The sequence below is a fragment of the Piliocolobus tephrosceles genome, chromosome 19, assembly GCF_002776525.5.
Source record: "Piliocolobus tephrosceles isolate RC106 chromosome 19, ASM277652v3, whole genome shotgun sequence".
Taxonomy (NCBI): Eukaryota; Metazoa; Chordata; class Mammalia; order Primates; family Cercopithecidae; genus Piliocolobus; species Piliocolobus tephrosceles.
In genome coordinates this window covers 34,550,769-34,621,587 of record NC_045452.1, presented here as the reverse complement: position 1 = coordinate 34,621,587, position 70,819 = coordinate 34,550,769, and the positions used below count along the sequence as shown (strand labels likewise).

The window sequence follows — 70,819 nt, the reverse complement described above, 5'->3', positions numbered from 1 at the left end:
CCCCACACGGCTGGCCTCCCTGCACCGGTGCCAGCACCCTGCAATGCCAGTCACCCACCCCACACGGCTGGCCTCCCTACACCAGTGCCAGTACCCCGCAATGCCAGTCACCCACCCCACATGGCTGGCCTCCCTGCACCGGTGCCAGCACCCCGCAGCGCCAGTCACCCACCCCACATGCTGGCCTCCCTGCACCGGTGCCAGTACCCCGCAGCGCCAGTCACCCACCCCACATGGCTGGCCTCCCGGTACCGGTGCCAGCACCCCGCAATGCCAGTCACCCACCCCACATGGCTGGCCTCCCGGTACCGGTGCCAGCACCCCGCAATGCCAGTCACCCACCCTACATGGCTGGCCTCCCCGTACCGGTGCCAGCACCCTGCAACGCCAGTCACCCAGAGTCCACCTGCCCCGGGAATGAAACCATCCTCAGGATGGGTGCTGTGTCCTCGGCGGTGATGTCTAGGGATGGAGCACACAGCCCAGTCTCTGCCCAGGGGTCGGAAGCCCTTGGACAAGTCCCGGCTACTCCCTGCCCCAGCAGGCTGAGCGGATGCCTGTGTGCTGAGGCAACCAACCAACAAACGTCCCTGCTGTGTGTGCCATGTGTGTGCCGTGTGAGTGCTGGGGCGGACGGCCTGCTTGCTATGGATGTGGGGCTCCCTGCAACCCCATGAGGCCTCGCAGCAGCCTGGCTGTGTCCCTGCACCTCTGTGTGTTGGCAGAGGTCAACAGCACCTGACCCCTCCATACTAGCCCCCTGCCTCTCCATTCCCGCTTCCTCCCGTGAATGTGCTTCCTCCACAGGCTGCACTCCATCTGCCCAGGTGATGGGAGTCACCCAGACACTGTGGCTTACACAGCCGCACACACATCACTAGCTGGTTTCTTGTTCCAATAACACTGGTATTTTTTAAAAGCAAATTTAATTCCTTGATCCACTGTGGTGGGTGGAGTTTTGTAAAAGGTAGACTTAAATGCCAGGTGTGTGTTAGATAACCGAACCAAGCTCACAAGGCACAGGTCAGTGAGTGACAATTGTCAGAGGCAGGCAGAGACCGTAATGGTCTCGGCTCTTACACAGAACATTCCCCAAGGGAGCAAAGCCTGGCAGGAGGCCTCCCCTGGAATCCACCGGAAACTTCAGATGCCAGTTACAGGGGAGCATCAAAACCAAGAATGCCGCATTTATGCCCAGGCCCTCGCCCGCAGCGACCTAACCCCTTCCAGAGGCTCTGCTGGCTGGGGCTTGCACCTCTTCCCTGCAGCCGCTGGAGCTCCCGTGCCTGCTCCTGCACCCCGCAGGGTGAACCTTCAAAGGCCCAGTGCCGGGCTCCCTGTGCTGCCGAGAGCAAAACTGGCCCTTGGTGGATGAATCCTCTCCACCGGCTCCGGGGTCACAGCGTGGCTAAAACATCAGGCCGGGCTCTGCAGAATGGTGTCTCAGGGGCACAGCCTCTTCCTACCCACGGGGCCTCCCAGGAGGAGCACAGGCTTCTAGGTGTGCTCTGTCCCTGGGACCCTCAGCTCACAAAGGCCAGGAGGTGGGACCCCAGGGACTGAAGCAACGGCCGCACGCTCCCCACGTCCCGGGCAACTGCTGTGGAAAGAGGTGATTCCCAAAAGGAAATGGGGGAGGGGGCGCCACCCAAATCAGGGAGAATGGGCGCTGTGGCTGAATACACAAGCGTGTCCCCGCAGCATCTCACAGGCCCCACATCCAAAACAGGGCCCCACATCCATTGCTCCAAACCTGTTCCCGGCCCCTCGGTCCTCCCCGTGGCTCCAGCCACCCCCTGCCCACTGTCCCACTGGCAAGCCATAGTCCTCCTTTTCTCCCGCTGTCCCCTCCCAGCCATTGGCCCATCCTGGATTCCACTCCGACTCCATCTCAGATGAATCAGCACATCCTGTGGACTCCACGCTGAATCCATCTTGAGTGCACCTGCTATCTCCCTCTCCATAGCGCCCCCTGGCGCCCCTGTCCCACTTCAGCCTCCAGCCTCCCAGCCACCTCCTCCCTCAACCTGACTCACCAGCAAGAGGGACCCTTTGAGGACCCAGGTCCCAGCGTGTGGCTCCTCAACCTCCTCCAGCCTCTCCTTGCAGGAGGGATAAGCTCCAAACCCCCAGGCTGCCCGACGGAGGCCAGGGCACCAGACCTCTCCCCAGCAGCTCCGCCCGGGAGGCCTCTGCAGGAGGCCCCGACCCGCTGGCTCCTGGACCCCTCGCCGTCTGCTCAGCCCAGCCTTTGCCTGTGAAGCTCCCAGAGCGACCCTTTACAGCCACTGCCGATGGGAAGCCCCCTCCCACCCACCCAGGGCTTTTTGGGTTCACGGTGTGCGCCCAGAGCTGCTCCTCACCGCCTCGAGCACTGGACGTTCCCTTCGTCCATTTCCACTTGTGTCATCCGTCTCTTCAAATCCACGAGGCCCACAGCTGCCGAGTGTTTTCTCCACTGTTATCCCAGCACCAAGCACAATGCCGGACACCTGATGGGTAGTAAATAAGTGTAGCGAGACAGAGAAGGAGGGGGAGACACAGGAAGGAGGAAGACAGGGAGAAAGAGAGAAAGGAAGGGAGGGAGGGACGAAGGGAAGGAGTGGGGAAGGAAACAGGAATTTTTAAACCAATTTGTTGACAACTTATTGTATAAAGATGTGATTTTGGCAACAGGAGCCAGGAAATGCTCAGCGCTTCTTCACCTGCTGAGCCTCTGCCATTGCACATGGCCTCGCTGCCCAGGGCCGACAAGCTGTGTGTGCACACAACAGTGCATGTGTATGTCCATGAATGCGTGTGAGCGTGTGCGTGTGTGCTGTGTGCACGTGTACGTGCATGTGAGTGTATGTGCATGTGTGTGAGTGTAGCTGTCTAACCAGCAAGAGCAATAGCCTCATTCGATTCCAAGGCTGTGTGAGTCACCTCCCGCCACAGGTAATTAAAACTGGGGAAAGGCCCATGGCTTTGAATAAGGCAGATAGAATCTAGCCAGATAAAGGAAATGATTGCATCTCCAGGTGGCTGAAGGGGAGGAAGCTGGACTCAGTCCGAGTGTGACTCCAGGTTTTCAAGTGTAAAACATGAGGAGATGTCAGTCGGGTGCCACTGCTAATGAGGCAGCCCGCAGCTGGTCTCGACGTGCGTCTGTGCCTGTAAAAGATGAAAGTGCGGCACCCTGAGAGAAATCACACATCTTCGCCGTCCATGCTGCTCAAAGCCCCAGCTACCTGTTCTGCGCGTCTGTGCTGGGCCGTGTGTCCGTAGTAGAATCCACTGTCAAAGCACCTACCCTCGGGGGCTCCCAGGGGAGGCCCTGTTCGGTCCAGCAGCATGGGACAGATGGTGCTGATGAAGAGGACAACACGGGGCTGTTTGCAGGGCACCTGCACCTGCCAGGCTGTGTCCACAAGCACGGCGGCTGCTCCCTCATGGCAGAGCTCATGCCGCAGCTCCAGGACGGTCTGATGCCAGAGCCCCAGCTCTCCGCCAGCCCCAGGCCACTGTGCAAGGCCCTCAGTGAAAAGGGGGCCGTGGCTCTGGCTGCAGGATGCACGGGCTCAGAATCAGTTTTAGTCAATCCTTGATTTCTCATCACTGCAGCTTCTCAGAGGAGTCAGTTCACAATGAGCAGAACAGCTTCCTGGAGAATCCTCCACACAGGAGGGAACCATGGAAAAAGTGTCTACATATGGCTCTGATACAAAAACTAAGCTCTGGACTTAGTGCGGTAGCCCACAAACCAGAGAGGTGAAGTGAAGAGACCCACCTGAGTGTGCAGCAGCACCCAGGCTGTCTGTGCCCTCCTCATGCTGAAGAGCTTTCCAGAGCTCAAAAAACATTTCTAAAATCTCGTGAATACCATCAAAGAGTTAACAAGCCAGTGAGCACTCCAAGACCCGAGAGAGGACAGAAAGCCAAGAAATGGGCCCAGGGTTTGGAACCACTTTGCTCTGGAGGCATTTGACACCTGCAGGAGGCAGCTAAGCAGCTGAGCTGAGTTGCCCATGACCTGGAGAACAGGAACTGGGGTCTGCCCCACAAAAGTGGGTGCCCCAGGCCGGGCATCGTGGCTCACGCCTGTAATCCCAGCACGGGAGGCCGAGGTGGGCAGATCACGAGGTCAGGAGATCGAAACCATCCTGGCTAACATGGTGAAACCCCGTCTCTACTAAATATACAAAAAATTAGCCAGGCGTGGTGGCGGGTTCCTGTAGTCCCAGCTACTCAGGAGGCTGAGGCCCGAGAATGGTGTGAACCCAGGAGGCGGAGCTTGCAGTGAGCCGAGATTACACCATGGACTCCAGCCTGGGCGACAGAGCAAGACTCTGTCTCAAAAAGAAAAAAAAAAGATGGGTGCCCTGGGAAGCACCTCTGCCTCATGCCAGGACCCAGAAGGGTTGCACTCTAGGACCAGGGTGAGCAGAATACAAGTTAGCCCTTGCACAGCCTGCAGCCTGGCTTCTATGCATTCAGGCCAGGAAAACATCAAGCCCAGAAATTATGTTAAGGCAATCTCCAAATAGTGATGCCAGCAGGCACCTAGCAGAAGCAATTTTTAAAATCCTATCTGGAAGAAAATAACACTATTCCAGTCCTCAAACTATTTTTTATGAGTAAGTTTTTAGATAAAATGCCCAGAATATAAAGATGACCAAACGTACAAGGATACACAACCACGTGAACAAAAGACAAAACAGCAGAAAATAGACCCTCAAAGACTCCAGATTGGATACAGATGGAAACAGCTGGGCAAGCTTGGAAATTCTGGCAGGAAACTAGAAATTACAAAAAGTGGAATCTGCATGTTTGAAACACTACAAACTGCCACAAACGTACAGGCTTAAAATAACATAATTTATTCTCACACAGTTCTGGAGGTCAGAAGATCAAAATGAGTCTCCCTGGACTACTCCAACATATTTTTAACTCCAATCCCAGAAGGAAAGGGGAGAGAAAATGGGGAGAAAGGAACATTTGAACAGATACTAGCTGGCAGTTTTCCAAAACTGATAAAATGCATCAGTCTGCAGATGTGAGAGACCAAGAGAAATCCAAGCTGGATAGATCAAAAGAAACACACAGCTAGACTCATCATCGTGAAACTACAGAAAACTAAAGTCAAAGCATTAAAGCAGTCAAAGAAAACTGCAGATTTCCTTCAGAGGAGCCACAGGAAGCTGCACAGTGGCCGTGGAAGCCAGGAGACAGTGAGGTGGCATTTCCGGTCTCTTCCAACCTACAATCCCCCACCATGCAAATGCCCCTGGATGCAACCTCCATTCTTTGTACAGCAGCTGGGTTGGTAAAATAGAAACTTCAATATCCTGCCACGTGGGGGCACCACTCATTCTCCAAACATTTATAGGGGGACTGTTCTGTGTAATGGGTTAAATGTCCTCCGGGTGACAGAGCAAGGCTCTGTCTCAAAAAAAAAAAAAAAAAAAGAATACCATCTTGACCCTCTTTGTAATAATTTCTTTGAGACCACCCCCCAGTAAAAATTCAAATTACTTGTTAATTTGCAAAATTTATTTAAGGGCTGGGCACAATGGCTCACGCCTGTCATCCCAGCACTTTGGGAGCTGACGCAGGAGGACCGCTTCAGCCCAAGAGCTTGACACCAGCCTGGGCAACATAGCAAGACCCCATCTCTACAAAAAATAGAAAAATTGGCCAGGTGTGGTGATGCATGCCTGTAGTCCCAGCTATTTGGCAGGCTGAGAAGGCAGGACTGCCTGAGCCTGGGAGATTGAGGCTGAGGTAAGTCATGATTATGCCACCACACTCCAGCCTGGACAAGACAGTGAGACCTTGTCTCACACACACACACACACACAATTTAAGAATGAACAGAACTGGAGTGATGGAGAAGAGGGAGGGTACTCCTACTGAAGTTCAGGAATGTGGGAAGGTTCTAGAAGGCCAATGGCTAGAGCACCAAAGCATGCCGGAGGAGCAGGGAGGTCTGGACACCAGGCATGACCCAGAGGGCCCCAGATCTGCTTGGCAGGGCCGCCAGACCCCACATCGAACCCTGTGGACAAAAGTTTCTCCTAAGAGTCACCTGCCGCAGTTTGCCGCAGTTACTACAGTGACCACGGCACTGAACAAAGGAGGACAAACGCAGAAATGAAAACTTAAAAGAAAATGGTTTTATTTTTTATTTATTTATTTATTTTTGAGATAGAGTCTCGCTCTGTCGCCCGGGCTGGAGTGCAGTGGCCGGATCTCAGCTCACTGCAAGCTCTGCCTCCTGGGTTCACGCCATTCTCCTGCCTCAGCCTCCCGAGTAGCTGGGACTACAGGTGCCCGCCACCTCGCCCGGCTAGTTTTTTGTATTTTTTTAGTAGAGACAGGGTTTCACCGTGTTAGCCAGGATGGTCTCAATCTCCTGACCTTGTGATCCGCCCGTCTCGGCCTCCCAAAGTGCTGGGATTACAGGCTTGAGCCACCGTGCCCGGCCAAGAAACTGTTTTAAAGAAGGGTTCCGGGGAAGAAGAAGAGGGTTCCTTGCTTCTAGTGAGCAAGGGCCGCCGCCCTGAGCTTCTACGGCCCTTCGTATGCATTAGGTAGAAAGGGCAGGGAGGAGAGGGTGACAACTGGCCGGCTGCTCGATGAATCACAGGGTCACATTATTGCTCACAGGCTTCAGAGGTGCCTCATCACAGCAAACACTGGGCTTGAGGCGTAACTGCCCTCAGCATTCCTTCCGGGCCACAGACGCAGCTTGTCAGTTTGCCAACATTCTGCATTTATGAGAACAGTTTGCTGTTTACTCATACAGCCTCCAGTGGAATACTGAGTTGATCACGACCCTCCCTCTTTCGGCCTGCAACACTTGTCTAGCCTTAGCATGCGATGGGGCCTCTGCTTCCCTGCTCCCCTCAACAGCTGTCCAGCCATCTTAAGGACACAGTCAAGAATATGAACAATGACAGTGTCTGCAATGGTTTTCAGGGTAGCAAAGACCTGCCAGCCACAGGGAAGACTGATGGGGCCCTCTGAGGTGGCTCTGAAGTGGAGGGCCACTCAGAAACCTGAATGCCAACTGGAGGGAATGTGTGTAGAGGCTGAGAAAGGCTGTGAGTCTGGGCTCAGGAGATGTGCAAGGCTGAATGCTGCCTGTGCCCTGCAGCCGGTCACTATTGTCCACCCGGGCCCCATCTCGGCACCAGGGACACCAGCAGGCGGGCAGGATGAAAAGGCGCCCACCTGCTTCTGACCAGGCTCCCCCCCACCCGCCACCTCTGCCATTCCCAGCATCCTGGTACAGAGCACTGTGCCGGGTATTAAAATAGAACACGTGTCCAAAGACAGGGCACAAGACCAGGGCACCAAGAAGCAATTGTCATCAGTGCTGATCCAGACCATGGATATATTTTAGCTCCAGCTTTTTGCTAACCTTCCTTTTCTGATTTTTCCAAAATGATCATAAATTGATTTTTCATTGAAAATTAAAAGGTTTTTTTCAGTGTTTTGTCTATTTAAGGAGAGGCCACTGCCACGGTCCAGGTGACAGAGAACAACCTAGAATGCAGGTGGGGTAGTTTTGAGAATTACCAGGACATGCGGCCCTGTGTTCAGGCAGGGCCTGACGGGGAAGACACGGGTACCCGGGGACCCGATGGGGCAGCTGGGGGTGGTGACTGGAGCTCCAGCCGCAATGACTGGACGACTCAGACGGTTTGGGACGGGGATGGTAGAGAGGGCGTGCACTGACGTTTTCAAGGAAACCATGAGGAGACTGTGGAGGGAGGCGAGTGCTGGAAAGCAGATGCCCAGGTGGAATCCCAGAGGGCCCAGGTGGAAGAAGCCACTGAAGGGGGACTCCCAAGGGGGAGACTGCACAGTAGAGAGCTGGGGGGTGCGGATGGCGGGTCACGAGAGGTGTGGAGGAGGAGACTGCACAGTAGAGAGCTGGGGGCAGGGGGCGGGGCGGGTCACGAGAGGTGTGCAGGCGGAACCCCAAAGTCCCTGAATGCTGAAAACCAGCACAAGGCTGGGTGAACAAGAACTCACTAGACTGGTTGGTAACGAGTGTGAGAAGCAAAGTCACCTCAAGCCCTAAGGTTTGGGGACCACTTGCTTCTGCAGCATAAGCCAGGCCCACTCTGACTAATGGAACACGTCCCCATCCGGGACCCCCATAAAACCATACGCAGGCCACAGGTTATTTGCCACATGATGGCCAGAGCAGCCCCATGTGGTCCACAAACCCCCAGGGCCAGTTCCTGAGGCCCAGATGGTCCTGCAGCCAGGGGGTACCACCTCCCTGGCCTGCGGGGGCTCCCCCCAGTGCCACCCACTCAGCCCTCAGGGTTTGGTGGAAGAGGCCAGCCAGTGTCCGAGGCAAAGCCCTTAGGCTGCACTCTCTGCCAGTGCGGAGCTCCAGGCACAATGAGTGACACCCTCAGCCACCAAGACCCACCTGGGGTGTGAGCCAGCACCCACGGGCGACCTCCTCTACCACCTGCAGGTGGATACACCAGCAGCAGCCTGATGTGGGGGCTGCAGGGACCCCAGCTCCCCCTGCAGGGACGCTCACCTGGTAGCCAAGGCGGGCAAATCAGATGATTCAAGTGGCTAATTTATTTATGACAAAGAAGCTAAATTTAAGTTAATTACTTTTAATCATCGTCTGGAGGGTACATGGTAATACCAGGGGCGGTCCACACACACTGAGTGCAGGCAAGCGCGCGCTGTCTCATGGGCCTGCCGCCAGTCACCCGGGGCAACACAGGCTGGAGGCATCTGCCCCGTGGCACGTGCCCCAGGCGTGGGACGAGCCCAGGTGGAGGAACATCAGGAGTCACCTGTCGGGGCTTGCACGCTGGTGCCCTGGGCATTCGTGGTGCACACGTGTGTGCATGCAGAGCCTGTCTGCCCCCAGGTCCTGCAGCCCCTCATCCTCCCCTGGAGCTGTGTGCCTTTGTGGTCCCTCATAAATGTGGGGCCCATTGTGATACCTGGGGCGGCCCCTCCTCACTGTCACCAGCTGGCCCCTGGGTTTCCGCCGCAGCCTCCTCCTTCCTGGACTCCATCCTTTCCCACACAACAGCACAAGTGAACGTTCCCGAAAGTCAGTCTGGATCCCGGGCTGCAGGGCCCACCAGAGCCGTGCCACGCCTCCCTCATATCCCATCCCCAGGCCCAGTCCCACCAGGCCAGCTCAGGAGCCCCTGCCTCTCCCTAAGCTCCAAAGCTCCACCCTAATTTCAGAACAAGCTACTGCCCTGAGCCCTCCCCACCCTGACCTGGCTCCCTCTGCTGAGGCTCCGGCCTTCCCTGAGCGCGCTGAGGTTGAAGCTCCACTTCAGGGCCACCCCCTTCCAATCAGCCGGCCACTTTGGCTGACAGTGGCTGGTAGGCTTCTCCAGCTCCCACAGCCATGGAAGCGAGGGACTGATTCACCCCTACAGAGGGCTCTGGTCGGGCACATAGCAAACCCTGCCACAGTAGGAGAGCCCGGCCACCAGGCCAGCACGCCCTCCTGCCGGCACTCTGTGAGCCGCAACCCAGAAAGAGCCTGGAGCTGAGCGGCCCCTGCTGCCCTGTGGCCCCTCTTCTCCCCTGTGAACACCAGGCCAGCGGTGTTGCCAGATGACCATGCTCCACCCAGGGGGACTTGCCCTCATGGGGACTTGCCCTCATGGCAGTGGATGGTGTCCTTGCACAGAGCCCACTGACATCCCCCCGGGGCCAGCTCAGGGCACTGACACTGATGGGCAGCAGCCTCTCTGAGATGGGGCTTCTGGCCTTTCCTGCTTGTTTGGATGGGCCTTAGCCAAGGTCTGTCGGAATCTCCAAACCAGGCCTCCAAACACCACGTATGGGCTCAGATGCCCGATGACCAAAGCCAAAATGAGCATCACGTAAGCTCTAAACGCTCTTTAAAGGGTGGCGAGCAGGCGTCGAACAAAACTGAATTTATGTTTGCGTCCCCTCCCTGGAGGTGCGCCGCCCTCACTCTCTCCCTGCAGCAGACTTCAGGAGAAAACACAGAAGATTTAGCTGCGCCCACTCCTGCCCCCCCAGAGTGCTAAACAAGAACAGTCGGCCTGAGCAGTTGGGTAGAGCTGTGCCTGCAAACGGCAGGCCACAGATTTTATCAACATTCCCATCCTATTTCACGATTTTCAAATTTTAAAAGTGACACATATTGGCTCTAACAAGGGAACCAATACAAAATAAAGGTGAGAATTCCCTCAAGGTTCTGCCACTGACTAGGAATGGGGACCCAGTCCTGGACTAGCACGTCTGCCCTGAACAGTCAAACACTGGACGGAACGCACGGGCACCTGTCGACAGTCGCAGGTGGGTGAAGGCTGTGATCCAGGGAGAAGGGCACACTGCAAGTGCCACAGCTCCCTTCCCAGGGCAATTTCTATCCAGGCACAGAGGCTAGACTCCAGGCAGAGCCTGACAGGGCCCCTGAGCCTAGGAGCTGGAGACAGGAGCAGGAGTGCACAGAGGCGGGGCCTAAAATCCATGGGGCCCCAAGGCCTCAGCTGGGTGCTGCTGTATTTGCCCGAAGGAAGCACATGGCAACCAACAGAAAAGCTGCCTTGGGCTCCAACAGACAAAAGTGGAGGGTGCTGGGGACACGGAGCTCTGGCCGGGCCACCATGGAAAGAGCCCCCAGGTCCCTCTGAGATCCCCTGGGCATCTAGCCGAGAAACTAGAAAGGCCACACCTGAGAAGTGAGGAGGACGCCCTCAAGTAAGGTCTACCCAGACCCTGGCCACGCCTAGAGGCAAGCCCTGGCAGGAGCCACAGGGAAGACGGAGGCTGGACGCGGAGACCCGCTCAGGTTCAGAGACTTGGGAGGCCCCTGTGACATTTCTCAGACCCCACCCAACAAAGCATAAAACCAAACTCAGACCAATTCAGGTGGACCCACCAGTTCTCAACAGCCAAGGGGACCAAGAACAACAGTTCTCTTCTGGAGAACGGGAGAGTCCAGGGCGTCTTCCGTGAACGGTTACATCGCTTTTCTCTCTGTGCTCATCACTGCCTTGTTCTGAGGTGACCCCAGCTGTGCTGAGCCGCACAGAGCATGGGAGACCTTCTCAGAACATTCCAGATTCCAGCTGGAGATGGTGGGGAAGGGGCCCTGGAGCTCCTGGGAAGAGGGCTGGCCAGGGCCTCTCACTCAGGCATGGACCAACGCAAGTTCTTGGCTCCCCAAAGCCGCACACACAGAGAAAAGGCCCACGCCACACAGAAAAGCTCCCAAGAGCTCTGCCGCCACCACCAGAGAGTCTGGAAACATAACATTCAAAATACTCATATAAAATTACTCAACATACAGTGAATTTAAAAATTACAATTCCCAAGAAAAAGATAATCAACAGATGCCAACCCCAAGACGCGGCCGAGGCTGGAACCTTCAGACAAGGCTCTGAGGCAGTTCCGGCAGCATCCTCCGGAGGCGAAGGTGGGCACACCCGGGCTGCGTGAGAAGACAGGCGTTCTCAACAGAGAAACGGAGAGCAGGGAACAAACCCACCCAAAGACTGTAGAACTAAAAAATGCAACATACGAAATACAAATTTTACCCCATGGGCGCACAGCAGAATGGAGATGGCGGAAGAGTCAGGGACCCTGAAGATGGATGAATAGAAATGGCGCATTCTGAAGAACAGAGAGCAAAGGGTGTGAGCGTGTCGTTGGGTGGCTGTGTGCCCGGGCATGTGTGGGCGTGGCACTGTGTGGGTGCGCAGGTGTGGGGGTCTGGCACGTGATGGTGGTGCAAGGGCGTGGCCAGGTAGCTCCCTGGTCCACTCCCCACCTCACTGCCCTCCAGCGCCTGGTGTTCAGCATCTCGAGGGCTCTACCGTCCTCTGCTTCCCTGTCACCACCCACATCGCTGTCCACAGCAAATCCCGGCCCGAGGTTCCCAAACAGGAGCGGCCCAATGGAAGGTTAGGCTGACTCGGTCCAACTGAGCTCTGGGTTTGAGTCCCTGTTGGGGGGCCCATTGGCCAGTACCCCAGCCTCTGCCTGCTGGAGGCCAAGAGCACATCGCCCCTCACTGTGACAACCAGAAAGGTCTGCAGATGGAACCCAGTGTGCCCAGGAGGCCAGGCAGACCCTGGTTAGGAACCCCTCTGGCAAACACAGAAGGGGACTGGGTTGGAGATCACACTCAACTGGAGGTTACGTTTTCGCGTTTCTTGCTAGAAGCAGCCGGAATGGACAGGCGTTGGCAAGCCGATTCCAGGACCTCTGGCCAGGAAGCTGGGGCCTGCAGCTCTCTATCCAGCTCCCAGTGTGCTGAGAGTTGACCTTGACCATGCCACAACTGCCAACTTTAACCAGGAAGGGCTGCCACAGCCAGGCCTGCTAGGTACCCTTGCTAGGTAGCTACTCAGTCTCATCAGAGCCACCAAACACAGACTCTCATGACCCCACGTCATCAAGGAGGGTCACACGGCTGGTGGCGGCAGGATGAGGAGCCAACCTGTCTTCCATCCAGGGATGCAGCTCTCAGGCCCAGACGGCTCCACCCAGCCCTGAGGTCTTTGTAGGCAGGCCCAGGATTGGCCAGCTAAGGGCACGTGTTTGTCTTGCTATGTCCCCATCAGTTCCAGGTGTCAGGTTCTTGCCACTTCCCCCTCTTGGCAGCCCCTGTAGGAGGAGACAGGGGTGTGCTCCAATGCTGGCTGCCAGCAGGGCTGCTCTGGGGCTGGGATGAGTAGCCTTCCCAGGTGCCTACTCTGGGCTGTTCTGACCCTATCTCTCTCATGTACACCCCTGGAGCAGGCCAAATGCTTTGCTGGAACTGCTCCAAAGACGCCCCCACAGGCACACACACTCTCATACATGTGTGTACAAACGCACATGCTCGGTCACGTGGAACCCGAGGTCTGGGTGGGATCGGCCCCCCTGGGACATTTGGGATTGTGCTGTGGCCCCGTCCTCTGCTTTAGGAGCTCCTTCAGGTGGGAACCAGTCCAGGAGGAGAAACCCATGAGAATCCCCAAGTCTCTTCTGCCCTTAAGCTGCAAATGTTTCATGTGGTTCCAACTCATTTAGTATATTATCCAGGATTTCAAAGATCCATTAGCAAAGGACAACCTTCCACGTCTCTTGTTTCCATCTGAATTGGTTCCAGCGTGAGATGGTCCTCTGCCAGAAAGCCCCACACAGGCACGCAACCTGAGTACTCGTCTGGTTTCCCGCTGCTCCTCCACCAGCCCTGAGCAAACAGGAGTGCCGCGCACAGAGGCTGGGGCCATGGCAGGTGTCCAGCGTGCTCCCTACCCAGCAGGGATGGGCCTGCCATGGGACGTCCAAGAGGCAGGCACCCAGCACACCTGGGGTACCCAGCACACTCAGGGCACCCAGGACACTCAGCACACGACAACCACCACAACCAGTACACCCAGCACATCCAGCACACGGGGGGCACCCAGCACACCTGGGTATCCAGCACACATTGGGCACCCCGCACACCTGATCATCCAGCACAACTGGCACACTTGGGGCATAGCCGGGGCAACCAAGCACACCCGGGCATCCAGCAGAACTGGCACACCCGGGGCACCCATACACCCAGGCACCCAGCACACCCAGCACACGCCGCCCCAGGCCCACGGAACTCGTGCTCTGATCTGAAAGTTCTCTTCAGACTCAGACTGGAATGTTGAGGGTCCGAGATGGTGGCCGCCTGGTAGGGACCTGGCCCTGCAGTGGAAGGGTGAGCAGCTGGCCCCAGGCCTCTCAGTGGGTGACCTCCTGGAGGGATGCCACCCAGGGAGGGGCTCCATCCACCCCACGTTGGAGTAGTTCTCCTTTGGACAGACCTGGGCGGGAAGGCATCCAGAAGCCATGCTGCTGACTGCTGCCAAGTCTCAGGTGGCCCCGTGGCTGTGCTCTGGAGGTGGCCCCACGTCACCCTTGTGAGGACGATGCCCTCTTCCCTCCTGGCACACATGTGCCCATTGCCACCTGAAGAACTGACCGGGCAAGGGGCACAGCTGAGGACAAGGGTCCTGACCACAGCTCAGACGTGCGCTGGGCTGGGAGGGACAGAGACAGAGACAGGAGACCCTGCCCCGAGAGGCGGGCAGGGGCAGCCTCCTGGACACGCCCACCACAGAGAGGGCTGCTGTCTCCGGAGCTACTCCATGTTCTCTGAGCTTTGCACACATGGTCTTTAATCCTCACCACCACTCAGGGCTGGGGCGTGACTGCCATCAAACCCATTCCCAGACCAGAAAACAAAGACCTAGACAGGTTCCCTAGCTCGCCCAGGTCATACAGCTGCTAGGGTCTGAGGCAGACCAAGCCCCAGCAGGCTGGCTGGAGCCACCTTCAACTGCCAGACCCACAGCTCACCTACAGCCACTGACCAGGCAGCAGTGGGGCTGCCCCATGTCAGCCTCTGCCCATAGGGCAGGACCACCACCCCACACCAACTCTGCCCATGCCCACTCGGCAAGCCCCAGACAACAGTCCTGGCAATGTCTGTGGAGCAGCTTTCAGGTCTGTGGCCCCCAGCCCAGCCCCACCCACAGTCACATGACAGGGTGCCACTGCAAAGCCTAAACCAGGGATAGGGCCCTGCATCATCTCCCGACCACAGAGACGGAGCTGAACGCTTCCTGTTTTACGCAGCTGAAAAACCACTTCCCATCACTTTGCCATCCTAGCCTCTCATGAAATTGTACTCAAAAAAGAAAGCGACGGCAAAAGCAAGCTACAGTGTGCATTTTTGTTATCCCTACAACAAGCAACTTAGAGCAACAGCGCTGCCAGCTACCACGCTGGCCGATTGTCACCCCAGGCCCCAGGGGGTTCTCCTAAGGGTGTAGGGGAGTGACTCACCTGACCAGGGCACTACTCAGCTGGGGGCACAGCCGCAGGCGGCTGCAGGTCCACACTTGTGGGAGGTGGACAACATGCGTGGCCACCGCAAGGGGAGGAAAATCTGGAGTCTGGAGCAGAAGGAAAGCGGGTGGGGCGTCCAGAGCACTTCCCTGCTGAGCTGGTGGACAGAGGAACTTACAGGCACGTAAGGGAGGGTGCTGAGGGCCGGGCCCTGGTGTCTCCTGGCCCTGAGTGGAAGGTGAGGCTTTGCCAAGTACAGCAAGTGGGCTAATGAGCCTGATGGTGGGGGGACCTACAGGACCAGACCAGGGTGTGAGAAGGGGCGTGAGGTGGCTATGTCGCAAAGGCCAGCATCTGAAGTGGGGGAAGGTGGAGCAGTGGAGGCTGCTCAGCAGGCCCCTGGGTCTAGGTGGACACTGCATAGGAGGGTGCAGTGGGCCTCATGACACCAAAGCAGACAGGGCTGCTGACAGCCAGTGCAGAACCCACCGCACCCCATGGAGGCAGAGGGGCCGCAGTCCTGGAGGGCGGGGGACTTTGCAGAAGCAGTGCTGCATCAGGGCATGGCGAGGACCATTTCTTGGCTAGGGCTTTGGCAAGTGACCTCACCTCCCCCACCTCAACTCCTCAGAACACGTCTTCGGACATCTCATGGCCGGGTTCATAGGGAAGCCTTCAGAGAGGAAGATGCCCGGACGTGTGAGGACTTGGCAACTTCTGGTGTCAGAGCTCGGGTCCTGGAGATCAGGTGTCAGGTTCCACCACAGCCAGCAGCGCTCGCAGTCCAGGCATGGGAACAGGGGCACAGGAGGGGCACAAAGGTGGAGAGCCCCGTCTCCCTGACGCTCCTACGGAATCCCCAAACCAGTGCACCCACCCAGTGGAGGGCAGGGCCAGGACACTCACTGGGGTGAGGCCAAGGGCAGGGGTTACAGCTGTTCATCAGGGGATGACAAAGGGCATGGGCCAGCTGCCTCGGGGGCACCAGTTGGCACTGCACAGTGGGTGGGTTCGGTGGGTGTTGAGGCCTGGAAGGTGTGTCCGGGATGGGGAGGGGGTGCAGGCTATGGCTGGCTGAGTGGAGCCGGGGTGTGGGGGAGGAAGCTAGTGTCTCCTGTCTCTGCAGGGAGGTTCACATTGCTTTGTCCCCTCAACAAAGTCAGGCTCTGGTGACAACGGGGCACAACCTGGACAGATCTGAGGAGCTGAACACCTCCAGCTTCCACAGGGCTCAGCCAGGACCTGGGCCCAACAGCACTCCCTCCCAGATGGGGCCACCGCCCCCCATCAGCACGACAAGACCTCCTCCCAGGATGCCCCCCACAGCCCAGGGTCCAGGCCCCAGGCCAGCACCCAGAGGGGATGGCCTTGTCCACAGCCCCTCTGCAACCCCTCCCCACACCCCAACCGGCCCCACGGTCCCCTTCAGGGCAGGGTTTCCAGAATCCACCTGTCCTTGATGCGTTCACTGCCCCTTGGGAGCCCCAAATCTTTGGACCTGTTCCCTGTCCCCTCCTTGAGTCCAGGTGGCATCCCCAGGGCCCTCGCCTCCAGCACAAATTCCAGCCTGCAGAAACCTTGTCAGCTCAGGAGGCCATGGCGCAGGGCACGCCCAGGGGATGGAAGCTAGGCTGCCCTGGGATGCCTTTCTGTGCAGCTGGAGCAGTTCCGTATCCAGTGAAGAAACTGGTACTGAACAGTACTCCTCTCTGAAAAATTAGCAACCTCATCTACACAGAGACTGGACAGGAGAAGCCCCAGCAGGTGCAGCAATCCCAGAAGTCAGTCAGAGCTGTGGACGCTACCTTTGCTGTGGCCCAAGCAGTGAAACGGGGCCACTAACCCCCAGGAAGGGTGAGAAGCCCAACACCCAGAAAATGAGACCCTAGAGCTTCCCTGGCCATCCCGGCGGCCTCCCCCACCCCAGCAGCACCCCCACCCCGGCAGCCCTCCCCATCCCAGGAGGCAGACAGGCGCATGGGAAAATCAAGGACGGCACTCAGCCAGACAGGCAAACAACTGCAGCAAACCAGTGCCAGCAGACGAAAACCCAGAAACACAGAGCAAATGAAATGGTAAAAACCACTATCAACCCCCAAGGCTATCTGTGCAGAAAGGGTCCACAGAGTGGGCGGGGACAGCCGTCGAGGCCCGCTGGCCGGGCTGGCCCTTGGCTGGCGTGTGGGAACTGGGATTTCCGAGGGGCTCCCCCCGCCCCACCTCACTGAGCCTGTGCTGTTTGTACAAGGTGGTTTAGGCAGAACACCCCCATCCCCACTGAGAGCCTGGAATTCTGGCGCAGCCCAGGCAGAAGCTGCTCACGTGACCCATCCCGGGTACATCACCAGGCAGGGCATCCCAGCTGCTCATGGCGGGGGGGGGTGAGGCGCATCCTGCGTGACCCCCGCCCCAGGAGAGGCCTCCAAAGCTGACTGAGCCTGGTGCCCCTGGGCTTGGCCCCAGGAACCTTTCTCTTGGCTGATTTTGCTCGTTGTCCTCTCTGTGGGAAATCACAGCCGTGAGTACCACGACCTGCGTGGCCTGTGTCATGCTAGAGAATCACTGCCCTGGGTGGTGTTAGGGACCCCAACTCAGTATCACATTGGAGTTCTTAGCCATTAAAAAGTATGGTTAGTGAGAACACTGGGCAGAGGGCAGAAGCGACACGCCTGGGGGCCTGTGCTGAGGCACTCACCCAGTGCTCCCCACCAGGAGCAGCCTGGGAACCAGCCCAGGGAACGAGGCGCACCAGCACCTGGGGGAGCCTGGGGACCCTGCCTCTCAGGATTACCAAGGAAAGCTGACTGCAAGCTACCACAACAGAAACAGCAAATCACTGACACAGGAACCTCCCTCTTTACTGACGTGCTAAGTAATAAGATGCAGAGGCAGGTCTGATCGCGACCGACCGTGACCACAGAGGACCACGGAGGAGCGATGACAGGGAGCTGTGCTTCCACGCAACTGCGGGAGGGAAGGGCAGTGGGAACAGCCTGCTGGCTTCTAGTGGTCACAAGTGCCACTCACACGATGGCCTCTGCTGAAAAAGCTACAAAATGTCATTTACAGGTCAGTGAACACATCCGTCTCACAGACCCCAACTAACCTGAGAACTCCAGAGGAAGACCACAGAATGACGGACAGGAGATCAGAAACAGAGAAGAAAACGTGCCAGAGCGAACCCAGATCTGCAACAAAGCCCCCGCCGTGAGGAACCCCAGCTGGGATGATCTGGCGTGCTCCCCGGGGCACTGGCCACAGGCTCCTCTGTGGCCAGGTGACAACACGACAAAGGGACACACACGGCAGGGCGGGGAAAACACACAACTTTATTTCAACAGAGTGATTAGGTTCCACCACACAACAGGGACACCAGGGGATTGGTTTTTTCATTTAATAAATACAAATGAATAAAAATACTTTGTCAAGAGACTGCCTCTCCTCCTTCTCCCCATTTCACAGAAGCCTCCAGGCAATTGTGCGCCCCTCGGGGGCCCGCACCCACAGCCCCCGTCTACTTACACAAACGACTCTCCTTCACAGAGAGGGCTCCCTCTCATTTGCCTGCAAATACTACTTAGGTACAATACCGCTCCTTTCCCCCATCTCCTTGCAAACACAAGTTCTTGCCCTGCGTTCCAAATTTTAAATGAGTCCCTTAAGAGAAGGAGAGAATCTGCTGTCCACAGAAGCCCAACGTGAAGCTACTTCTACCAGAAACTGTCACCCACGACACTCTGTGTGGGTTCAGTCACACAGACCACGATCCACTATGGAAGGGAGGGAGAAAATGATCACGTCAAACCTACTGTATGCCTCATAGACCATCCCTTATTTCAAAAATAGAAATTCCTATTTAAATGCCGCCTGTGTGCAACAGGCCTGATATTTGCTTCTGCATGTGGCAGATCTGTTATTGCTTTACACTGTGGCCTCCTGGCCTGTGCTGCTCAGCGGGCCCTGTGAGAGAACATGGGAACCATCAAAATCCTAAGTCACAAAAAAAGGGCTCTGTCCCCAACCTGGACCCGGGGGCCCACATGCCCACCTCCACAGCCCAGTCAAGTGTGGGGATAAGGCACTCCTCTGTGCTCTGGGCTAAAATATGGTAGAGTCCCTTCTGACTTTTGAGTTGCAAAGAATGATTTTGTGCTAATAAATTCCCAGTGCATCCAAAATGTACAAAAACCCTAGAATTTCCAGTTTTTAGATGGGGGAAAAAAAATTCCTGTAGATCCAGAAAAAAACTTCCATTGAAACTTTAAAGACCTCACCTGCACCTGCTCTAGTAATGCACTAGTTACTAACACACAACTGTAAATCTTTGATGAGTATGATCGGGAAAAAACTGTCTGTCCTTGTGATTAGCAATAAATTTCTTTTTTTTTTTTTGAGACGGAGTCTCACTCTGTCGCCCAGACTGGAGTGCAGTGGCGCGACCTCGGCTCACTGCTACCTCCGCCTCCCGGGTTCAAGCAATTCTCCTGTCTCAGCCTCCTGAGTAGCTGAGACTACAGGCGCGCGCCACTATGCCCAGCTAATTGTTTGTAATTTTAGTAGACATGGGGTTTCACCGTGTTAGCCAGGATGGTCTCAATCTCCTGACCTCATGATCCACCTGCCTTGGCCTCCCAAAGTGCTGGGATTACAGGCATGAACCACCACGCCCAGCCAATCAACGATAAATTTCTTTTCTATCTATCCCATTTCTTATTAATTCACACTTAAAGCATTTCCTGGAAGTATTTCTAAGTGTGATGGTTTGTAATATATAACAAATGAAAAAGATGTAATTAGATTATAAGAAAAGCATCTGCCTGTAGAATATGAAGGAAGAAAGGAAGTAATGGACTCTTCATGGAGCCCACAGGGAACCAGAAGGGACCCAGAAAGGGCGCCGGACCCTTCCCCTGTGCTGTAGCTCCAGGGCCCCATTTCTTCAGAAGGAGCGTTCTGGGTATTCCATCGTCCCCTGGAAGTCTGGCAGGTGCGACCCCCTCCACACTCCAGGGAGGGAGGGAATCCACGGGAAGCCATGAACTGCTGGTTTCAGCGGGGAGAGGTAGTGCTGACAGCTCTGATAATCTACCTGAAGCCCTTTGTGAGGAATACTGTAAAACTGCAGTAAGCTGTCAATATTTGACATTGAGTCATCACTTCAGAAGAGAAGCCTGTTTGAAGTTGCAAAGGTTTAAAAAAAAAAAAAAGATACTGTGGTTCTTGCAAGTCTGCTTGTTTGGTGCCAGCACAGAGTATCACTGTCATTAAGTGCTCCGGAGAATGCTGAGCTGCTTGGCGGAGTGTGCGCCTGTGCGAGGCGAGGTCTCAGAGTCCCAGAGACTTCTGGACGATCTGCTTGGCAATCTTATAGAACTGCTCCCGGTCATCGCGCCACATTTTGGACGCATCCACGTTAGCTCCACTTTCGTCATTGGGCTCTGAAAGAAAAGGGAACACCCTCCATGTAAAAGGGAGTCCTACATGTAAGCAGCCTGGCAAGGTCTCCCATTTACTTAAAACACTGGAGGAGGCTTTCAAGAGCTGTGTCTCAGAAACAAACAAGAACCTGAGACCTGCATGGGGCCAGCCCCACTTCCAGAGTGCTGGCCACACAGGTCTCAAAGAGCCACTCATGACTGCTGTGTTCTGAGTGTCTGAAGACGCCAGGACAAGTTGCCATCTGTCTTGCTGTGAACACGTGACAACCACCTAAGCACAGGCCCACACGGCCTCCCACAGCAGCCTCCTGGGCCACTGCACTTCCGGCACCCGGACAAGCTACATGGGACCCACCTGCTGCTTATTTCACCTTTCTCAAGACACCCTGCAGTGTGGTTTCTCTCTCACAGAGCACCCTCTCAGCACAACTGCCCCTCACAGCTCCCACCAAGACAATCCCAGGCAAATGTGCAGCCTAAGGTAGACACCTGACCCCAGGACACTTGACCCACCCACTAGCCAGCGGCTCTGGCAGTCACTCCAGAACTGCAGTCAGGAGGCACGGAGGGAAGAGCCAGGGCCTGCCGGAAGGCAGAAAGGAGAGAGACCACCAGAAACGGATGACATGTGCTGAAGCAGCAGCTGTGCAGTGTGGCGGCAGTACTGCTCAGAACGCACGTGGGGACTGGTTCAGAGCAGAGGTGATAAGGATAAAATCCACAGCTGACATCTGAAGACAGCCTGAGCCACTGCCTCCCTCCCCACCTCCAATCTCCTGGCCTGGCTCCCTCCACTCAGCACATGAAGGGAGTTCCGCCTCAGTCCTCTCAGGATACACACTCGCATCACAGGCCCTGACCTCACATCCCTCTGGACCCCACTCCACAGCACCCAAGCGCTCTGCAGAGAACAGCTGAGTGGTCTCACTCTGGCATCCATCAACCCCCAGCCCTCTGCTGGGTCTGCTCCTTCCTTTCGGACTTGCCACCTTCCTTTCCCACACCCTTTCTCCTGCCTGCCCTGGAAGACTCCTCCCTGCTCTGCTGTCACCCTCTGTCCTACTCCATCACCTACTGCCTCATCCAGAAATGACCCCACATCTTCACTCCCATGTCTGACCCCCTTTTGTGGATGGAGGCCACTTGTCCTACACACCTCAAACAGTTCCCCAAATCCTGCTGTCTCCTGAATCCAGAGCAGCACCTCTGACACACAAAGAACCAGGAGTTCTAGAGCCCGTACCTTTAAGGTCTCCCAAAACCACCCCCTCCTCTTAGTCCTGGGACCACTCAGCCCTTCTCTTTTCTCTCCAGACTACTGCAACACCACGAAGTCTCTGTCTGACTTCCATCACACTACTGGTAACTGCTGCAAGGATGGCCCTTCGAAGGCACAGCTCACAGGACGTCACACCCCACTCCAGTCCCCAGGGTCTGCTGGGGCTCCTCTCCCTGCAGCCTTCGCTCCAGCCAAAATGAGCTGACAGTGCCCCCATCAAGTCAGCCGCCTCCTGCCTCTGGGCCTCAGCCCAGGCTGCTTCCTTTGCCCCAAATGTCGTTCCCTCCCTCCTACCTCATCAACATCTATATGTCCTAAACAAACTCCAGACAGCCCCACCAGGAAGTAGCCCGCGAGTCCCTGCATGTATCTGATCTCAGGGTGCGTCCCGCTGGCCTCTAACTGCTAGCAGGCTTGGACAGTTCCCTAGAACCATGGGAACACAGAGGCGGGGTCTTTGTCGCACAAAGCTTTACACCCCCAGTCCAGTGGGTGGCATGTAGTAGGTCCTCAATAAACACCTACTGAGGGAAAAAGAGGTTCAAGGACCAGAGACCAGTTAATTATGGCCGACAATACAATATACGACACCAGGCTGCGCTAGAAGGCACGCTTACAACTGGACAAGTATATGGAGATAACACTAAATGGCAATAGCATGTGTAAACTAACTGCAAATGAGTAAAAGTTCATTCTAAAGACAAGATGACCCAAGGCAGGAGAACAGCTGCAGCCTGGGTCTCCACAGCAGCTCCTGCCAGGAGGCTCGGGCCTTACCTGCCAGCATGCTCACCACCGACAGCAAGATCTTCTCCACGCTCTGCACAGGGCTCCACCGCTCCGCACTGCTCTCGTAGCCCATGGGGTCGTCGCCTGGCGCGTGGAGGATGGAAATGCAGACTCTCCCATCAGGGTAGACTGCAAGGGTCAGAGGCAGTCAGGTGAGCCCAGGAATGGTGCCCAAGGCGTCACCGCGCTGGGGCAGGCTCCACAGATAACGAGAACAAGGATTACAGACACAGCAACCAAGCTGTTTGCACAGCTGGGGCACAGCCTGGGGCCCTGAGTGTCACGCTTCATGTCTGCAGGAATCCCGGTGGGGCCTGCTCACTCACTGACAGGCTCCAGGCTGACCCAGCCAGTTCTAATCAGTTGTAATAATCTAATCCACTTTCATATAAACTTTTTTCAAGCACTATACACAAAAAGAGTAAATGAAAGGTGATATCTGGCAAATATTTTATCAAAATATCTAATGTGATTAGGATTATTTACAATACTTTGCAGAGCTAGTTTCTTAGATATTTCTAATTCTACCATTAAATTCCTGACCTGGTCTGTGTAAAAGATATGTTCACATGGCTACGATAAAGGCAACTGGAATTATTTACATTATCTACAAAAAGAAAGACATCAGAATTTCTCTTGGGAGCTTACTCTAATAATAAGTAAATTATCATCAGTACTACCTGGAATGGAGATCAATGTGTCTAAATCAAATCCCTTTCCACCAAATATCATCATTAAAAAGATATGCAAGGTCTGATGAAGAAAAATACATTTTTAATTCACAGCATGTAATCAGTCCTCTTTTACATATAACTGGGAGGAATTCTCAGATGGCTCTGTATATATTCAGACATCCAGTAATCCATCTAGATAGACTCAACTGTAAAATTATAAAGCCATTAAAGTTATAATAATAGAAATAGCAATTTTAAAATACTTTTATTTAACTCACCTGAATTCCTGAGTTCTGAATTTCATGAAAATTTGCGAATGTTAATGGTGATCATTCACCTTCACACAGTCTTGTCTGTCATACCTAGTCCCATGTGTTTCCTTCCACTCATCCATTCTTTCAGTGGTAAAAGCTCTCTACTATCCAGGAACTGAACCACAACTTCTCATTCAAGGACAGTGGAAGAAACTAGATGCATACTTGCCCTGCACATCAGGCTGTCCACCTAAGATCCACAGCCACAAAATTTGGAAGTTTCCCACTTCTGTGTCGCCTTCTCCAGGTGGTGGTCCCATAGGGTGACACTGTGCACCCCCAGAAGCACCAAAAGCATCTGTGTCCCTGCCACAGCCTTTCCTTCACCAAGTCCCAGCAGTGCCACATCCTAAAACTCTCGTGGATCCACCCACATCTCTTCATCTTTACTGCCCTCATTTGGTTCCCAAGCTGCCGGTGTCTCTACCCTAGACCGCTACAGCCGAGGGCCTGCCTGGCCTCCTCCTATCTGTCCTTTGCACTATACCCAGAGCGATCCGTCAGATATCACTCTGGTCATGCTACTCCCTTGGAACCTTTCAATGGAGTTCTGCCACTCCCAGGAGAAAACATCAAAACCTTCAGTAATGACCAAAACGCCTGAGGTAGTTCGGCCCCTTCCTTCCTCTTCCCTCACTTCCTGCTCTGGGCCTTTGCACATGTGAAGGACCCCTCCTCCCCACATCACTCAGGTAACTCCTGCTCCACTCCCTACAGATGGTCCATCCAACCACCACCTCTGCAAGGTGCTGCCCGGACCTTCCTGATGTGACTTTGCATTTGTTTGTGTGATTCTCCCATCAATGTCCATCCCTGTCCTTGGACTATACGCTGCTGAAGGTCTGTTATTATTTGCTCAAGACTGTATCCCAGAAACTTGTAGTAAATGTGTTGGATTTTTTTAAAGTACTAACTGACTGACTAATTTTTATGATATTGGTAGACCTATAGTTCTCAAAGATAATTTTTACAAAATCAAAGTAATCCAATTACAGTAAGGCAAAACTTTAAAACTGTATTATCTAAGCATTAAAAATAATTACTAGAACACTAAAAATAATAATCAGACCACCTGTAGTACATAGTCACATAATGTAATCAGTTTACTGGTCATATTTGTCACTAATGCCACACCACAGGTATTGTTCTGAATAATGTATTTATCCTCAATACAATTTTAGTATCTTAATTACCTACAATCCTCTTCACCACTGCATTTTACAGCCAACCAACTTGAAACTGACTACTTCAATTACTCTTACCTATCAATTTTATTTTTTAACTTTTTATTATGGAGAATTCCAAAAACACACTCGAGTAGACAGCGTATGATGAACCTCCATGTTACCATTTAACTCAGGCTCATGGCCAGTCTACCTGAAAGACAGCAGGCTTCTGAGCATCTCCTGTGCACACAAGACTGAAGTAGCTCTGAGACAAGAAAAGAAGTACCAAATGGTCTTTCTCAGACGGCCACCCACTACCTATATGTACCAATATCTGCAGTAAATGAGAAGTCCTTAATGAGGGTTAGGACAGCACGTCTAACAGCAGAGGGCATTTCCACGAGGGAAGTGGCGGAGGCGTTGGAGAGGGGGAGGCAGTCCTGAAAACCCCTATGGCAAGGAGGAGTTTGAGTGGGGCTCTGCCTAGACAGGTGTAGACAAGGGGAAAGTATACCAAATGGATTCCATTTTAACCCCAGAGAGAAGTCACAGGCTCAGAAAATTCTATAAATTCTCTCATGCTCTTTGATATGTATACAGTAAGAAATTCATTTCAAATAAATATTTCATTTTTGCAAAATAGGATACTTTATTTGCTTTTCTTCTCTATAGCTATTAAGATCGTGATTATCAGCGGCAATAATCATTTATAAGAAACATTATTCTAAATAACATCATTGAAAATATAACTTCTATTTCCTTATTAATTCTCTTATGTATAATCCCCAAATGTAAAAGGAAGAAATAAAAACTACAGTTCTTCAGGAATTCCAATTCCTACTACAGGACACATTTTCAAATAAGCTACAGTACAATTCACTTAAATGACCTTATTTTTTTTCCTCCTTGTAAAAGTAGTGTATATTAATTTTAGGGCAAAAAAAGATTTCTAAAAAGGAAAAAATAATTTCAATCTGAAAAAAGAATCACTTAACATTTTTGTGCTTACTTTTCCAATTATAGATACATTTACATGTAAATTTATTTTTTAAGAGGAAATTACAACAGTCCTACTGCTTTTCCCAGTCAATATAACACAAATATTATTTTGTATCATTGATTCTTACTCTAGATCATTTTAAAAATCTACATCACATTCTAACATATATGATATGGTTTGGCTGTGTCCCCACCCAAATCTCATCTTGAATTGTAGCTCCCACAATTCCCACGTCATGGGAGCGACCCAGTGGGAGGTACTAAATCATGGAGGCACACCTTTCCCGTGCTGTTCTCGTGATAGTGCGTAAGTCTCACGAGATCTGATGGTTTTATAAAGAGCAGTTTCCCTGTTTCTACTCGAGTGTGTTTTTGGAAGAGAGACACTCTCTTGCCTGCCACCACTAAGATGTACCTTTGCTTCTCCTTCACCTTCTGCCATGATTGTGAGGTCTCCCCAGCCATGTGTAATTCTGAGTCCATTAAATCTCTTTCCTTTATAAATTACCCAGTCTTGAATATGTCTTTATTAACAGCATGAGAACACACTAATACAATACATAACTTAATTTATTCTTGTGTTAAAAACCCAGGTTAAGTCAAAATTTTCACCATTAAAAATAACACTATGACAAAGATTAGCATAACCCCTTCTGAGCACACACCCACGCGTAAAACTTCCTCCCCAGTGAAGTAGGGTGGCTGGTCAAATGGCATCCAGTTTTCTTTTATCTACATTAAACTGACCTTCAAAACTGAAATCATGTGTTTAATACCACTATGCTTACCTGGCTGAATTTCAAAACCTAAGAAGTGTTCTCTAAAGATCTACATCATAGACACATACAATATACCACATTTCAAGTGGTTGATAAGATTATCGCTGTACCTATCCTGGTACCACAAAAACTACTTCCAAAAGCACTTACTGTTGGGATGAAACATCTCACAGGTAAATCTCATCTTTGGGGGACTTAACGGGTAATCAAGTGGGAAACTCAGGATGGCAGGAAAAACGCCAAACTCAAAGCAGGTGTCTTCTGGGCCCCTAGAAGATATCAAATATGTAGACTGAACTTCAAAGTACACTTTCAACATCGACCACAATTGAGAAATGGGTTAAGAACATATTTACCACTTTAAAAATGCACATGAGGCTGGGTGCGGTGGTTCACGCCTGTAATTCCAGCACTTTGGGAGGCCGAGGCAGGCAGATTATCTGAGGTCAGGAATTCGAGACCAGCCTGGCCAACATGGTGAAACCCGTCTCTACTAAAAATACAAAAATTAGCTGGGTGTGGTGGCGAACGCCTGTAATCCCAGCTACTAGGGAGGCTGAGGCAGGAGAATCGTCTGAGCCCGGGAGGTGGTGAGCCAAGATTGCACCACTGAACTCAAGCCTGGGCGACAGAGCGAGACTCTGTCTCAAAAAATAAACAAAAATAAAAATAAATAATAATAATAATAATGCACATGAAAAGATTATCTAAATGACAATGAATTGGTACTTTTTTCCTCAATGGAAAGCAATGTCTCATTCTCCTATTTCAATCTGGTCTAAATCTTAAGTACAAGTACAAAGACTGAGTTACAGGCAATTTTCACATTTATAAAGGTTAAGAGTTGAGCAGCAAAACCTCTTGATAATTAGGGGATCAGAGAAAATAACTCATGTCAATGCTCTAACATCTGGGAGCTTTTTCTGCAGATGTGGTACAATCACATTTTAGGATAAGGGTATGAATTACGGCACAGGATATAGCAAGATTCCATTGTATTTCAACAGATGAGGGGCTAAGAGTTGTATCTTAAAGGTGATTTTTAATTTTTAAACATGCCCAAGAAGGCATCTTTGCAACCTTCAAGAAGCAGATGAAGAGCACATGTGATCACTGCTGCATGCCAGGTGAAAGGCTGGGCACACAGGTACCACCACTCCAGGCCGCACCTGCAGGACCACGTGCCATGCCTCATTCCACTGACGCAACACTGGAACAACTCCCCGTCATGGGCACAGACACAGGCATGTGAGTCTCCCTAGACCTATACTTTCCTCACGAGTAAATGGAAGAAATAGATGAAACCATTTCAGAAATCCTCCTTAAGGTTTAAAACCCAACAAGTATAAATTAACACTATCTTAACCAACAGTTCAAGGCATGATGGCCACAGGAGAGGAAAGTGACAGCCACCACGCCTGTACCTTTACGCCAGGGACGAACTCCTCCTCTCCGGCAAATCACATTAATAAAACACACATTCAAGGAGTTCTAAAAGATCCTGCACCATCTTTCTTTGATAAGAAAGCAGGACTGCTGAATGACAGTGACAGACACTGAAACAGTGGAAACTGCGTTGGGTGTGACTCATCAGATCAATAAATAAGTCAGTAAATTCGTTCTACTTCTATGAACTGAAAGAACAAGTCCCTTCATAAACAGCTCTGCTCCTCTAACAATAACGGCTAAGGCAGAAAGAACAGCTGTGCGGGGGCCAAGGCCTGGATGAGCAGAGGACAGTCCACACAAGACCTACTGCCTTCAGAAAGAATCCAGGATACGGCACAGGAAAAAAATAATTTAAAAAAATATATATTTTAAATCTTCAGTTAAAAAATAGATTAAAAGTAAAAATTTGTTTTAAAAATCTTAAAATTATCTTGGTTCAGTGAAATTAGTAACAACAGATTTGGAAATATTTACCTCTACAATTAAAAGAAAAAGACAAAAATCAAAAAGAAACCGAACGAAGAGCTTTAGCTTTCACCTGGAGGCGGCACTCAGGGCTGTCGGCAGCAACAGCAGATGCCAGAACGGCTCATGGCCCTGACGGGGCTGATCTGCGGGCAACAGTCACAAGGCAGTGATTGCTTCGTGGAGACAAGATTCTTCAATCTTAAAGGCAAATTTTGATTCTGAAAACTGTCTTTGCTACCTTTTGGGAAGAAGAGAGCGAATACGGCCACTTTGTTTTGGGGAGCAGGTTACTGTGTGATAGTCCCCAGAGCCTCAGAACACCACCGAGGGAGGCATGAGCATAAGGTCCTGCTACTGGTACAACAGCCGCGCTGGAGAGGGCAGTGCCCAGATGAGTACCCCCGGCCCTGCACTGGCCCTCCACCAGTGGTGGTGGTGCACAGGGAACACCACCGAGAGAGACGCGTGGCCACCCCGAGCCTCCTGTCCAGTACAAGAGCTCAGAGCGAACGATAACCGCCACCCATTCACTCTCCACATGCACTCTGATGAAAGCGCACCAAGGACTGTGGTTTTCATTTTACTGTCAAGCAAGGCTGGAAAATTCAAGGATGAAATGACTTAGTCAAGGTCCTAGATCAATTTAGTATTAGAGTTAAGAGAACACAGTTCAAACTGTGAAATCAGAAATCAGGTACATAAAGATACTATCTTTAAAAGTAACACTGTTCATATGTCAGGAACACTTGCCAGCACTCAATATTTCTGGCACCTCTGAGTCTAGAAAAAAAAAATGTCTGGGTAGTGTTTTTGGAATGAGCCAAATGGTATTTGCTCAATACTTTGATAACAGATCTTTGTTTCTCACAATAGGGCTTTCTTTCAAAAAAATTTTTTTTAATCTACCAGGTCGTTCCTAGCCTCAGAAGCATGACCAAACATTTCCTGAAGTGCGCCCACATCTTAAATATCAAAGTTATTTGCAAATGCTCTGGTTTACTGCTGGTTTGAAACTGGGGTTTCTTTCTCTTTTCTAGAATGCCTGGCGCCCAGACAGGAGGGCAGGTGGGCAGTGGTGTGCAGCAGCACGCCTGACCCTATGGAACATGCCTTCCAGGCAACTCCTGAGCCAGGAGTGGGAGACGCCACAGTGCTGTTTTTGGACAACTTTTATTGCCATACTCCCAGACAACCTCACTTCTCTTTCACCAAAGATGGCCTCACCTGGGAATCTCCAAAAGAAACAACAAGAACAAGGAGGATGCAAATATATCCAAGCACATGTAAATTTTTCAAGCCTACAAATTATGCTGCCTTATTGATTGAAATCATGACCTAAACTGTTTCAGAGCTGAGCTAAGAACAAGCATTAGATTAAGCATCATAACGACCCTGCACTCTACACAGGAGGCACACTTGCAACAACAGCTCAGGTTGGTTTGCTGTCTTACAGGTGAATTAGATACAAAAGCAATACTGAAAACACCCACGGCCTACTCCTAACTGACTAGCAATTCTCCCTCCTCACAAAGCACAACTGCCTTGTCACTGTCCTCCCCCAGAGCTGTGACCATTCCTCAGCAACAGTGTGGCTCACTTATAAAGCCAGTGAAAAGCAAAGATCAGCCTCTTCTGTCTTCCCACTCTCAAGGGAGAGACTGTTCTTCTTTGCATTGTCTTTCCAATACTTTTTACTTTCTACATAACAGAAGCAGCAGGCAGGTCCCAGTGCCTACGGAGCACCCAGGGCAAGTGGGTGTCCTGAGCCTCGCGGGCAAGGCGTGTTCCGGGAACTGGTGCACTCCCTCACTTCAGCTGCAGGCAGATGTTGGGAAAGCCGACTGCTTTTGCTGCTGTTCTCTTTATCAAGTTTGTCACCGCATACAGACAAAAAGTCTTCAACGCATATGTGATAAAGAATTAAAATGAGAGAATGCAAACTCATCCATCAGTATTTAAAACAATGACTAAGGGACCACGGCCCTCCAAAAGCTGGAGCCAGCTGAGCTGGAGATGGAAACAGCAGACTGCTTCATGGACACCCTCCACTCTGGGGGAAGAATCCCCACCTCCCTTACACCACAGAATCAACAGAGGGCACCCAGCAGGAAGGGCATGAGGGCACCCAGCATCCAAGCATGGGTGCGTCTCCTTCCTTCAGTCCCTGCTCTGCAGTTCAGCAAAAGCTTCTTGCCAATGCTACCACCCCACTAATGCCCGGGACAGCAGGACCAAGGTGGGCTGCACACACAGCCCCCACACTGGGTACTTTAAAAGCCCGAGGATACCAGCTCTGCTCTGCCACGTTGTGCGTGTTGCTGTGCCAGGCAGTGAGGAGTTAAAAAGAAACTGATCCCAATACGCTCATAGCAAGAAGACAAGGCTGTAAGAAGCCATGATTTGGGGGAAGTGCCTTCCTGCACTTTCCTCGGGCACTTGGTCTCCACTGGGATGACATATTTGACCCTCACCCCCACAGCAGGGCCCTGGCTCTGGTTTAAACCCAGAGATCCCCTGTGTTTCTTTTCTGTTTTGTGGTGTTCTAAGCACCCCAGGCGATGCTCAGGTAGAGAATCAATGCTAAGAACTGCTGGGAAGAAAAGGGGAACATTTCCATTTTATGAAATCATAGTGGGGCAAATATAGCTTTTGCTCCATATAATTAATTTCATAGTTAAACCTGTCCAAACGGCATCTACAGCCATACCCTAATTATTTTTTGCAATATAGATGTTTCTTAAAATTTTTAAATCAAATATATTTGAACTATAAAGTATACTAAATACTAAATAGGTTTATCAATTATAAGAACTTTATAGTATACTCTAACGTAGACAATCACTTTTACAACATAAACTTTGACCTTATTTAACTAGGAAGATATAAGAATGTTGGAAAATATTCAAATACAGAAGTATATAAAATAAAAAGCAAATACCTCCCTCACTCCCCCTCCCCAAATCATCTCCTTGAGGTAACCAGAGTTAAGTTTGGTTATTGTTCCAGCTTTTCTCTACGTGTGTATAAATTCATATACTCTAATCCACAAAACTGGATTTTTAAAAATTCAAATGTATCATGGCATGGTTGAGAATTTTGAAACAGCTAAATGGAGCGACAGTCCATGTTCATGGATTAGAGCACTCAGTATTGATAAGATGGCGATATCCCTCAAACTTATCTAAAGATTCAATGTAGTCTCCATCAAAATCTCACCGGGCATTCTGCAGAAACTGACGAGCTGACCCGAAAATGTATACGGAAATGCAATTAAACAAGCTTGAAAAAGAACAAAGTTGGAGGACTTAAATTTCCCAATTTTAAAACTTACTATGAAGCTACAGTAGTCCAGACAGAGTAACACTGGCCTAAGGATAGGCATAGATCAATGGAATGCAGTTCAGAGTCCAAAAATAAATCCTTGCATTATAGTCAACTGATTTTTGACAAAGGTGCCAAAATTAAGCAATGGGAAAAGAACTGTCTTTTCAAAAATGGTGCTGAGATAACTGCATAACCATAACCACCTACCAAAGAATGAAACAGACTCCCACCTAACTCACATGAAACTAACTCAAAATAGATTAAAGGCCTAAATGTAAAAGTGATAAAACACAAAACTTCTACAAGAAAACAAAAGAGAAAATCTTTGTAACCTTGGGTTACATACAACATCAAAAGCATGCTCCATGTAAGAAAAAAATGCAAAATCGCACTTCATCAAAATTAACAACTTTTTAGTTTCAAAAGACTCTATTAAGAAAACAAAATGGAGATTTGCAGACTGGAAGAAAATATTTTAAAATCCTATGTCTAATGAAGGACTTTTATCAAAATATATTTTAAAAACTCTTATGTCCCACCAACAAGAAAACAACCCAATATAAAAATGGCGAAAAGTTCTGAAGTTCACCAAAGAAGATACATGAATGGCCAATAAGCCCATTAAGAGATGCTCAACATCATTTGTCGTCAAGGAAATCCAAGTCAAATCTGTAAGCAGACCGCACTTTACACCCACAAGAACAGCTGTTATCAGACAACAGCAGTGTTGGTGTGGAAGTGGAGAAACTGGAACACTCATACACTGCTAGTGGGAATGCAAATTGGTGAGCTACGAAGATAAGCCTGATAGCTTCTTAAAACATTGAATGCAAATTTACTCCACACCCCAGCAATTCCAGACCTCTATATCTAGAGAAATGAACCCCATGTCCACACAGACAGTGTGACATGACGAGTATTTACAGCAGCATTTGCTCAAAAGAGCCAAAAAGTAGGAAGCCCAAATGTCCATCAGCTGGGGAATGGAAAAGGAAGGAGCTGCTGATACTAGTATAACGTAGATCAATCGCAAACATGTTCTGCCAAGTAAAAGAAGCCAGGCACAGATGATTAGACAGTGAATTCCACATATAGGAAAAGTCAGAAAAGGCAAATCTATAGTCAGAGGAAAGACTAGGGATTGCCTGTGGGTTGGAATGGGAACTGACTGCAAATAGGCTTAAGGATCTTTCTGGAAATATTCTAAAACTGGATTGTGGTGATGACTGCAAAACTCTAGAAATTTACTAAAACCACTGACTTCTATACTTAATGCAGGTAAAACGTACAGTACGTAAATTATCTCAATAAAGCTGGTTAGGCTGGGTGCCTTGGCTCCTGCCTGTAATCCCAGCACTTTGGGAGGCTAAGGCAGAAGGAATGCTTGAAGCCAGGAGTTCGAGACCAGCCTGGGAAACAGAGCAAGACCAAAGCATTTTAAAAACTAGCTGGGCGTGGTGGTGTGCGCCTGTGGTCCCAGCTACTTGGGGGGCTGAGGTGGGAGGATTGTTTGAGCCTGGGAATTGGAGGCTGCAGTGAGCTGTGATTAGGCCACTGCACTTCAGCCTGGGTGAAGACCTAGACCATGTCTCCATAAGAAAGGGAGGGGTGGGGAGGGAAAAAAGGAGGGGAGAAAGGAAGAGAGATAGGAAGGGAGAGAGGAGAGGAGAGGCAGGAAGGATGGACAGATGGTTCTAGACCTATTATTCTAGAATTTGCCTTTACCATTTATATTGTGTACATCTTTCCATGCCAGGATGAAAATTCCACCTGAACTGTTTTAGAGCTACATGGCATTACTCTATATAGATGCTCCATAAATTATCTGGAAGAGTGATGTTTCCTTTTTTATTAATGCAATGAATGTGGCAATGACTTCTTCATATAGGGAACTTTGTAACACTTTTGTTGAAGAAACTGCTATGGTGAGATTACATACAATACAAATTACAAACACCTATTTTATTATCTCGGGTTTATTTCAGCAAGGCATAATACTGTCAAGAGATGCTCTGTGACAGTCTTCAGTCAACAAGAAATCTGGACATAAAGGGAGGCTGCTGTGCCCCTGACACTTGCCCCCAGTGTGAGAAGGGCTCCCGGTAGAAGTGGCAGCATGGGAACCCTCAAGCTGTCTGCCGTGAGCCAGCTGGAGAACCTGGGAGCATCCATCCAAACACACTATTCAGTAAAGGAAGGTCCTTCTTATTTCACCACAGCCTCTAGAACCACTGGTCTGGGGAGGTGACAGCAGTCAGGCACGAACCATCAGGAAGGTCACTATGCCAGCTGATCTGGGAATGCAGGGGCAGGACACAACAGACAGCAAGGGCCAAGGGACTCCATGGCTTGTCTGGCCACTGGGGTTGAACAGCTGTCTAGGGCTCCTTCCATCCTACAGAAGTACATCAGTAAAAGAGGGCACCCACCCTCTCTGCAGCTGCACCCCCGTCACCATGGCTTAGTGGCAATGGGGTCACAGGCCACGGACCCCAGAGCTGGGCAAGACCTGTAACCATCTGTCTAGAAGATGCTGTTGAACCTCTCTGTTTTGATCCAAATAAGTGAAAGAGAGGCAAAGTGACTAGGCCAAGAGCAGCAGGCCATGCTAGCAATCACAGCCACGGTGGCCACATCCCCTGGTGTGCCGCCGTCCCAGCCACGCTTGATTTGACTGCAGGCTCAGACTCCCCCATGAGCTCAGCAGGGTCAGCAGAGTTATTTCCGGTGTTTAAAGACGCAGTCTGAGGACTCTCATTATTTAGTCCTCTCATTCACTAATCTGTTCTATTCTCTATCCTAATCCCCCAACCCTGATCTTCCAAGGTAAAAATTTCAGTGCATCTTTGACATGTCTGTGTCCTCAGACAAGGGCCCTAATATATAAAAGGCACTTAGTATTTGTTGCTTAGATATCTAAAATGACATTTTCTTCACTGGCCCTTAAGGCAAGCACAACAGCAAAAACCAACAGCCATTAGACTTCCGTGAGGCAACCCCAGGTTTTAGAAATACTAGGGTAGAGAGGCGGCCCTGGAAGCCATTAAAGAATAAAGAGAAAAAGAAGAAACCTATCACCAAGGAGTAAAGACTTAGCCAGATGTCTGCCAAAACAGCAGGGTGAGACAAACCGATGGGAGGACACTTAATTCCCTAATAGGCGTTTTAAGTGCACTTGTAAACGGCCTCTTGTTTGTGAAGGGTCTGGAACAGGACCAAAACCCACAAACTCACCAGGATCTTCAAGCAGGGGAATTCCACACTAATGCAAAAAGCCTTGTTCAAACACAAAAGTGCTCTACCTAAAAACAGTTCTAATTACTTTTTAAGACAGGTTTTCAAAATATTGGTTTAATTTTATACTGTTTATTTAAAATTGGTAATAGTTACCCTAATAGATTTTTAACAATGGACATTTTTTTAAAACCACACTGGAAGGCTCAACCGTTCCTTTAATGAGCTTCCAAATAGGCGTCCTGAGGAGCCAACATCCCCCAAATACTGCAGACCCGACAGGCGTCTTCAACCTCTACACAGAGACAGGCCTCCCGCTACTCTGTGTCCCTGCAGCAGGCATGCTGCCCCGCTGGCTGAGTACGCCTGCGTTAACACATGAAACAAGCAGGTTACACATCAGTTCAAGTATGTGATCTCCTGCTTCTACAGAAATAAAAAGAGCTGCCCCGATACAAGTACACGGCCCCACAGTTCAGTAATGAGGACAGTGCAGACTGTGGGACTCACCATTCATCTCATAACTGCCTTGGGGGCCACGTTACACACAAACACAGATTCCAGAAACCTTCAGACACAGAAAAAACGCATGCCATAGGCCCAAGCAATTAGGATATTACAAATGATCAGGAAATGGCAGGCCTGCTGTACCATCTGAATAGTGTTTGATGATTTTTTAAAAACATTTTGTTTTTCCAAAAAACTAATTTTCATATCAATTTAACCTCCACAGACAACACTTAGCTGTGATTTGTTTCTCAGACTAACCTATAGAGCATTAAGAATTAATGTGATCCAAGCAACTGGCAAATTCCAAAAGCATAATGAAGTTTAAGGTCACATCGAGCCAGAGCTCATACTTGTTTCACAGCCTTCACTTTCTGGTCCTTGCCCTCTAGAGCACTTGTCAATGCAACAAAATCCAACCCAAGACCTTTCTGCAAATTAAAAGACCTCACTAATGAGAAAACAAAGACTGGGTTTGGCGCTGTGGCTCAAACCTGTTATCCCACCACTTTGGGAGGCCACGGCAGGGGGATCACCTGAGGTCAGGAGTTGGAGACCAGCCTGGCCAACATGGGGAATCCCTGTCTCTACCAAAAATACAAAAATTAGCCGGGCATGGTGGTGGGTACCTGTAATCCCAGCTACTAGGAAGGCTGAGGCAGGATAATTGCTTTAACCCAGGGGGCAGAGGTTGCAGTGAGCCGAGGTCACGTCACTGCACTCCAGCCTGGGCACCAAGAGTGAAATTCCATCTCAAAAAAAAAAGAAAAACAAAAAGAAAAGAAAGAAAACAGAGACTGATTACAAATTTCAGCTTCCTAAATTTTACTTAACCTCACTTTGCTGAAAATATACTAAGAATGGCCAAAAATTGCACACCTAAGGTAGAAAGAAGAAAAAGCAAAGTGAGTCAGGGCCATAGAACACTCTAAAATCAGGGATCCATGTGTTTCTCTTTCCAAGCAACGTCACCCTAAGTTAAATGCCATGAATCCCAGAACCATGCTGCTCACTTACTTGGGTCAGACAGAATGCAAAGCCAACAAACCCAGACGAGGCAACAGAAAAAGGAGAAGCAGTACAGGAAGATACAAACTGGGAGGAAAGGAGAAGAAAAAGAAGCCCTGGCCCAAAGGCAGGGCAGGCAAGGCTGCACTAACATGCCTGTTGTGATCAGACACACCTTCGAGGACCCTTTTCTCGTCAAAATTTCAGACCTGTAGGGACCACTTCTGGAAGCCAAAGCCACCTACACCATTTGAGGTTAATTTAACCACAATCATACAACATTCCAAAAGTACCACCTTAAAATTCTCGAATATATAATACACATATTACATGCTTATAACTAAACCTTTGAATGGCTCTAAGGAGACATTCATTTCTTTTGGATCAACGCTCAGGTTCTTCTCTGCTTTCAGACCAGCAGCCCAGAGAAGAGCTGGGCAGTACTGGAGAACTCAGTCTTTTTTCCAGGTGACGCTTTTGGGCACAGTCACACTGCTGATGTGATTCTTTTATCTGACTTCCAGAAAAGACCTAAAAAGTACACGTAAGATTAACTTACATGATCAATGCCTCCCATTCAAAAAAATTCTCTTCATTCATGGGGCCTGTAGGGTGAGAAAAAATTTCACATTTTAACTTCGAAGGAACTCTGGCAATTAAAAGTAAATTATAAGGAAGTTAACTTTGGTACCTTACCTGCTACAATTCCTTCTGGAGGATTCAGTGTTAATTCTATAAAATTAACAAGTAAAACCATTACCAAACAGAATAAATGTTACATTGTCATTTTAACAAAACACCTTTACAAAATATATAAGCCTATAAACCATAGAATATGCATATTAACGAGTGAAAATTGTTTGCCTAAAGTGAATACCTAGTACAATAACAGTTCTGATAAAGACCACACAAACAGTTTTTGTGTTTTTTTTGAGACAGAGTCTCACTTACTCTGTTGCCCAGGCTGAAGTGCAGTGGCGTGATCTCGGCTCACTGCAAGCTCCGCCTCCTGGGTTCGCGCCATTCTCCTGCCTCAGCCTCCTGAGTAGCTGGGACTACAGGCGCCGCCACCACGCCCGGCTAGTTTTTTGTATTTTTAGTAGAGACAGGGTTTCACCATGTTAGCCAGGATGGTCTACATCTCCTGACTCGGCCTCCCAAAGTGCTGGGATTACAGGCATGAGCCAGCGCGCCAGCCCAAACAGTTCTTTATACCAACAAAATACAGACTTTCATTTTTCTTTTTATTTTTACTAATGCAAAAGCAAACATAAGAGGTACAGTGTCTTTCCAAACTGTTTCCGCTGGTTACTTTGTTGTTTAGTTTTGAGACAGGGCCTCACTCTGGTTGCCCAGGCTGGAGTGCAGTGGGCAGAGTACCGGAGAAAATAATAAAACAGTAAGCAAACATACAGAAAAAAAAAATCAATGAAACCAAAAAGTGGTTCTTTGAAGAGACAGAAAATTAATAAATCCTTGCCAAATAAATATAAGGTATAAGGACTGAAAAAGAAATAAAACTCATTATTCACAGATGCTATGTCCATATACACAGGAAAACCCCAAAAAACTAAAGATAATTAGTAAAAGTGAGTTTGGCAGTTGCTGAATATGAGGTATGTATGTGTGTGTGCGTGTGTGTGTGTCTAAAAGATATATAAAAATGCAAACAAGAATAGCCAAGACACTATCTTTAAAAAGAATAAACAGAAAGCTTCATCTATGAGTTACCAAGCCTTCCTTACAGAGCTATGGAAATTAAGGCAATGTAGCACTGGCTCGAAGTTAAATTGAACCATGGGGCAGAAGACAGAGCCCAGAAGTATACCTGTGCCAACACAGACCCTGACTCGAGGGAACACAGAGCTATGGCCCAGAGGCAAAGGGCAGTCTTTTCCATGAATGATGTTCATCTCTAAGACAAAAAAAAAAATCAAACTTTCCCCATCTCACACCACATACAAAAATCAAAATAGGTAAGAAGAAAAAAGGAGGCAGAGTTGAACACAGCCACTGCCAGAGTCAACATGGATGGTGCAGTGGTCCAAATGCTTTTGTCCCCCCCAAATTCCTATGTTGAATCCTAATGTATGTAGTATTGGGAGGTGGGGCCTTTGGGAGGAGATTAGGTCAGGAGGGCAGAACTCTCATGAATGGAGTTAGTGCCTTTATAAGAAGAAACCAGAGAGATTTGCCTCTTGGCCACGTAAGGGCACAAGGATAAGACAGTCATGGACAAACCAGGAAGACAGCCCTTACCAGACTTGCCAGCCTCCAGAATTGGGAGCAATAAATGTTTGTCATTTAAGCTCCCTGGTCTTTGGTATTTTTTTACAGCAGCCTGAACTGACTAAAACAGATGACAAATAAGCGTATGAGAAAATGCTCAACATTGTGAATCATAAGAGTAATGCAAATTAAAACCACAGTAAGATATGGCTCAATAGCTTCAGCATTATCCATACCTTTATTCACAACAGAATGACCAAAATTAAAGACTTTAACTGCTGGCAAGTTTAGCAAGTAGATCTCTCGTGCATCACTGATGGGAATGCAAAATGGTCTGGTTACCCTTTGGGAAGAAGTTTGACCATTTCTACTAAAATTAACTATATATTGACCCTAAGACCCAGCAATTATACTGGGTCTTATGTTGCCATAGAGTTGTGTGTGAATGTTCGTAATAGCCCCAAACTGGAAACAACCCAAAAGTCCATTGATATGCTTTGGCTTTGCGTCCCCACCCAAATCTAATCTTGAATTGTAATCTCAAGGTGCTGAGGGAGGAACCTGGTGGGAGTTGACTGGATCGTGGGGCAATTTCCTCCATGCTGTTCTCATGATAGTGAGTTCTCATGAGATCTGGTGGTTTTGTAAGTGTTCGAAAGTACCTCCTTCACTCTTCTCTCTCTCTTGCCACCTTGTGAAGAAGGTACTTGCTTCCCCTTCGGCTTCTGTCATGACTCTAAGTTTCCTGAGGACTCCCTAGCCATGGGGAACTGAGTCAATTAAACCTCTTTCCTTTATAAATTACCCAGTCTCAGGGAAGTTCTTACAGTAGTGTGAAAACAGACGAACACAGTAAATTGGTACCAGGGTGCTGCTATAAAGACAACCTGAAAATGTAGAAGCAACTTCGGAACTGGGTAGCAGGCAGAGGCTGGAACAGTTTGGAGGACTTAGAAGAAGGAAGATGTGGGAAAGTCTGGAACTTCCTAGAGACTTGCTGACTTGCTTTGACCAAATGCTGATAGTGACATGGACAATGAAGCCCAGGCTGAGGTGATCTGAAAAAGAGATGAGGAACTTCTTGGGAACTGGAGCAAAAGTCACTCTTCTTATGTTTTAACAAAGAGAATGGTGAGATTCTGCCCCTGCCCTAGAGATCTGTAGAACTCTGAACTTCAGATGATCTGAAATTGGAACTTGTGTTTAAAATGAAAACAGGGAGTAAAAGTTTGAAAACTTTGCAGCATGACGATGCAATAAAAAAGAAATACCCAATTTCTGGAGAGAAATTCAAGGCAGCTGCAGAAATTCACATAAGAAGGAGACAAATATTAATCGCCAAGACAATTGGGAAAATGCCTCCAGAGCATGTCAGAGATCTTGGCAGCAGCCCCTCCCATCACATGCAGGGAGGCCTAGGAGGGAAAAATGGTTTTGTGGGCCTGGGCCAGGCCCAGCCCCGCCGCTACTCTGTGCAGCCTTGGTACTTGGTGCCCTGTGTCCCAGCTTTTCCAGCTCCAGCCATGGCTAAAAGGGGCCAAGGTACAGCTCAGGCTATTGCTTCATAGGGTGCAAACCCCAAGCCTTGGCAGCTTCCACGTGGTGTTGGGCCTGTGGGTGCAAAGAATTCAATAACTGACATTTGGGAACCTTCACCTACATTTCAGAGGATGTATGGAAACGCCTGGATGTCCAGACAGAAATCTGCTGCAGGGGCAGGGCCCTTATGGAGAACCTCTGCTAGGGCATTGAGGAAGGGAAATGTGGGGTTGGAACTCCCAGAGTCCCCACTGGGGCACTGTCTAGTGAAGCTGTGAGAAGAGGACAACCATCTTCCAGACCCCAGAACAGCAGATCCACCAAGAGCTTTGCACTGTGCACCTGGAAAAGCCGAAGACACTCAACACCCACCATGAAAGTAGCCGAAGGGGGTGGGTGCAGGAGGGCTGTTCCCTACAAAGCCACAGGGGCGGAGCTGCCCAAGGCCATGAAAGCCACTCCTTGCATCAGTGTGCCCTGGATGCGAGATATGGGGTCACAAAGGAGATCATTTTGAGCTTTAAGATTTAATGACTGCCCAACTGGATTTTGGACTTGCATGGGGGTCTGCAGTCCTTTGTTTTGGCCAATTTCTTCCATTGGAAATGGGAGTATTTATCCAATGCCTGTATTTCCATTGTATCTTGAAAGTAACTAACTTGCTTTTGATTTTACAGGCTGCTAGATGGAAAGGACTTACCTTGTTGCAGATGAGACTTTGGACTTGGACTTTTGAGTTAATGATGAAATGAGTTAAGACTTGGGGGCCTTGCTGGGAAGGCATGATTTGTTTTGAAAAGGAATGGAAGGGAATGGTTTTGAAACGAACGTGAGATTTGGGAGGGGTCGGGGGAGAAATGATATGGTTTGGCTTTGTGTCCCTACCCAAATCTCACCTTGAATTATAATCCCCAAAGTGTTGAGGGAGGAACCTAGTAGGAGGTGACTGGACCATGGGGGCAGTTTCCCTCATGCTGTTCTCATAATAGCGAGTTCTCAAGAGAACTGATGGTTCTGTAAGTGTGTGGCAAGTTCTTCCTTGGTTTGCTCTTCTCTTCTCCTGCTCTTCTCTCTCCCATCCCCTTGACAAGAGGTCTGTTTCCCCTTCTGCCATAATTATAAATTTCCTGAGGCCCCCCAGTTATGCAGAACTGTGAGTCAACTAAACCTCTTTCCTTTATAATTACCCAGTCTCAGATAGTGTCTTTATAGCAGTATAAGAATGGGCTAACATATCCATCAACCGTTTAATGAACCCACATCCTGCTATGAACAGGGCCTACACAAGGAAAAAATTACTTCACTCAAAATGCCACTAACACCTGTTGAGAAGCCCTGATCCAGGGAACAGAGGTCCTGAAGAGACCCAAGCGCTGTCACAAGGGTGTGCCGACACCCAGCAGTGAGAGGAGACAGAGTGGTAAGGAGGGGCCAGCAAGGCAGGTCAAAGGCAAGTGCTGGCCCCAAGGGCCAAGTGCATTAAACATTTCAGGGGCGGGTGGGAATTGAATGTGAATGAGGTCAAGTACCAAGCAGACTAAGACCTTGGATTTCACAAGACACACCCTGATGGTCTCCCTTTGTGCTTCTTCGTATGGAATAGATCAGGAGAAATAACCACAGAACCCAATTTGCCAGGCTTCCTACACCAAGTCATCTAAAATCTAGTCCCATTCTTGTGTCTCAAGCCAAATCGCCTAATTATAAGAAAAAAAATAACAGATTAAGGCAGACAGACTGTGAACTGCTAAGCAGGTGGGGTGCGGGAGAAACACAATGTCAGTGGGCAACTAAGTAGAAGCCTGGCAGCAGAATACACAAAAGTTTTACAAATCACTTTCGTGGAACTATGAAGAAGAGCTCGTACCAAAGAGAGTTGGCTTTATTCTCCATCTGGAGTTCCCCTTTGGCACTCCCCTGTGTGACACCCTCCCTTAGGGAGGGGAAAGGGTGGTCTAAAAACTGCAGCTCCAGACCTGCTCCTGGTGATACAGGCTCTGCACAGAGACCTGCCCAGGTGTGCGCTGACCGTCCCGCCAGCTTTGTTATTCAACAGTGGCCTCTACTGGTCAACAAAGAATTGCAGCAATAAAGAACTGCAGAGTTCAGAGGCTGGAGGGAATGGTACTGGACACTTGATTTTTTCCGTTTTGTTTTTTTGCTTCCAAAGCATATACACGCGCACACAAAATAATATACAGCTTCGTGTTTACTGATAAGAAACAAGTTCAAAAAAAGATACGAATCTTAGTATCAGGGCAATTTTCAGAGGCCATTCCTTGCCACTTAAAATAGTGGCTTAACAAATAGCCACCACACAGTGAAATATAAATTTAACCTTTGACCCAGCAATTTCATTTCTAGGAATCCATCCCACAGATAACATTGGTGAAGATAAAAGATGTATATACAGGCTATTCATTTCAGGACTATTTGTAAAAACAAAAAGAAATTAAAAAGGACTCGAGTGTCCACCAACAGGGGACCAGTCAAATTATGATACATATACCAGTGGGATACTGTGCAGGTATAAATACCTCTACATGCTAATACAGAACAAACTCCAGGACATATTACATGAAAAAAAACAAGGTGGAGAAAAGTGTATGACTAGGGCCTTTAATGAGGTAATTAAAATTAATGTGGTCATTAGGGTGGACCTTAATCCAATCTGACTAATGTCCTTATAAGAAAAGACGAGGACACAGGCATAGAGGACAGGGCCTCAGAAGAAATCAGCCCTGCCCTATTCCTTATCTTGGACTTCCAGCCTCCAGGACTATGAGGAAATACATTTCTGTTGTTTAAGCCATGCCCACTTTGTGGTAGAGCAGCCCTAGCAAACATAGTGCTGAAACAACTGCACTGCCATTTACAAATAATTTACAAACAAACCTTGGCCTTTATCTCACACCATATGGAAAACTTTATTATACGGATCCCAGACCTAAATACAAGAGCTGAAACTATAAAACATCTAGAAAAAAATCACAGGAGAAAATCCTACTGCCACCTAACGTTTGGCAACTATTTCTTAAATATAACACAATAGCAAGAAATATTTTAAAAGTCAATAACTCAATTTCATTGAAATAATAAAAACCCTCCTTTTTTTTTGAGACGGAGTCTCGCTCTGTCACCCAGGCTGGAGTGCAGTGGCACGATCTCGGTTCGCTGCAAGCTCCATCTCCTGGGTTCACGCCATTCTCCTGCCTCAGCCTCCTGACTAGCTGGGACTACGGGCGCCTCCCACCACGCTAGGCTAATTTTTTGTATTTTTAGTAGAGATGGGGGTTTCACTGTGTCAGCCACGATGGTCTTGAACTCCTGACCTCGTGATCCACCCACCTCAGCCTTCCAAAGTGCTGGGATTACAGGCATGAGCCACTGCGCCCAGCCAAAGAACTCATAAAACTTAAGAAAATCAACACAATTTTAAAAGGAGCAAAGACTCAAGTCGCTTCATCAAAAACGACACATGGATGACAAATAAACACATGAAATGATGCTCAACATCATGAGTCTTATGGAAATGCAAATTAAAACCTCAGTAAGGGCCCGGGGGGGCAGTGGTTCACGCCCGTAACCCCAGCACTTTGGGAGGCCAAGGCGAACTCCTGAGGTCAGGAGTTAGAGACCAGCCTAGCCAACACAGTGAAACCGTTTCTACTAAAAACACAAAAATTAGCCAGGTGTGGTGGCACGCGCCTGTAGCCCCAGCTACTTGGGAAGCTGAGGCAGGAGAATTACTTGAAGCCAGGAGGCAGATGTTGTAGTGAGCCAAGATCATGCCACTGCACTCCAGCCTGGATGACAGAGCGAGACAGTCTCAAAAAAAAAAAAAAACAATAAAACCCCAGTAAGATTGCTATACACCCAATAGAATGGCTAAAATTTTTAAAAACTGGATGAGCACAGTGGCTCACAGTTGTAATCCCACACTTTGGGAGGTCAAGACGGGCAGATTGCTTGGGCCCACGAGTTCGAGACAAGCCTGGGCAACATGGTGAAACCCTATCTCTACCAAAAATACAAAAATTAACTAAGCGAGTTGGCATGTAACTATAATCCCAGCTTCTGGGGAGGCTGAGGTGGCAGGATTGCTTGAGCCTGGGAGGCAGACGCTGCAGTGAGCCATGACTGCACCACTTTACTCTAGCCTGAGTGACAGAGAACCTGTCTCAAAAACAAAACAAAACAAAAAACACAACTGGTCACGCCAAGTGTCAGCAAGGACGTGGGGCAATGGGATCGCTTAATACAGATGCTAGTGAAATGTGAACTGGAGGAAAAACAGTTTGGCCATTTCTTTAAAAATGAAACATACACTTTCCATTGTAACTCTGGTTATTTACACAGGTGAAATAAAAGCATATATCCACAGAAAGACATGTACACAAATGTTCATAGCAGGTTTATTTCTAATAGCCTAGACCTGGAAACAATCCAAATGTCTATCAACAGGTAAATATATAAACAAATTGTAGTCTATCCATGCAATGGACTACTACTCTGCAATAAAAAAAGAACAAAATACTGACACCGGCAACAACACAGATGAATCTCAATATAATAATGCTGAATGAAATAAGTCTGATAAAAGGAAAGTACAAAACAACCTACATGGTAAGTGAAAGTAGATGGGTCACCACCTGAGAACTGGGGCAGAAGGGAAGAAGGGACAGATGAATTAAAAAGGCGGCAGGAGGAAACTTTTGGGGATAATAGACACATTCATCACCTTGACTGTGGTGATGGTTTCATGGGAATACACACATATCACAACTCACCAAATTGTATGCTTCAATATGTCAATTTACTATACGTCAATAGTACCTCAAATCTTTTTTTTTAAAGGTGGCTGGGGAAAAAATGACAGCATAAAGGCTACAAAGATGAAGCACAAACAGGGATAAAATAATTATAGCATATATAACCAACACAAGACTAGGAGTAGAAAAAGGGATGGGATTATATAAAGAACTCCTACAAGTCAATAAAAAAAGACAATTCATCTAAAATTGGTTTAAAAAAAATGAACAGACATTTCACAAAGGAAAAAACATGAATGGCCTATCTACATGAAAGGATGCTCAACTTCATTCAGAATCACAGATGTACAAATTAAAACCTCAAGATACCACATCATACTCATCAGATCGCTAAAAACGAAATATAGTACACCACCAAGGTGTTAGCAACCATGATCAGCCCTGGGAATGATCAGCTGCTGCTGAAAGCAATACATACTGGACAACCACACTGAAAAACAGTTTGGCATTACCAAGGAAAGCTGATTATGAGTGTTCTGTGACCCTGTGTTACGACCCAAATGTGTTCACCAATACACATATTCAAAAACATTCACAGCAGCATTATTTGTAAAAATAAAAAACTGGAAATAACTCAAATGTCCAATGATTGAATGGATGAATTGTGGCTTATTCACGAAATGAAATACTACTCAACAGTGAACATAAACTAAGGCCACAGTTATGCACCACTTAATGCCATTTCAGTAGAGGATAGGCTGCATATACGAAGAGGGTCCCCTAAGATTCTAATGGAGCTGAGAGATTCTGATCACTAATGATGTGTGTTACATTTTGCCTGCAGTACATGTTTATACAATGATGAAGTCATCTAACAACATGTTTCTCACTACCCTGGCATTAAGTGACACGACTGTAAATGCTTCAACATACATGAATTTCAAAAACAAGGCTGAGCAAAAGATTTGCTTCACAGAACACATATTGTATAATTCCATTTCTACTAAGTTCAAAAACAGGTCAAAGTAAACAATATGTTAAGTGGTATATATAAAGAAAAGAAAGACTTATACAAAATTCAGAAGGGCAGTTAAGTTTTGGTGGTGGCAGGAAGGAGCACAAAGACTTCCAAGTTGCTGCCACTGTTCCATTGAAACTGGTGCCATGGACACAGACATTCATTTTATCATTTAATCTGAACATACATCTTTTCTATTCTTCTACATATACAATATTCTTCACAACAAAAGTTTTAAAACTGGGCAAGACCCTGTCTCTACAAAAATAAAGTTTTTAAAAACTACAAAGGGGACATCATGGGGAAACACGACAGTAATAGGAAGGGACAGACTGGGCCTGGTGGTTCAGGGAGGGCTCCTCCCTGTAGCAGGGAGGGCACAAGTGACGAAACCAGCCAGGGAAGGAAAGTGTCACTGCACCCAGGAGCCCAGGAGAGGAGCATATCAAGCCCGGAGAGTTAGGGGACAGCAATTAGGCCAGGAGGGCTGGAGGAGAGGGAGCCAGGGGAGAGCATGCAGAGTCACACAGGGCACTGTGAGGACTCTGGTTCTGCTGCGACAAGGGTCCGGAGCACGGCGGCATGATCACTCTCTGCCACAGTGAGGGCAGAAGAAAATGTGTCAAGAGCAGGAGGTAGAGGAACCAGCTGGATTCTAGGAAAGAATCTAGGCTAGAGGTGAGAGGCGCTTGGACCAGCAGGGAGCAGTGAGTGAAGGTTGGGATGAAGTCTGAAGGAAGGACACCAGATTACACATGGCTATAAAAGAAAGTGAGGTGTTAAGGACATTCTAAGGATTTTAGCCCAACAACTGGAAGAACAAGGCTGCTGTAAGTGCAGAGGGGTAAGGTTGTGTGAACAATGACAGTGGAAAACGCAGGAGCTCAGTTTTAGAGCTCAGTTTCATACACGTAAGTTTTGGGTTCTAATCCTATCTAATAGGAATTAAATCCTATCTAATAGGAATTAGATACCGTACTGGGTTAGTGTCCCCTGAAAATTCAGGTATATCCAGGCTCTGTGACTGTAACCTTATTTGGACCAGACTGGGTCTCTGAAGATGTAATTGAGTTAAAATGAGGCCACATCAATTAGGTGGGCCCCAAACCGAATTACTGGTGGTCTTGTAAGAGAGAATATGGGCACCAATGCACACAGCGATGTGAAGATGGAGACAGAGGATGGAATTACACTACCTCAAGCAAGAGAACACCAATAAACGCCAAGGAAGACCACCAACCACCATTAGCTGGAAGAGGCAAGTAAGGGTTCTCCCCTCGAGCCCTCAAGAGGAAGAATGACCCCATCAACACCTTTATTTCAGATGCCTGGCCTCCAGAACTATGAAAGAATACATTTCTGTTATGCTAAGCCCTCTATGGGTAGCACTTTGTATGGCAGCCCACTTCTACCTGGGTCTATCTCTGACACTCCTAGGAAAGGCTGGATGATGAATAAAAACAGGAAATCAAGACAAGACAGCAGTTTAGAACAACTGAGTTCTTTCCCGGCTCTCCTTTTCCCGTTTGTGAACCTAGGCAAAATCATCGTGTCTGTTGCTCAATTCCACAAAATCTGTAAAATTAGGGGGCCTAAACAGAATCATAGCCAAGGTCCTACCACCTCTAAATTTCTGCAGTTCTATGACTATTCCCAAATACAATAAAGTGGGCCTGAACATCTATCCAAATCTATCTAAACCCCTTCTATGTACAGATTGATTCTGTCAAGTCCACCTTTATACTGGAATGTGCTACCTTAAAATATGTTTTGAGGACAAACTAGATGTTAAGATACACAAAAAATAAACACTAAATTTTGTCACATTATTAAGATACAGGAAAAACAAAGCCCCCTCAATAACATACTGTATTCATCTTCTGTCACTGCTGTAACACAAACTACCACAAATTTCGTGATTTAAAACAATACTCATTGATGATCTCAGAGTTTCCAAGTGTCAGAAGCCTGGACACAGCATGGGCCAGCTAGTTCTCTGCTCAGTCTCACCAGGGCTGCCACTCCAAGTTCATTGAGGCTGCTAACAGAATTCAGTTCCACAGGGCTGTTGGCCTGGTGTCATTCTCAGCTTCTTGAGGCCGCCCACCTTCCTCAGCTCATGGCTCCTTTCATCTTCACAGCCAGCCACAGAAGGTAGAGATCCTGTCATATGTTGAATCTCTCTGACCGCCCCCATCCTGCCTTCATTGCCTGCTTTTGAGCCTTATGTTATTGGATCCTCCAGGGTAATGGAGAATAATCTCCCTCTCTTTAGATCAGCTGATTAGTAACCTTACTTACATCTCCAAAGGCCCTCCACCGCAGTACTAGAAAGTGCTTGAATAACTAGGGCATGGGAATCTTAGGGAGGTATGTTTAGAGTTCTACCTTCTACACATAGTCCAAACTTTCATGTTAACATGTGAAAACACACAATACATTTCTGTGACAAACCTTTGGAAATCAACTATTATTTAGGTTTTATTACTGCAAACTAATTGACAATTGAAATAACAGATGAAGCTTTTGTCAGGACAGTAAAAGGGAGAACACATCTTTGCTAATGCAAATATCCTTAGAAAATACAAGTTCAACAACACAAAGACTGGCCTGAAGCAGCAGCCTGAACTTAATTTCCTATGCAGGGGTTTAATGATTTTCTTCTCAGTAAAAATGAGAAAATGGCTGCTCACAGTCTAGCCTCACCCTAGAAACAGGACTAAAATAAAACTAAAACAGAGACACAAACACACCAGGACACCAAGAAATGGTAGGTGTTTACACATTTGACCCACCAGCCAGGTTTCCCACGAGGACACAGAAGTAACAGTTTCCCATATCCAATCCTCTGTTCTAGTATGAACGCTGTCAGAATCAAAATGGAGTCACTTTCGTCAAACCCTGACAACATGGAGGGAGGTCGAGATGAAGACAGAAAAATCAGCCAGGTGTAGGGGCACGTGCCTGCAGTCTCAGCTACTCAGGAGGATTAAGTGAGAGGATAGCTTGAGCCCAGGATGTCAAGGCTTGCAATGAGCTGTCGTTGTGCCACTGCACTCCAGCCTGGGCGACAGAGTAAGACCCTGTCTCAAAAAAAAAAAAAAAAAAAAATTATTTGCCAAAATATGCTTAATTTTTATTGCTAAAAAATGCTAACAATCATTTGAGCCTTCAGCAGATCATAATCTTTTTGCTGGTGCAGTCTTGCCCGGATATTGATGGCTGCTGACTGATCAGGGTGGTAGTTGCTGAAGGGAGGAGTGGCTGTGGTACTTTCTGAAAATAAGACAATTAAGTTTGCCACAGGGACTGACTCTTTCACCAAAGATTGCTCTGTAGTCTGTGATGTTGTCTGACAGCATTTTACCCATAGTGGAACTTCACTCAATATTGGAGTCAATACCCTCAAACCCTGCCGCTGCTTTATCAACTAAGTTTATGGAATAGTCTCAATCTTTTCTTGTCATTTCAACAATGTTCGCAGCATTTTCACCAGGAGTAGATTCCGTCTCAAGAATCACTTCTTTGCTCATCTGTAAGACTCAAATCCCCATCTGTTCAAGTTTAATCATGAGATTGTAGCAACTGAGTGACATCTTCATGCTCCACCTCTAACTGCAGTTCCCTTGCTATTTCCACCACATCTGTAGTTGTTTCCTCCCCTTAAAGTCATCCATGAGCATTGAAATCAACTTTTTCAAACGCCTGTTGTTGATACGGTGACCTCCCATGAATCACAGATGTTCTTAATGCCATCTAGAATAATAAAACCTTTCCAGAAGGCTTTTGATTTTCTTTGCCCAGATCCATCAAAGAAATCACCTTTCATGGCAGCTATGGCCTTATGAAATGTATTTGTTAAATAAAAGTCAAAATTGTTCCTGGATCCATGGGCTGCAGAATGGGTGTTATGTTAGGTATAAAAACATTTATCTCCTTATACATCTCCATCAGAGCTCTTGAGTGACCAGGTGCACTGTCAGCAATAATATTTTGAAAATAATCTTTTTTTTCCTGAGCAGTAGGTCTCAACAGTGGGCTTATATTCAGTAAACCATGCTGTACACAGATGTGCTGTCATCCAGGCTGTTGTACCATCTCTAGAGCTCACAGTAGATTTAGCATAATTTTTAAGAGCCCTAAGATTTTCTGAATGATAAATGAGCACTGGCTTCAACTCAAAGTCAACTTAAAGTGACCGACATTAGCCCCTAACAAGAGTCAGCCTGTCCTTTGAAGCCAGTCACTGACTTCTCTCCAGCTGTTTAAGTTGTATATGGCATCTCTCTTCCCAATACTGCATAAGGCTATTTTACATACCTTGTAAATCTATTGCTTAATTTAGGAGCCACTTTCATCTTGATCTTAGCTACATCTTCTAGAGAACTTGCTGCTTCACCTTGTGCTTTTATGTTATGGAGACAGGTTATTTACTTCAATCTCATGAACCAACCTCTACAAGCTTCCAATTTTTCTTCTGCAGCTTCCTCACTGCTCTCAGCCTTCATAAAACTGAAGAGTTAGGGCCTTGCTCTGGATTAGGCTTTGGCTTAAGGGAATGTTATGAGTGGTTTGATCTTCTATCCAAACCACTAAAACTTTCTTCATATAAGCAGTAAGGCTTTTTCACTTTATCATTCATTGTGTTCAAGAGAGCAGCACTTTTAATTTCCTTCAAGAACTTTTCCTTTGCATTCACAACTTGGCTAACTGGTGCAAGAGACCCAGCTTTCAGCCTATCTTGACTTTCAACATTCTTTCCTCACTAAACTTAATCATTTCTAGCTTTTGATTTGAAGTGGGTGGAGTGCAACTCTTCACTTGAACACTTCAGCCCACTCTACCGTTATTATTGGCCTATTCAATATTGTTTTGTCTCAGGGAAGAGAGAGGCCGGGAGAGAGATGGGGAAACAGCCAGTCAGTGAAGCACACATAACATTTATTAGGACTACCATCTTTTATGCGCATGGTTCATGATGCCCCAAAATAATTACAATAGTAACATCAAAGATTACTGATCACAGATCACCGTAATAGATTAAAATATGACACAGAGACACGAAGTGAGCAAAAATGGTGCCAATAGACTTGCTCCCATGCAGGGTTGCTTGTAAAAAACTTGTAAACTTGTAAAATATGCAAGATCTGCGAAGTGAAGCTCAATAAAGCAAAGCGCGTGGGAAAGTGAGTGTGCCTCTATGTTCTGCTTTAGCAGACACTAGGTGGCGAGCGTTATTTTAACTTTTACAGCAGGCCGCGTATCTGCTGCTGCACATCCATGGATTCGACCAACCAGGAATACAAAATATTTGAAAAAAATAACGATTTAAAAATACAAGTAAAAAAAATCAGTATAACTGTGCAGCATTTACACTGCATTAGGTACTAGAAGTAAAGCTTGAGATGATTTAAAAGTTATGAGAGGCTATGCATACATTAAATGCAAATACCACGCCACTTCATCATAGGGACTTGAGCATCGGTATCTGCAGGTGGGCCTGGAACCAATCCCCTCCAGATACCAAGGGATGAATGACCATACGTGAGTGAACCTGTTTTTGCAATGTTTTGGTCTGCTTAAGCCAAACATCAACTCTCACTGTGCAGTGTCACCAATACAGCTATACGAAATCAAGCTACATGTATATTCACCACTTATTTTTGTTTTATCACATTCATTATTTTAGCTTATTTTTAACTTTCTTCCAAAATTACCCTCAATCTAATTACAAAAGCAGCGGCTAACTTTATCAAGAGTTTACACATCAGGTATTTTGCTAAGCACTTCACCTGCAGTATCAACTTTAACCTTTTAAGATAAAGAAACTGCAGAGACTGCGAGAGAGGAACAAGGTCAAAGACCTAAGGAGTAGAGAGGCCGGGTCTGAATTCAGGCCCTGCTCTTAGTCGGCTACTATCTTGTCTCCGCCGGCGAGTCAGGTTTCTGGCGCTTTCAACACAATGGCATTCCAAGACTTCTCGCAGCAGTTCTTCCGAGCGGGAATTCGGTGTAGAACGATGGAATGCCGAGTGTTCCTAGGTTCTCATTTCTCCCTTCGCTCTCCTCAGACATTAGAAATATCTAACGTACCGGGTAGGAAAGCACTCATGAGGTTTTCTCAACACTACCTAGGAGGAGTGACAGGTGGCACTGTTCAAAAGCCCTTTTCCTTCATTAGAGGGAAAGCCAAAATCTGACCTTTCACCTAAAGCTCCACCAACGAGTCTTTCCCCTTTTAACGCATACACTTCCCCCCCCCCAATTCCTCAGCAGCAATTCAGGCCTTCTTCCCCAGGCTCTCACTGCACGTTCTCCAGGCTGCCAAGAAAAGAATTAATAGAAAAGAGGGGAAAAAAGCCCGCAAAGACTCAACTGTGTGTGCCCTCCACTAACACGGCGCCGGCGCTGCCTTTACTGACGCTGGGAAGGCTTCTCCTCACTTCACGCGTGAGGGCGGGCAGCGGGCGCAGAGAGCGGCCCTCCGCGGGACCCACAGCGGGGCTCGCGGTGGAGGCCCCGGGCCCGGCTCCCCCGCCAGGCTCCCTGCCCCTGCCCCGCCGGACGACGTGGGCCCCGGAGCAGGAATGCGGGACGCTGCTGACCGCCCAGGTCCCCGAACTCACGTTTGTATTCGGCCATCAGTCTCTTCAGCGCCGTCCCCGCCATGGCCCCGCAACAGCTGCGCTGAGCGACCTCGCCTCAGACGCGCGCCTCCCTCCTGCCCCGACACCGGGGGCTGCTTCCGGTCACCGTCACGGGCCCAGGAACTCTTCCGGGGCGTGGTGCGTAGCGCGCGTGCGCAATCGCTGAGGCGCGCTATCGGGGCGGTTGGAGTTCCACGGCGGCAGCGCGTTATGGTTCTCTCGGCTCTTGCCCTGGCCTTAGTCGCTCTGCGTGGTTGGTTCCGGTCCCGGCACTTACAGAGGCCTCAGGGTCCTGGTCTTATAGAGACTTCCTGAACGGTGGCGCCTGTTCTAGTGTGTGCGCTGCCTGTTCTGTGCCAGCAGCGCGCTGCCGAAGGGCGGGAGGACGGCGTTTGAGGTTGGGGAGGGAGGGCGGAGACGAGATGGAGGTCGCGGGGCGGTCGGGGACTGGGAACAAGGCGCCTGAGGCGCTGGGCGCTGGTCTGCACTGAAGGTTCCAACCGCCCGCGACCGGCCGGGTTTCAGGTTTGAAAAGGTGGGAAGGTTGGCTGTCCTGGCGCGTTTTCTCCACGTGTTGTGCGGCTCCGCTGGAGTTCGGGTCCAGCACCTTCTACTCCGCGGGAGACAGCCGCCGGCTCCGCTGGGCAGCCTCGACCCCAGGGCACCCCCGGGAGGGAGGGCGCGGCTCAGGTCCCTGCCCGAGCCCCTGGGGTGCTGAGAGACTCCCCAGCGACCTGCGTGGGCTCCCGGCCTTTCCACAGTTGAGGATCCTGTAAGGAGCGAGCCATTTTCCCATAATGGCTGTACTGAGTGGGTGTGCTTTCCCGATTGACCCGCTGTGAATAGGTGAGCGATTTGAACCCACATCCTTACTCACTTCACAGTGAGTGCTTCGTGGCTGTCCAGTGCAAGGATGTATATACACACACACCTGTGCAAGAAAAAAAGTCTGCATCTCTTGCCTGGCTGTTTGTTGCAATAACCTCTTCATCTGTCTTTTCCTTTCCAGCATTGCAGATGATCCCTGTAAAAGAAGTCTGATCATATTCACACGCTGCTCCGCCTATTTCACTCTGTAAAGCTGAAGTTCTGCAGTGCTTTGCTCTGCCTTGGGCCACCCCGCCTTCCTCCCAGACCCTCCGTCCCTCTCACTCCACTCCAGCTGCCCTGGCCTAGTTCAGAGTCCCAGACTTTTCCCACCCCGGAAACACTTCTGGCGGCTCTTGTCCCCGACTCTTCCCACCCTCTTTCAGTCTTTGCTCAAATGTTGCCTCTTCAGTGTGGCCTAGACCATCACCACCCGGCCTTCACCGCATACCTTTTTCTCTGCAACTCCTACCCAACACACCGTACTGTAGAACTTACAGCATGCTATACATTTATTACCCTTATCTGTTGCTTCTAACCAAAACCGTGTTCCATGAGAGCCAAGGGTCTCTGCCTACTTCTGTCTTGTTTCTGGGGCAGCCTCTGTACCTGGACACCATATACTCTTAATACGGATTTGTCAAATCAAATGAAATTTAACAATGCAAACTTCACCAGTATGCATATTGTAGGAAAATTCCCTAAAATTCAAAATTTCAGTCTACCTCTATCTTTTCAGATGACCACAGTGCTGTATAAAATTGACATCGTTCTTTGAGACTGTTTCAGAGAGTAATTTGTGCAAATGCAATGTGCAAAAAGTCACAATGGAGGTGTTTCCTCCCCCATTCAAGAGCTGCTCTCTCTGTAATCAGGCAGCACCCCACACCCCAAGGCGTTTCTGTCCAGTGCTACTAAAGGAAAGCATCTCCCCTTTTCCACTTATGGGAAATACGGGCAATAAGCATTACTGTCAATGCCGTGATGCTCACTATAACATCATATGCTTGATATTTTCGTAATTTTATCAATCTTTTCCAGACATCTTACTGGAGAACACTGTGTTCAGAATTTTCAGAAATGTGGTTTACAGCTTCTATCAGGATTAACTTTGGCTTCAAGTGACAAAAGTCCAAAATATGAGTTGCTGAAATAAGATGGCAGTCTCTCCCCTCAACAGGGCTGTTATACCACCTTATCTTCAGAGAACCAGGCTCTCTGCATCATTTCTTTTCATGGTCATCGCTCAGTTCCTTATATGAAATTCAAGTTTAACTGGGCATCCTGTATTTTAATCGGCTAACTCGTGCAACTCTCAACTTGGATCAAGTGGCACTGGAGTCCCAGGGGTTCTGAGCAGCCAGTGTGTAATACTGCATGGCAGCACACCCTGGAGAGGCCAACTGTACAGAATAAAATTAATGCCTTCTATCTTTAGCAACTAAAGTTCTGAAATATAAAAAGGACCTCACAGCTTAACCCATGTCACACGGTGGGGCTTTCCCATGAACATCACGCGTTTCCAGCTGGGCACTCCTGCAGCATGGCTAAGATGACAAGTTTCCTGGGATGTGAACCTTTCGGTGCAAAAACAAGAAGTTCCAGTTGGAACCCCAGGCATAGGCCAGGATAAATAGGGCCTCTCTCCTCCAGGAGCATCAATTTAACCCAAAGATTCAGTTTCTCATAATGTTCTTGAAAATAGTAATCCCAACAAATCTATTTTTCCAAATGCACAATTCGCATAAATCTCAGAGAAAAGACAACCTCAAGAACATGCCTTTGCTGGGCGCCATGGCTCACGCCTGTAATCCCAACTACTTGAGAGGCTGAGGCAGGAGGATCACTTGAGGCCAGGAGTCTGACATCAGCTTGGGCAACTAATTTATAGTTTGGATTTGTGTCCATGCCCAAACCTTATGGTTGAATTGTAATCCCCAGTGTTGGAGGAGGGGCCTAGTAGGAGGTGACTGGGTCATGGGGGCAGATTTTCCCCCTGCTGTTGTTATGGTGAGTTCTCACAAGATCTGCTTGTTTAAAAGTGTGTGGCATCTCCCTCCTGCTCCAACCATGTAAGACGTGCCTCCTTCCTCTTCTGCCATGAGTTTCCTGAGGCCTCCCTAGCCATGCTTCCTGTACAGCCTACAGAACTATGAGTCCATTAAACCTCTTTTCTTTATAAATTACCACAGTCTCAGGCAGTTCTTCATAGTAATGTGACGATGCACTAATACAGCAATATAGTGAGACCCCCATCTCTAAAAATTTTTAAAAACATCCTGCTGGTTCTTCTGCTGTGAGGTGTTGTGGATGGAAGTTCAAGCAGCACTGCCCTAATACATCCACATATGCTCCTGGCCATTATTCTCATCTAACCTATGGTGCCTGAGACACATCCCTTTCCTCATGGATTTTGGCAGCCCCCTGGCCTCAGGCTGCCTAGGGAATCTGGTGGATGTCCCCGTCTCTGTAGTGTGCCTTAATCTGCACTCTTCCTGGTGCAAGTGAATCACGTATTCCATCTCCACAGATGCCCATCTTTCTTCACCTTGGGTTCACTCAAGTGATGGGCTAAAACAGCTCATTTTCAAGCTGGGTTTTGTTACACCATTGCATACTGGGAAATTCTTAAAAGCCAAATCAATGTCAGTTCCATTTCAAAGCAGATAGGTAAGTTGTCCATGGCAGAAGGAAAGCTGACTTACATTCAAACACCAGAAAACGAGAGATGTCCTAGACTAACACCCAAGCTCATCTGCCTCTAAAATCCACCCTTTCTTTACATATGAAACCCAGGAGAGGAAGGGTAACCTGTCACAGTGATGCTGGTTCATACAGCCATCAGCCAGGAGGTCTCTGAGGAGAGGCTACATCCCTCAGCAGGAAAAAGGCTGGACTAGCATTGTTGATGTGCCAGGGGAGGGGAAATGAGCCGCTGGGTGAATACTAACCTTCCAGCGGCTAGCTTTTCAATCAAAGTTTCTCCATGCAGTGGCCACACGGAATGGTCAATTCAAACACTGAACCGTACCGGTACGCCCCAACCTTCAAATGCAGTGTTTAGTAGAAGCCAAGAGACAGAATACCAAACTATATTTACTGTTTACAGTAGTAAAGGACAACAAATAATGTACAAATTGGTGAATAAACACAACAGAGCCAACAAACATCCCACCCGAGCCCATACAGCAAACAGGAAATGAGAACATTTCAGCAAGATTTCAAGCAAGCAAGAGATAATGGGTGGTTGTTCAGGTGACTATAAAAAGGCAGAGAATGGCCACCAAGCAGCAATGGAGCCTCAGGGAAGGACGGTAGGCGGAACTATGAAAATGTTTAATTGGTATAGATCCCAAAATATTTCACAGAACTGAAATCACCAGACTAATGCATAAATTCAATACATATTTGGAAAGCAGCACGGCACAAACCCACGAGAAGAACATGAAGTCATCATTCCATGGGTTCATTTGTAACCACACTTGGAAGTAACTCTTTTACACGACAACGTAACTGCAAATTCAGCAATACTTAATCTTACTTTTTTATGTATAGACCATAATTATTCATCAGAAGCAAATACTGGAAGAAATCTGAGGCCACAACACCATTACCAAATGAGAAATGTGGGAATTTCTTCAATATTAAGAGGAAGAGAAAAGCCAATTTTGGTTGTGCCAATCCTTGCTTGTGTACCAATGCCAGGTACTGAGCAGGGAGTGGGGTGGGAGGGGTGGCAGGGGGGTGGGTCCTGGGCCTCAGACCCCGAGATTACATGCTTGAGGGCCAGAGAGCACGTGGGGCCAAATTACCAAAGGACCCAGTTATTTTTTAACCTTTGAAGAAGCATTCCAGTATTTTCCCTTCAACTTTTCCATATACTGACAAAGCATACATTTGCAATATTTAGCATTTTAATCACCTGTGCCTATAACAGCAAGTGACAGTCTATCCTCCCTACCCACCTTGCCCCCCCGTTACCTGTCCAAGAGCCACACCACCACTGCGGGAAGCATCAATTCTCTGTGTGACTGGAGTGAGCGGGGGAGGGGCAGCAACTCAGGAGTCAAATCCCTGGCCAGACTAAAAGCGAACATTCAGGCTATAATTCTGGGGTTAAAAAATGTTTTAGGTAGGGAGAAAAACACAAATGAATACACAAAAAAACCCAAAATACCTTGCAACTCATTCTACCTGAACAAAGATAACAATTCTGATTGGCCCAATTTAAGTTACAGATTCATCCCTGCAGATATAGTTTCGAGTTGCACTTGAAGTACATCAGAGAGAGGAAAATCATTGTGGTGAATGTCCTCGAGATTCCGCAGACGCCTTTGTGGTCAGCATGGTCATGTGCTCACCATTCAACAGCAATGCGAGGACGGACGGCCCGGGCTGGGGACGGGCCCTCTAGAAACCACGCCCTGCCAGGCTGCTCTCCGGCACACCTCCTGTCTGCTGCTGGAACACGTCGATGGTGTCCTCGTCCTCCATCTCCAGCTGTCAGGGTTGTCACAGCAGGCACACCGAGAGAGAGGGGAGCTTGTTAGTTTTCATCAGAGAGTGGGAAGATCCCCCTGGCATGAGTGTTCCCTGACACTAGCGACATCACCTGATCCCACCTTGGCTCCTGTCCGTCCCCTCACTGCAGCTCAGCACACATGGAAGAGGCATTGCTATGTGCTCACCACAGCCGTTACGGTTCAGCAAGCTTCCCCTAACAAAACTCACAAAAGCAGATTCACACCTAAAATGTTAACTGAGAGAAAAACCGAGTCTAGAAGATAAACTGAAATGTCTAAAATTCTTACTGAAAAATTACACAAAATCAGATTCTACTTAAGAACATGTGATTAGCAGCACTGAGTCCTAGGACCCGCGGGAGCCATGTGCTTTATACCAAGTGCGGGGGACCATGCCATGAAAGCCACAGCCCCCAGCTCACAGAAGGGCCCACCAAGTGAGGGTCCGCGGCTGGCTTCTCCCGCCCCTCCCCATTCAAAGCCCAGGCAAGGTGGTGAAACACCCCCGCTCACCTCTCTCCTCCCGACACAGTGGGCGCAAAACACCCACCCTGATCATCTTCCATCCTCTGAGCAAGAGGAAGCTTCTGCCAGTTCCTACAGAGACTCAGCAAGGCTGGAAGCAGTCATGCTCCCAAATGGAAAGAAGTCCCATCGGGGCTGTTGGCCACCCTCACCCTGCCACCGACACTACCAGCCGGAGGGAGAGCCCCCAGGCAGGGCTCCCTCTGCCTCTTGGTCAACCTGTCCACAGCCTGCCCCCTGACTCCCGGTCAAGTCCTGGAGACTCCACAAGGCCCCCTCCGCTCAGCTGCTCTCAGCAGCCTCTCCCTGGTGAACACTCCCAGAGCTGCCACTTCTTAGCAGTGTGTAGATTTCGTAAAGTAGCTAGAAATGGATACTTATTGCAAAGATGTTTTCAATATTTATTAAATACTGAATATTAAATGTTTAAAATACTAAATGTTTTGCAAAAATATTTCCACATAAAACACTCCAGTGGATTCTCACAACTTTGAAAGGGAGAAAAAGCTCCATTTACAGACAGACAAAACTGAGCCTCCAAAGGATGAAGTGACTCTTGGTCACACGGCCATCACCTGACAAATGACAAGAGCTGTAACTTGAACCAAGTGTTTAAAAAAAGTCTGTTTCGGCCAGGTGCAGTGGCTTATGCCTGTAATCCCAGCACTTTGGGAGGCCGAGGTGGGCGAGGTCAGGAGATCAAGACCATCCTGGCTAACATGGTGAAACCCCGTCTCTACTAAAAGTACAAAAAAATTAGGCGCAGTGGCGGGCGCCTGTAGTCCTAGCTACTCGGGAGGCTGGGGCAGGAGAATGGCATGAACCCGGGAGGCAGAGCCTGCAGTGAGCCAAGTTCGCGCCACTGCACTCCAGCCTGGGTGACAGAGCGAGACTCCATCTCAAAAAAAAAAAAGTCTGTTTCCAAGTCCAAAGCTCTTTCCACGACAATATGATGCCCTGCCATGTGATATATGAAATCTCATTCATTTCGGCATGTGACAGGTACGTGAGAGAAGCAACCTGTGCAGACGGATGATCAGGTGTGATGGCACATTCTGCCCACTCACGTCACTTGTGCAAGTTACTTAAAGGGCACAAGAATCCAGTCGGCCCCTGAGCTGCACATGGGCTACAACTGCAAGTGTCCAGAGGATGGGCAGGAAGGGGCCACTGAGTGGTCCTCACACCCCCGCTTCCCTAACAGTGAGGACGGGCCCAGCACTCACTCCATCTCCAAACAGCAAGAATGATGTCTGGGGCCGGGCGCGGTGACTCAAGCCTGTAATCCTAGCACTTTGGGAGGCCAAGACGGCCGGATCACGAGATCAGGAGATTGAGACCATCCTGGCTAACCCAGTGAAACCCCGTCTCTACTGAAAAATACAAAAAAACTAGCCAGGCGAGGTGGCGGGCACCTGCAGTCCCAGCTACTGGGGAGACTGAGGCAGGAGAATGGCGTGAACCCAGGAGGTGGAGCTTGCAGTGAGCCAAGATCCGGCCACTGCAACCAGCCTGGGTGACAGAGCAAGACTCCATCTCAAAAAAAAAAAGAATGATGTCTGCAAAGCAGTTCTCTCATTTGAAAATTTAAATCTAAAATTTGAAAAAATAAATAATCTAATAATCAATATCATTAAGGAAAAAAAGGAAGGCATTCTGTATGAGCTCCCATCTACGATTCTCAAATAAGCATATCCCAAATGGCAGTTACCCAACGCAAATCGGAAGTCGCCCTGGAACCACGCAAAGCCAGCTCCATACCTGTGCTGGAGTGTCGGTTTCATTAATTGGCTGCCCGTCAAACCTGAATCTAATCTGTCTCATTGACAAACCCTGAAAAGGAAAAGCGGTCGCCATTAAACATGTCCAGATACAGCTTAATTCAAAAATCAAATATTTTAATCCAAGTATCAGCATTCTGATATGCAGATTTATGATCCAATTCAGTATTAAAAATTCACCAGTGGGCCTACAATCTCTTTCACGCAGTGCCTGACACCACTGCTTGCAGAACCCACTTTTCTACCATCTCTCTGATGGGCTAAAACAGCTCATTTTCAACCCGGGTTTTGTTACACCACTGTATACTGGGAACTTCTTAAAGCCAACTCAGTGTCAGTTCAGTTTCAAAGCAGATAGCTAAGTTGTCCATGGCAGAAGGAAAGCAGACTTAACATTCAAACACGAGAAAACAAGAGATATCCTAGACTAACATCCAAACTCATCTGCCTCCAAAATCCACTTTCTTAACTTACGAAACCCAGGTGAGGAAAGGTAACCTGTCACAGTGATGCTGGCTCAGACAGCCGTCAGCCAGGAGGTCTCTGAAGAGAGGATGCATCCCTCAGCAGGAAAAAGGCTGGACTAGCATTGGTGATGTGCCAGGGCAGGGCAAGTGAGCCGCCGGGTGAATACTGATCTTCCAGCAGCTAGCTTTTCAATCAAAGTTTCTCAGTGCAGTGGCTCAAAGTTTCTCAGTGCAGTGACTGTGTGAAATGGTCAATTCAAACACTGAATCTTCTCTGTCCTGGTGCCCTGACCTGTCCTTGGTCATCCCTCCCATTTCCTTCCAGAAGCGGAGTAGAAATTCTACAATGCTGGCACCACCATCTTCCCCCTTTACAAAGTTCTCAGCAAGGAACAGGTTGTGTGCCAATGAGGGACAGATAAGAAGGCTGCATGAGGCCAGGGAGCAGTCGCCACCATGACTTTGGCCTTGTGGAGGGCAGCAGGAAAGAGAGCACGTAGCCTTTCTGTGTCCTGAGGGAATGAAGAAACGTGGTCGAGGCAGAGACATTTCCTCAACAAGCAGTTCTGATTTAACCGAAACAGGACAAACGGGGTTAAAACGTGCATCTCTGCTCCCTCCTGAAACCCCACTGAAATGACGTAAATCAGAAAGGCACAAACAGCAAGGACAAAGAAAATGGGAGCAGGGATGGGCAGAGATGTCAATGCTGGGCTGGGCCAGAGGCTACTGAGGCGTGGACACTGCTGGTCTGATGGACACTGGATTAGGATCCTGGGGCGGAGGGACTGGGCACACCCCAGCCTGTGTGGCAGGCAGCTGATTCTGAACAGCTGCCTGGAAGTTCACATGCAGACTTCCAGCAGGACCCCCACAACCCTGTGCCTCTCACGGCAGCACACAGGAGGTCTGCTTTCTGAAGAGGTGGGTGCAGAGCTCCAGGCGTAGGACAAAAACAGGCCCATGGAAGCACATGCCCCCAGCGCTGCGCGCCAAGTCCCCTCTCCCCTCCAGATGTGCCCCCAGGAGGCTGGCCGGAGACTGGAGGACTCAACTCTCAAACTTAGCATGTGGGTGCTTCCAGAACCCACAATCCAGACAGGTCACCCCAGGGATACACAGCCCTGGCAGCAAAGCCATCCATGTACATGGCTTCTCACCAGCTTCTCAGTGCTCCATGCTTGCACACAAGTCAGCCTGCATGACAGCAGTCAGGGTAAGGCTCACTGTGCAGCAGCCCACAGAGGAGACGAGGGGAGGAGCACAGAGGAGAACGAACAGGAAGGAGGCAGGAGAACGCTCCCAACACAGGCCCACACATGCACACACCCCCACACATTCACACACATGCACACAGACATGGACATACACACCACGCACACCTACACTCACAATTCAAGTTCTATGGGAAGGGAAAAATACTACTACCTTCAGAAAACAATCGATTGCTACTGAGGATGGGTATGGTGGCTCACACCTGTAATCCCAGCACTTTGGGAGACACAAGCAGGAGTATCGCTTGAGCCCAGGAATTCGAGACCAACCTGAACCACATAGGGAGACCCCATCTCCACAAAATAAAAAAATTAGCCAGGTGTGGTGGCGTGTACCTGTAGTCCCACCTACTCGGGAGGCTGAGGTGGGTGGGTCACTTGAGCCCCGGGGTCAAGGCTGCAGTGAACCATGATCACACCACTGTGCTCCAACTTGGGGGACAGAGCGAGACCGTCTCAAAAAAAACAAACTGCTACTGAGAAAAAAAGAACACTCAAAGAACAGAAAGAGAAAAGAACTTCTGGAAATTAAAAATCACGACAGAGATGAGAATGTCCACAGAGAGTGGAAAGATAAAGTTGAAATGACCTCCCGGAAAGGAGACCAACAGCAATAATAAAGCCCAAAGCAAAATGGGAGAGAAATTATCAAATGTAAACTAGGACAATTAGCAGCAGGAGGAACAGGAACTCCAAAAAGAGGGACCAGAGTGTGCAGAAGGACACAAGTTATCAAAGAACTAACATAGGGCATATTTCTTGAATAAAAATAAATGTCCAGACCCATAAAGTACCCAGCAGCATGCGTGATAAAATCACCCACCTCTGAGGCACACTGGAATGCCAGAATATGGTCCCAGATACTTCCAGAGAAAAACTAAGTTACAAACAAAGCACAGAGAATCAGAATCCACTGAACTTCTCACTTTTTTTTTTTTTTTTTTCCTTTGAGACAGAGTCTTGCTCTGTCACCCAGGCTGCAGCAGTGATACGACCTCAGCTCCCTGCAGCCTCTACCTCCTGGGCTCAAACAATCCTGCCACCTTAGCCTCCTGAGTAGCTGGGACTACAGGCTTGCACCACCACACCTGGCTAATCTTTTTAATGTTTCGTAGAGACAGGGTCTCCCTGTGTTGCCCAGGCTGGTCTTGAACTCCTGACCTCAGATGATCCTCCCACATCAGCCTCCCAAAGTGCTGGGATTACATGCATAAACTACCATGCCTGGTAAACTTTTCACTTTTAACATTGGGAGCTATTCTCATGGCTGATCTCTGCAAGAAAAAAAAAGAGTTTCAACCAAGAATACTGCGTGCAGCCACATACTGAAGCGAGAAGGTTTATAAAAGCAAAAGTCACGTTCAGCCATGCAGTGTCTCAAAGACGCTACCCTTCTGTGCCTGTTCTGAGAAGACCCTGGAGGATGTACTCCACCACAAAACACAAAAGGGAGAGGACTAATCCAGGAAACACCAAGAGAGAACCTCTAGGATTTGAACAGGGGGCCCTGGACCACGGCTGAGTAGCCAGCCTCACAAGCAGCAGTGCAGGTGGGGCAGGAGGGGAGCCCCGGAAGAGCAGCGGGAAGGGCAGAGCCCCCACCACATGTACACGGCCCCACACACCTGCCATCCCGCGGCGCAGGGGAGAATGTGGCCACCAGCCCAGGCAGCACAAACTCCAACAAGGGCCAGGGTCCAGGACCCGGCAGAGGCTGGATCACGGGGCCACTCACTCTGCTGGGAAGACCAGAGCCTGCGTGTCTGGATGCTCAGTCTCACCTTTCGCAGGTGAAAGTAAGATCTGCCCTCAGCAAACACGAAGAAAGGAAGTCAGAGGGTCTGCTTGTCAATGAAGAGTGCAAGGTGGTCGCCAGTGACTGCCCCTACGAGCAGGGTATCCAAAGTGAGAGGGAAATAGGAGGAAATCTAACTGAAAATCCACAGGCAAAAGAGTAAAATAAAAGGGCAACAAGTTGCTGTATTTTCAGAGCAGCTGAAGAAAAGCAGCCTCTAGGTCCCACTCAGGCAAGCAGGGCTCCCTGGGGAAGAGCACATGGCTGCAGGGCCGGGCCCATAGGAGTGGCTTAGCGAGGGACCCCCTGGCCCAGGGTGAGTCCTCCACAGCATTACCAAGAACAACAGACACACACACACCAAGTCACACACAGCAGCCAGAAGGCATCCACCCAGCTGGGCACTGCCAGTGAGGCAGCTCATTATCCTGAAACTGAGGAAGCAGGTGAACGAATCATGAGCTTTCTTGCCCTTCCTAACAAAATGGAAAACCACACTGCAGATGAGGGCAGTGTTTCTTCAGGGCCACGCCAGCTCATACGTGAGGACGGGGTGACAGCAGCATGGGGCACACGCCACCTGCAGCCCCAGAATGGCCAGATCTGAGCAGGGCCCCCAAGAGCCTTCAGCGTCACAGACTTCACAGATGTCAGTACCCCATGGACAGCACAGCACCCTGGGCAGCCGCCTTATCAGGAAGAAAAACCCACCACATTTTCTGAGCCTCTAGGTCCCTCCACCTCATAAAAGGCCATGGGGGACACAGTCAGCAAGCCCAGCCTAGGCCAGGTTTACAGCACAAGCCCCCGCCTGCCCATCCATGAAGAGGGCACCTCGAGCGGCTACATCTGGGTCCAGCCCCGACACTCGTGCTCTGGGGATGCCTGGCGCACACAGGAGCAGTGCGCACGTGGGGAGGCCCCGTTGGGGAGCGAGGCGCCGCACCTGCCTCTCGCAGTACGCCTTCATCAGCTTGCTCAGTGGCGTGTGCCTCTTGATCTTGAACTGCACCACGGAGCCGTCCTGCCCGGCTACCTTCAGGTTGATGTGGTCGTTCTCTGTCTTCACGCCTTCCTGCAGAAGACACCGGAGACTGGCCTCAAAACTGTATCTCAAAATAACCGCGACTTGAAAGGGCAAGTCTTTAGGTAATTGTTGGCTTTCTAAAGTCATTAAAACCAACCTAATTCTTAAAATTCTCCAGCAATTCAGAGTCACTCGTGATGGTTTTATTTTTACACAGAATTTATTTTTAACTTCCACTTGTTAAGCATTCATGTGCAAAACAATGCAAGTCTACGGTCCTCTGACATTGTTAATTCAAAGAAAAAAACCTGTTTAATAAGTCTAGGGAAAAATCAGAATCCACCTTTCTTTTCTTTTTTTTTTTTTTTTTTTTTTTTGACACGGAGTCTCGCTCTGTCACCCAGGCTGGAGTGCAGTGGCCAGATCTCAGCTCACTGCAAGCTCCGCCTCCCGGGTTCACGCCATTCTCCTGCCTCAGCCTCCAGAGTAGCTGGGATTACAGGCGCCCGCCACCTCGCCCGGCTATTTTTTTGTATTTTTTAGTAGAGATGGGGTTTCACCTTGTTAGCCAGGATGGTCCTGATCTCCTGACCTCGTGATCCGCCCGTCTCGGCCTCCCAAAGTGCTGGGATTACAGGCTTGAGCCACCGCACCTGGCCTGAAAATCCATCTTTATTTTAAAGTTATTCTTGTAGGCTGGGCACGGTGGCTCACACCTGTTATCCCAGTACTTTGGGAAGCTGACATGAAAGGATGGCTTGAGTCCAGGAGTTTGAGACCAGCCTGGGCAACATAGCAAGACCCCATCTCTGTTTTTAAAAAATTCTTATGAAATCAGTAAAAACACATATCTAAAACTCACACAGCTATATAGCATTAGTGAAAGAAACCAAAATCAGAAGAAAACATTTGTGACTCAGAGAAACCCTGTGGGACATTCAAGTGGTGACTTCTGGAATCCAACTGAGGACGGCCACTTCCCACAGCAGGCAGCCAGCCTCCTTCTCGCTGCCCTGACATCAGCAAATGTGAGGGAAGCCACTTCCGAGTACTTTCTAGTTTCAAACTGCCCCATCTGAGCGGCAGTAGGTGGTACTTTTTATTTTTTAATTCATGCCATGCCTGAAGCTACTCAACAATGGCACAACTGGGATGTCTTGTTGCTTGAAAATGCATTTTGAGTTGTGGCCGGCCTGCCCTGCTGGGATAAAGTCGTTTGTGAGTGAAGCAATGAGGCAGGGCCCTCCGGCTCACTCTGAAAGTCAAGTCTGGAGCATCCTGGTACCCTTTCCCCCCATGCTTAGCTGCTGCCCGCAGGGAGCACTGTACGTTACATGCCTTTTCTCTCCACTTCTCCTTACCTTCCCTGGCTCGGAGAGGGACAACTGTCCCAGCGATGCCTAAATACAGGGAGTGGGATGTAGAAGGCTCACCTGAGGGTGAACCCAGGGACTGCCCCCATGCTTGGTTCCTGGAGACCCTGGGGAGGTATGGTGCTCTGTCAAGGGAGCTAGAGTGGCCGGCAAGGGGCCCTGGCAGTGAGAGGCTCCAGCTGCGAACCTGAAGGTGCGGGTCCTGGGGCGGCACTCACTCCCCAACTCCAGTCTTGGGCCAAACACCCTTGCCCACTCCCAGATGCCGGTGGCTTGGCGACAGCCTGAGTGGTGAGCTGGCACACCCCCATCCCCCCATCCCGAATGTGGCCTCCAGCGCAGGGAAAACTGGCCTAGGAGAGAAGAGCATGCAAACAGCTCCAGGCAGGATGGAAGTGGGGACCCCTGCATGAGCCCCCTTCACTTCCCCAGGCATGAGGATGCACTGGCTTCTTTAGGGAAGGAAGATATGAGTGTGTTCAAAGGCACAGATGCAGGGCCCACACGTGTCCCCACAGGGTAATGGCTGCAGCCCCAGGAGAGGCTGGGGCAGGGCAGGGTCGGCCACAGTGCCTCTGCTCCAAACAGACAGACACCAGGAATGTCGGTCTGTCCCACACCCTTGGCAAATTCCTAATAAGCAAGTGAACTCGTGAGTTAAAAATTGAAGCCCTAAAAACATGGGCCTCAATTTGCTAGTCAATCCTCCGCCTCAGCTATCCAGGGAAGTCAGAACATTCTCCTGCCTGACCCAAAAGCTCTTCTTTCCAGCACCAGTGGGCCCCAGAGTCCACCTCTTCCCCTTCCTCAGAGCTCCAGAGGGGAGAGCTGCTCCCACATGGGCTGAGGGGACCCACCAGGAGCAGGGCCTGTGAGGTGGCAGCCACTCAGTCATTCTGGAATTAAACAAGTGTTTTCAACGGAATTGGAGCCTGAGGTTGACCACATGGCAGAGCTAAGTGTAAACGCTGCTGAGAAAATGAGTATCATACGTATTTTATTACATGTACTCTTCATTAAGAGGAAGCCACCTATGAAAACATAAAGAAAGGACATTTATATTTGGCCTAGTTTTAACAAGTATTTAAATATTCAAACAACCCCTGGGTGGGAGAATTTTGACTTCACTGGAGTCAAAATGTAAAAAGCAAAGGTCACTCCAAATGCCATCTGGATAGGGGAGGTTTCCTTGGAGTCTGACCACAGCAAGCAGAGTGCAGACTTCCACAGAGGCCACAACCATGGTTCCGGACGGTTCCATCCCAGTTTCCGCCAGTGTCTGGCACTGAGCCTCCACCCTCATCTGTAAAGGGAGGGTGGTCACCTCCAGGACCAGGCCAGTATCAGAGACAGCCTCCTTACAGAGCCTTCAGCTCTAGTCATCTTCCACTAGGATGTAACATAGAGGCCAAGACTGCACACCAAGGGCTTCGGAAAGGTTCTCTTTTTATGAACACTGGAGCCGGCGACTAAGGACCCTCCCAAGAAGGAATGGCCAGTGCACCTGAATGAAGGGTGCATACCCCAGGACTGAGACTGGAAGGATGCACACCCCAGCGTAGCAATGGGGGAAACTAAGGCACACCCAAGGCTGGATAAGGAGGGGTGGGTGCGCATGGCAGGGGAGGCGCAATGGGGAGAGGTGGGCGCACACAGTGGGGCATGATGGGAAGGGGTGGGCACACCCCATAGGGGGCGTGATGGGGAGGGGTGGGTGCACATCGCGGCGGGGTGATGGGGAGGAGTGGGCGCACACCGGGGGGCATGATGGGGATGAGTGGGCACACACCAAGGGCGGCGTGATGTGGGGGTGGGCGCACACCGGGGTACGCGATGGGGAGGGGTAGGCGCACACCGGAGGACGCGATGGAGAGGCGGTGGGTGCACACGAGGCGCGATGGGATGGGTGGGTGCACACTGGGGGCACGACCGGGGAGACACGAAGGAGAGGGATGGGCGCACACTGGGGGACGCGATGGCCAGGACGCGGTGTGGAGAAGTGGGTGAATACCGGGGGCGTGATGGGCGCCCTGGAAGGACGGCAGCGCTGCTCACAGGGGCCAGGCCCCTGAGCGCGACCCTCGGGGGTAACCCCAGACGCTTATTCCTGAGCCGACGCCGTGCACTTGACACAGGACCCCGCACCCAGGGCGATGCGGGGGGAGAAGGCGACCCCGCCCAGCAATGACTCAGGAGAGGATCACGCAAAGACACCTCGGGGACACTGCCGGGGCGGGATCCGAGGGCGCAGCGCTCGGCAGGAGCAGCGCGGGGCCCGACACCCGGCGGTCTAGGAGACGCTAGGCGCGCGCCTTCCCAGCTGCGGAGCAGATGGGCGTGGAGCGGGGGCGTGGCCAGGCCCGGCGGGGACTGAGCTCGCGGCACAGCGCGCTTCGGGGCGGGGCCCGTCTTGGGCGGACCCACTTAGGGGCAGGGCGCTACAGGGGGCGGGGGGGCGGGGGGCGAGAGGGGGCAAGGAGAGGCGGAGTCGGGCTGGGGGCGGAGTCTGGCTGGGGCGGAGTCTGGCTGGGGGTGGAGTCAGGCTGGGGGCGGAGCCGAACTGGAGGCGGGGCGCGCCGCCGAGCGCCGCCGGGCGGGGGAGGGGAGCGGCGCGGCCGGACGGGAGCGGGGGAGGGGCGGGAGCGCGGGCGGCGCCGCAGGCCTGGGCGCGGGTCCCCGTGGAAGCCGCGGTCTTCTAGGGCCGCGAGAGTGGCGCGCGGCGGCGGAGGCGCCCGGGACGCCCGCGATGGCCGCGCGTGCGGGCGGGGGCGCCGCGCTTACCTTGGGCTTCTCCTCGGACATGGCTGCGCGGGCGGCGCGGGCAGGCGGCGCGGGGGAAGCAGCGCGGAGCAGGCGAGTCACGCTCTCGGCCCCGCCGCTCTCCCGCCGCAACTGTGCGCGGGGCCGCGCTTTATCCCCCAAATCCCGGCGCGCCCGTTGGCCGGCACGGGGTCACGTGGCGGCGCGCGTGCACGAGGCGCGCTCCCCGGGGCGTCGGGCGCGCGCTGGCCGGGCCGCGGCTCCGGGCGGTTGGAGATGCGTCACGGGGCGGGTCCCGCGCGACCCCGGCGGGTGCGGACGCCCTAGGGTGCTGTGGTACGCGGGCCAGGATCGCGTACGGGGCCTCCGGGCCTTGGGGACCCCTGCCCGCCTCCCCGCCCGGGCCCCGAGTCCTTTCCTGGGGGCCGCGTTCCTGGTGCGCCAGGAAGTGAGGCCGGGGGCGCGGGGACCTGGGGCGGAGGAGGGAAGCCTCGGGGGGTGATGTTCCCTCTCGGGAGCCGCGGCCAGAGCGGAGAAGGCGGCCCGCGGGGTCCCGTCCGCGGAGGCCGGGCGAATCGGGCCAGCAACCTAGACGGTTGGGGGCGCCACGCGCTTCCCTGCAGCCGAGGGTTCCTGTCAGCCCCAGGCCGGGTCCTTCGGCCAACGCTCCTGCAGGGATGCCCCGGGCCCTCCACACCCGTCCTCGAGAAGACCCGTTTTTCCTATGAAGAAACTGAGGTCACACCACCCCCAGGTCAGCGCTGGTGAGCGGCGCCGAGCTGGGCCAGGCAGCCCCGTCGCCGAGCGCGGGCAAACCCAGGCTGGACGCCGTCAGTGCCGGCGGAACGGGGACCGCGTGGACGCGGGAAACGCGCTGGAGCGCTAGGCCGGCCGGACGGCCTCCTGGGCCTTGCGGGCGCCATTCCTGGGATGCCCGGCCAGCCCCGGCCTCCTTGTCTGTGATCCCAGGGCCTCGGATGGAACCGACATGAGGGCGGACACCCCTGCGTCCCTCAGGAGTGCCAGGGTGGTGCCAGCCGGGGCGTGGCGGGGGTCTCACCTGAAGGTGAGCCCGGCAGGTGAGCCCGGCAGAAGGCGGGGGAGGCCGCACCTAAGAGGCTCAGCTGGGAAATGGCAGGGCTTGGATTTGAACCTAAGGGTCTGAGCCGTTTCTCTCCTGCCTGGGTAAGGCCCAGCCGACTGAGCAACGTCACAAAGCCATGGAGACAAGTCTTCATGGACCATAACTTCACAACCGTCTTCGACTCAAAAATTAACTTTCTTGGCTAGAACCCCCACTTAGGAGCGGGAAGGCTACTGAAGTCTCTCAGGGAGAGGGTCAGAGAGTCAGCCCCCGTCCCAGGCAGGTCATATGGTGTGGTCCTTTCCTTCTGGAACCTGGAGCCCGGGGCCTCAGCAGAAGATGTGGAGGTGGGTGGCCAGCTCAGGCTGTCCTGGGAGGGGGCTCCGCAACCAGCCCCTTCCCCGGGGACGCGGGGCCTCAGAGCCCTCAGATTGCAGGCGGGAAGTGCCCTAGGGCAGGCAGGGTTCAGAGAGTTACCGACTCCAAGACACCGTTAATCATGAAACAACAGGGACCGTAGGTTGCACAGGCACGCTAAACTCCTGCAGGCTGTGGATGAGGGCAGCCTGCTTCAGTGTTGTAGAAGTAAGAAACACGCAGCTTAGAAATCATGAGACACAGATCCCAAATGTGTTACCACTAGAGATTAAGCCAGGTGCTGTATCACGAAGTGATGCATGACTACAGTCATGGATAACGGAAAAAGATGCTCAGATGACATTAGGTTTTAAAAAGCCAGGCTGTAAGACAATGGTGGTCTGAATTCAATTCATGCTGTATCTGTCTCCCACACTCTGACCTGCCCCGAATCCTTCATGTGACAGCAAAGATGCAAAAAGGCTCCGTCGCAGCTGTGGGGACACAAAGGACAC

At 49.9% G+C, this 70,819-nt stretch overlaps 2 protein-coding genes and 1 long non-coding RNA gene across 5 annotated transcripts; 1 reads left to right on the top strand and 2 right to left on the bottom strand.

Moving 5' to 3' along the window:
- The first annotated feature begins 16,784 nt into the window (after positions 1–16,784).
- Positions 16,785–19,050, top strand: LOC111526926. The gene is made up of 2 exons (XR_002726528.1): positions 16,785–16,913; positions 17,908–19,050. It is a non-coding gene; the product is annotated as an uncharacterized LOC111526926 (long non-coding RNA).
- UBE2G2 (ubiquitin conjugating enzyme E2 G2) lies at positions 18,144–52,779 on the bottom strand. Of its 3 annotated transcripts, XM_023192940.2 has the most exons (7): positions 52,451–52,585; positions 48,620–48,907; positions 36,963–36,998; positions 36,826–36,871; positions 26,427–26,545; positions 22,333–22,473; positions 18,144–20,276 (listed from the first exon to the last, which is right to left on the bottom strand). In XM_023192940.2, exons 2-7 carry the CDS (start codon positions 48,660–48,662, stop codon positions 20,164–20,166), a joined length of 498 nt encoding a protein of 165 aa, XP_023048708.1. In that variant the 5' UTR covers positions 48,663–48,907; positions 52,451–52,585; the 3' UTR covers positions 18,144–20,163. The 3 variants fall into 3 exon arrangements, with proteins under 3 accessions (XP_023048708.1, XP_023048699.1, XP_023048716.1); XM_023192931.3 differs by lacking the exon at positions 48,620–48,907 and having other exon boundaries at positions 52,451–52,779; XM_023192948.1 differs by lacking the exons at positions 48,620–48,907; positions 52,451–52,585 and adding an exon at positions 39,383–39,401.
- Positions 52,780–56,414: 3,635 nt separating this feature from the next.
- SUMO3 (small ubiquitin like modifier 3) lies at positions 56,415–69,072 on the bottom strand. Its single transcript, XM_023192973.1, has 4 exons — positions 68,885–69,072; positions 64,650–64,778; positions 60,148–60,219; positions 56,415–57,838 (listed from the first exon to the last, which is right to left on the bottom strand). The coding sequence occupies exons 1-4, from the start codon at positions 68,903–68,905 to the stop codon at positions 57,749–57,751; spliced, it is 312 nt and encodes a 103-aa protein (XP_023048741.1). The 5' UTR covers positions 68,906–69,072; the 3' UTR covers positions 56,415–57,748.
- Positions 69,073–70,819: the final 1,747 nt, after the last annotated feature.

Excerpts from the sequence above, each read along its gene's own strand:
- UBE2G2 (XM_023192931.3), bottom strand. The coding sequence starts at position 52,493 with ATGGCGGGGACGGCGCTGAAGAGACTGATGGCCGAATACAAAC. Across the intron at positions 36,999-52,450 it reads ACTGATGGCCGAATACAAAC|AATTAACACTGAATCCTCCA; the intron begins GTGAGTTCGGGG and ends TTAATTTTATAG. Across the intron at positions 22,474-26,426 it reads TGAGATGTTTCATCCCAACA|TCTACCCTGATGGGAGAGTC; the intron begins GTAAGTGCTTTT and ends TGACCCTTGCAG.
- SUMO3 (XM_023192973.1), bottom strand. The coding sequence starts at position 68,905 with ATGTCCGAGGAGAAGCCCAAG. Across the intron at positions 64,779-68,884 it reads TGTCCGAGGAGAAGCCCAAG|GAAGGCGTGAAGACAGAGAA; the intron begins GTAAGCGCGGCG and ends TGTCTTCTGCAG. Across the intron at positions 57,839-60,147 it reads AAACCGACACTCCAGCACAG|CTGGAGATGGAGGACGAGGA; the intron begins GTATGGAGCTGG and ends CAACCCTGACAG.